The sequence below is a fragment of the Maniola jurtina genome, chromosome 6 (assembly GCF_905333055.1).
Source record: "Maniola jurtina chromosome 6, ilManJurt1.1, whole genome shotgun sequence".
Classification (NCBI taxonomy): Eukaryota; Metazoa; Arthropoda; class Insecta; order Lepidoptera; family Nymphalidae; genus Maniola; species Maniola jurtina.
Window position 1 is genome coordinate 3,437,119 of NC_060034.1, and position 60,948 is coordinate 3,498,066.

Sequence of the window (60,948 nt, forward strand, 5' to 3'; positions counted from 1 at the left end):
TTTTTAACCCTCATCCTCAGTCAAATTTCATGTCTCTTTTAATTACTTTGCTTGCTTGCACTAGGTTCTTGTGTGCTTATACCAGATATACTTACTTTAAAAAAATAACTTCCTTTTTACTGTACTCTTTCGCACTGTGTCAAAATAACCAGAGATGGAACGCAAATACCTATTGAAAATGGAGATTTCGCAGTAAGAGCTTTTTATGCAGTTGCATGCTCCAACTAAGACTAACCTTACCGTCTGTCTGCTGTCCATTCTCCCTACCCACCATTAGATAAACATTTTAAATATTATAAATACCAAAATGTGTTTCTTGGTTGGTTTGTCCTTCAATCGCATCGCAACGGAGCAACAGATCTGCGTGTTTTTACATACTTGGTATAGGTAAAGAGCTCGAGAGTGGCATAGGCTACTTTTTATCCCAGAAAACTAAAACTTTCTCACGGGATGTTCAAAACCTAAATCCAACTAGTAATAATAGTAAAGCATCAAATAGTAAGAAATAAAGTTTAGTTTTAATGAAGAAAATGCCTTCCAATGATTTTCCCCAACTTAATTATTCCAGGCTATGGCGTAACCTTAGATTAAGGATCTCCGCTGCGCTACAACGCGGAGACCAATCCCATAACATTCCAGTCATTTCATAATAGTTAATTTTTAGACTTTTCAGATATTGTGTGCAGCTACTTTTAAGATTGCTTCCCGTTTTAGCATGCATTTTTCTAAAGCGGGACGATTCAGTGGCATACCACTCTCGGATGTAAACTAAACACCTTTTTCAGCAAGTATACTTTATCATCATGTGTCGTAAGTAACAGAGTTCGTATAAATGTAATCCGATGGTTAAATCCTCGCATCGTTCTTCGATTCGCCTCTAAATTCCAAATGAGAAGCCGTGAAAAGATATGAGCTACAAATTTAGACCCGTGTCTTCGTAACCGTCACATGTCTGCCAGATTTATACCTAAAAGAAAACGCCTCCGACGCGAACGCTTTTATTGAAATTGGCGCATTACCATAATAATATTAGAGGGATTGTCAGGCATCGACGAAGTGTGAGATCGCAGTATGTATACCCACGCCGCTATCTGCTGAGTGCTGTAATCTGCATACATTTCGTCTCTCGCACCATTGTGCGGGATTCAATTACCCAATCTTATATTTCCAGCTTTGTTACATATCATTTTGGTATTGGCTCCCGCAATCTGAACGAGGGATGCTAAATTGTTACGTTCTACCGTTTTACGAGTACAATATACTTAAGTTTATTTCGTATCCTTTCTCTATCTCAGTTTATTCAGTGAGTGAATTGATTTTCATTCTTCTAGCGTTTACCACACAGTAAAACAGAAGAAATGAAAAACAGCCACAAAAGTAAAACAACTAAGTACTACAGTAGAAAGACAGGTATATAATATAATTGCGAAATTGTGTCTGTGTGTCTGTCTATTACTTTTCACAAACTAGTAAAACGATATCAACAAAATTTGGCACTAAGATTGCTCGCATTTTGCATGGTCTTAGGATACTTTTTGTACCGGAAACCAATAAGAAAGGATTTAAAATTCAGAAGCAGATGATCTGAACTTTATGTATTATTTTAGATTTTTTCCTGTAAAGTTAATCTTCTCAAGTATAAAATTGGATTATCGCCGAAGTAATAAAGATTAAAATTGAAATACACCTAGAGGTTGTTGAATAAATCTAAAATGGAAATTCATTATTATTAAGAACATCAATAAAGGGAAAAAATGGATGAAAAGTTAAAATATTGGTTGTTTCATAAACAGTTTTTCATTAAGACAATTACTTAAAAATACAGAGCCAACGGTCAAATAAAACAAGGCAAAATGCCAACAGCGGACGTCAGCTATCTTTTGTATTTCGTGGCACGGTAATTTTGCAGTTGGAATAAGAAATCGTTTGTACATCGACAGGGCAATTTCAGTTTCGGCAGCCGCAAAGATAAGTTTGTCCGGGAGTTGTCCGGTTCGGTGACAAAGAAACAATGGCTGACCCGGATATTTGAAGGGAAGTAGGCAAGTCATGTTTTTCGGTAATAGTTTCTCAGCTGTTGTGTAGTGAATTTTTGATCCTGAAACATTAGTTTTCTCTGCGAGCGAGCTAGTTTATTAAACTCCCTCTGTTTAAAAAAAATCACTGCTGTTTATCTCCTACCGTAGTAGTCCTACTAGTAAAGCGAATACAATCAGTGCAACCATATCTCACTCACGCTATTTGCAACGCTTTTTCGATGAAAAAGGGAAGTGATTTTTATATACCTACTGCTAACTTTGATTAAATTTTATTAATTCCTTAAAACGCACATAACTTTGAAAAGTTACGGAAAAAAGTTCGGGCCCGGAATAGAATCGCACACCTCCCGAATAAAAGGCCGATGTTTTGTCTATGACCCCTTTTTAAGTACTTAAACAAAATTTAAATTGTTTTAAATAACTCTCTACAAATTTCACGTCGCAAACTAAATAAGTCCCACAATTATAGAAGAAAAGCGACTGTTTAATATGCTCCCTCATTCTCATCGAGACTACTTTAAAGGGAATTTAAAGGCTCGCAAACAGAGGATCCTATGTCCTCGGACAAAGAGGTCATAGAGGACGTAACTATGTGTACTGACTAGAGACATTTCAACTTTGTATTCGTTACAGATAGGACAAAACGAAATTTGTATCCAAAATGGGACCTTTTCACTACTTTTCTATAGGTCAATTGATAACTAGATTAGATTACATCTCAACGGAAGATTGTGGCATACCTCTACATAATATATTTCATTATGTAGAGACTTGCCAGGAGGACTTCAAAAGTGTTGCTAAGTTCCACTCTATTTTGTATGCCAATATCATTGGTGGTAGAGAATGTAACTATGTGTAGTGTGTGCTGATGTATGCGTCATGCCGCTGTATCTCGTAACATCGTGTCTCGGAATTTCAATAGGTGCTTCTGTGTTTGCTGCCCCTGGCCCCGGCTTGAACGTCGCTGCACTAATAAGTGCCCGGGAGACCGAAGATTCTGGTATGTCAAGTCCGTATATATTATTTAATCCATACTAATCAGATACTTTACGATCCAGTTATCTCATTGTCAAGCAAACATCTCAATCGACCGTTTGAAGCCTGCCTACGTTCTACAAGATATACGGCCAAAATTAATGCTCAACTATCTTTAACTTGTCGATATGTTACTTAGCAACGCTGTTATTTGTCAAAAAGACTTTTGACAAATAACAACATTGCTTAGTAACTTATCGACAGATCACAGATAGATTGATTATTAATTTCGGCCGATAGAGACACAACCAACTGATCCATCTATGCCAATGACGGTCTAAGACACTCCTTTCAACAAAGCATCAAGTACCATGTCATCACGGTCCAGCGCATGTAGACAAATACGGTCTAGCCGCATCATCAAGTTGCTGGTACGCTTTGCTTGTAAAGGCGTACAGTCTGACTGTCTCGGCTCATTCGCTTAACCGATTTTGACGTTTGGTACAGAGGTAGCTTGCATCTCGAAGGTTAATATGCTAATATACTACGTAGCTAAGGCTACTTTTTAACCGACTTCAAAAAATGAGGAGGTTCTCAATTCGTCAGAATCTTTTTTATTCTGAAAAAGCAAAGAGCTCTCTTTTAAGTAGTTTCTAAAACGTATCAACAAAATTTTAATGAGTTTGATTGGTTAATGTTCAAATGAGAATCAAACTCTGTTTGTTTAGGAGGACACTAAAAATAAACTCCTCTTTTTAAGAGACACCTCACGCTCCTCCAGTGCTTACAATATAAATGCAATGGTGTACCTGTCTGTAAACCACTGAAACCACAGCTTGAAATGGTACTGAAATCTTGTACCTAAACAAAAATAGCTTGCATAATAGCGACGGATAGTGGCTACTCACAGGTCGAAATTATTTAAGTAATACATCATGTTATTTTAACTGAGCGCTAAGTATAGGTCTAGTTATAGAAAACTGGATTCCACTGTCTTTTGTTTTTTTTTTTTATTATATTTTTGTATTTACACGAATGCCCGAAAAAGGAGTGTAATGTTTTTAGGATGTAACTACCTATGTAAGTATATGAGTTTCTTTGTTCCACCATAACTTCTAAATGCTCAAACTTTGGATGGAGTAGTGCTTAAATTAACCTGAGTGACGCTGGGTGTTAAATTTTTTGAATAAAATTGAGTAGGTATAGCGGTTGTAAGAAGCCATTCTCAAATGTGTTTTTTTTTGGCAGGGCAATTTAGTTTTCTTTTTTTTTATACGCATTGTGTCCTTTACAAAAGGCATTTGCCTTTCTCATCCACTCATTTTTAGAGTTCCGTACCTCAATATATCACATGAAAGGGCTTTACCTGTACCTACATTCTAAAATAGATTTTTGTTAATTATTTTTAAACATGACAGTTTTTATCGGTCAAAATATCGGGAAAAATATCCGAGTATACAGAACCCTTGGTGCACGAGTCTGACTCACACTTGGCCGGTTTTTCTTTGCTAAGGCCTGTTTCTGTCTGCTGACCCAGCCACCAGCATACTAGTCATTCTTCATTGCGCTTAGCGATACGCGCTCTTCACTCTGGACAACCATAAACTTGCCTTCAAAAACTAAAAAATATAGAAGTTACAGTGTAATTTTTTTTTGATAAGTATAATTTTTAAAGTTTTACAATTTTTATAATTCTTATTTTTATAATTTGTAAACTTTACATGATAGATGATTTGGTCACTCTAAAGTGGTAGAAGACGGGCTATGTCTGTCGCAGATACCCAATGCTGGTATCCGATGGCCGCCAAGTCAGACTTGTTCTGGTAATTCAATGTTTAATACTAATTTCAATTTTAATTTGTGAGCAACTTACAACTTGAGTAATATTGCCAATTAAGTTCAGCAAAAACTATTCGGAACTTTCAAACTTTACGTTATGTATTCGATCATAAAATACTCAAGTCAGCAAGTGAAGCAAGCTGCAAACTAACTAGTTTAGAGTATCCTGTCAACTTGAAAATATGTCTTGGTCGCGAACAGCTTCTTAAATCACTGGGTCAACGGCGCGTGACTTGGCTCGGACAGAGCAGTCTTAAAATTTTCAGCTGTCCCCCTTCTTAAAGAGTAGAGAGTGTCTGGACAATTCTCGTGATTCGAGAAGAGTTCCTATGTTTAATTTTATAATTAATGATTTTCGGTTCTTGACAAACGTAACTACAATAGTAATAAATGTAAATTAAAAGTTTATAACACCCCCAACAAGTGAAGGTTACAGTAACTAGAAAAGAGCTGATAACTTTCAAACGGCTGAACCGATTTTCTTGGATTATATTTAAAAACACTCTCGTTCAATTCACCTTTCAAACAAAAAAACTAAATTAAAATCGGTTCATTAGTTTAGGAGCTATGATGCCACAGATAGATACACAGATACACACGTCAAACTTATAACACCCCTCTTTTTGGACCGGGGGCTAAAAATAGTCAAATCGTATTATTTTTAAGATTCCGTACCAAAATGGTATAAATAAAGGAATTCATGTTTCGACTTCATTCATATGGCCGTATCAGCAAATTAATTCTAGCTATCAACTTTTTTGGAACAGGTAGTTATTGTGATACTTTGTTGCAAATGGATAAATATATAAAAATAGTTATTTTACTTTCAAATGTATTCATAGTGAATTGGTGGTTTTTATATTATTTTGAGCCGTAAAGGTTTTAAAATACGAAAATACCAACCAGTGGCTGTATTTTTAAATCCTTTTGAATTGTCAAGTGCATTTACCACTGGTTCGGAATGCCTCTTTAAAAAAGAAAGATCTAGACACGAGGTCATTACATTTTTAGACAAAGGGCATCGCCTTCAAAACTAGATGCTGAAAACCAATGAATAAGTTACTATTTACTCTGAGCCGTAGCTGCAATGCAGTCATAAGCTATACCTTTTTAAATTTCAAACGTCAAAAGAAAAACATGTACCCAGATGGCTTAAAAAAGCTTAAAATACCCACATTCATAGATGAAATCCTCATTTGCACTGTGAAACTTCTACTCGCTAGATGACCATTACGTCAACGGAAAACTCTTTTCAATTTTTTAAGTATAAGTTAAGTTAAATAACCATTGTAATATCAAAGCTCTTTTTTTATTTATTTATTTATTAACAGACTTAATGAAAAGTAAACAGTTTATATCAAACTTTATAGACCAAAGCACTAGCTAAAAACTGAATCTGGTAAGTAGGTATTTGCAATTTGCAGCCCAAATAGAAGACCGTAGTCTGTGCTAGGACTGACAAAAATTATCGGTCTTAAACTATTTATTTATTATAAGACTTAAAAAAACAATGAATATTAACATTTCATACAAACCTATACTGGTATAATATAACCTATGACGTGGTCAGCTCAGAATTTTTGTCGATCAAACTTTATTTAGAGGCCAAGCTAGGAATTTAAAGGATGCTTTTTGATCTTCTCACAATTTATATACATATGTGTTAGCGTTAACAGATGCATAATAGCTGTGGGTACAAAACTGTTGAGCTCTTTCCAGAAATAACAAAACATTATTTTCAAAAATACCTGACGTTTGTTTTCATAACCAGAGCATATACGGCGTAAGCAAAATCGCTTGTTGGCCGATTTTCAACAAAATTGGCTGATTCGGACCTCCTTGTAAATCAGTTTATTTTATACGCTGGCATTCCTCGCCACTACGTTTGCAATTCTCGACTAACATAAAAATCTAGTAGAAATTGTAACAAAGCTGGAACGCTCCCTGTAGAACACTTTTATGTTGTTAACCTTTGAATAATTTAGTCATTTTGTTCGTACAGCGAAATAAAGAAGAATAGACGGTGAGTAAATAATTTTTATTGCTTATCAAAAATTCTTATTGTAACTCAAATTGTTTGAAAACAAGATAAATTGTGATGGGATTTCAAACGAAGTTATGATAATCACTTTCATATTATTATTATCATGTTTTTTCATAAATTTGTTTAAAGGTCTTCACACATTACACAGATTCGACGCTGACTCCATTCCGACTCAACTGACAGTAAAGTTTACGTACTTAATTAATTATCACCGCTATATCATCTTTCAAATCTTACAAACAAAAGGTGTAAAATAGTATCTACTTTAAATAAATAATTTTGATTTTGATTTTGAAAGCTTGATATCGTGAGCTTTATAGAGTGTTCCTTAGGTGGAGTTTTCACATCGTACCTAGGTACACATTTTTCAAACGAATATTAATCATATTATTTCCATACTTTACTGTGAGTTGAGTTGGGGTAGAGTCGGTGTTGAGTCTACATGTGTGAAGTCCCTTTTAAATCAGGTCAAGGTCAGCGCTTAGTGCTTACCTACTAGTCAATTGCGTTGGGTGAGCCATTAATAAGTAATTCATACCAGAACAAAATGTATGCCCGATTTTAAAAGTTCGAATTTGTAGTTTTTTTTATGCCAAGGCCCATCGTATCGGTCTTGGTTATGGTCGTTATGGTTGGTTATATATAATTATCGTCGAGCATTATAATATCAAAATATTTTTGATGTAGAATCATAGGTACGTGAAGAAAGTCCACCCTGACCCACCACTCTGAGCTATGAGGCATATGACACAGAGAGAGAACGCGTTTTAAACACAAAATTTGCGAAGCGTAAAATCTAACATATTGCTTTCCCGAGAACACAGACCCAATGCAGCAGTTTATACAATCAAGCAAGCAATCTGAGAAATTACTAGGTACGTTCAATAGAAATTACTCCGAAGTGATTTCAATAGCGAAACTGGAAGCCGCTCAAAATGCCGAGGGACATTTGCTCCGTTCTAACAGCACATCTTAGAATAAAGGTCATAACACACATATCAACTGGAAAAGGAATCGCAAGATGTCACCTTCTTTACAATAATATGTCATTTTTCCCTGTTATCTGATCCTGGTCGGACCAACATCTCGGGCTGTGTCCGCGGGGTCTTTTCCTCGGATCTTGCCAGTCACCAAGAGTTTCTCTATGCTACTCGCGTTTTTCTAGCAATGTGACCCAAGTCATCAAGCATCCGCCGTAGATTTTGGATATGACAGACATTACAATTAAGTAAAAAAGTCTAAAAAAGCAAAAAAAAAATACTTACTGCACTCTAATAAAAATACAAAAGGAATGAAACACTATTGAAAATGACTTGCCTTACAAATTTACAGGAGTTAAAGAGATATTTAAACATAGACATACCGCCCCTTCACTGGACGTCCGTAAAGAACTTCTAACAAGACCCGTTCAAATATTTGAACAAATGACCGACATGTCCCGACCATCCCGCCATGTTTTTATTCCATAATTTTCTTTGCAAAGTGCAGTCCCACATGGTTTGTAGAACAGGGAGCTTTACATTGTTCTGCTGAGGATCGAATTTTCCAGTAAAAGCTTTTGATATCCAATTTTTGAGGCAATTTTATGATAACAATCGGTATTGAGCTGGCGATTGACCTGTATAAAATATTTATTTCAGAATATGTAAATAACTATTGGCCTAAGACCCAACAAGGGCCTCGCCTTCGTTATTTTATAAAAGCTGAAAGTTTCGCTGCGTATTGTCCCCAACACAGGGAAGACGATCGGCGACTATGATATTTAGATCATGGTGGCTTTGGGAGATAACATGTAAAAAAAGGTGTTAAAAATCTTACGTCAAAGTGCAAATTGTGAAAAGTATTAGAAATCACGTCATGCACTACCAGATAAGTATCGTGGCAACCCACTGCCAGACACCCTTAAACTTTTAACTTTAAGGGCGTCTACTAAGTATCGTGCAATACATGACATGATTTCTTTTTTTTTTTTTTTTTACTACTACTTACTATATCCCAAAGAAAATGTAAAACTTTGTACTTTGACGTAAGATTTTTAACACCTTTTTTAACTGGTATCTCCCAAAGCCACGATCAAAACTTCATAGTCGCCGATCGTTCTTCCATAATGTTGGGGACAATAAGCAGAGGAACGTTCAGCTTTTATAAAATAACAAAGGTCTGGCCCTTGCTGGCTCTGTCTGAATATATGAGTATTTGATAAAGTAGCAAGTCTAGACTTGCACCACAATTTGTCCTGGACCGACAACTCATGAATTTTAAATAAGAATTGCCAGCAAGTATTGATCTACCAAACCTAAGATATTCAGTTTCGCGTGAATAGGTCAAACAATCTGAAGTTGCATTAATACCGGTTAGCGTGGAACGACCTCCAACCCGATAGACGGGTAAGATAGACTGAAGAAGTGGGATTAGGCAGGCGAAGGACCGCATGTCCTGGTGAATTGATGGGCATAAATAGAAGACTAAATGCAATATACATTATACATATACTTATCTAATAATCTTTTGTTTTCTCCAAACAGTTATTGTTTTACTTACACCTACTGTAGGTGTAAGTAAAACAAAATTGCAATAAAAAATTGTCTGTGAATTTGCTTATACACTGTTAGGTGAATTTCAATGTAATAAGATTTTTACCACCATGTAAGAATATTTCAAAAATGTAATCTGAATATATAAAAGAAAAAGCTGACTGAATGATTGAGTGACTGACTGACTGGCAACGCACAGCTCAAACTACTTGACGAATTGAGCTGTAAGGCATGTAGATAGCTACGTCGTAGACATTTGCTGAGAAAGGTTCTTTGACAATTAAACCCCAAAGGGAGTAAAATAAGGGTTCGAAATTTGTGTAATCCACGCAGACGAAGTCGTGGGCATAAGCTAGTAATATACATACCGCATTAACAATAAAGTCGTACAGAAAATGTAAGCCCACCTATGCGAAGCTCGGGTGAGCCAACTAGTTCGATATCAGTTGCAGCAAGTGAGAAAGACGTCCAAGCACTATTCTTACCCAATAACATCATACCGCTACTCCAAGAAATGCCAATTTAAACTTGTAACGAGGTTTGTAGCGAGTGGCTGCGGACTGGAGCGGAAAAATATTAAAAACTGGAGCGAACTAATAGCTGTAACTGGGTGCCGGGAACGAGCCTAACTTTGTATAGCCTAGCTCTATTACACATGGCCTCCAGGCAGTTAGGCCTATTTAACACCAGTTCGGCCGTTCCACTGTGAAAAATCATGGCCACTATTTTACATGTTCGGCTTCTTTTTATCTGACTACGGTAGAGTTGCAGTACTTTAGTATGTACTACAAAGGCTTTAGAAGTCTATGTTTGTTTACTCTTGATTGTAAATACCTAAGTACAAATACGTTGTTATATTGCATTTACAGTGATAACTTATTAGATTACCATCAATTTTCACGGCGTTGACTTAGGGTGAGTTTATCTTATACCGAGGCCGTGCCCGAACTTCAGAATACATAATAGCTAGAACACAGTTAAAAAAAAAATCGGTTCACCGTGTCAAGAAAAAGATCGGTTCCGTACTCAAAGAGTAAAATCGAAGTGTGCTTTGCTCATGTACCAACCAGTTTTTAATCAATAGCTAAATCAACTTTTTGTCCCTCTGGCACAATGTAAGGTTAAAAATTGGTTGACTGAACTTTTAGTCACAAAAATTCTCGATGTAAAAGCTTTAACGACTCTATCAATTAAAAGTTTTGTTTCGAGTTGAATTTCAAAAACTAAATAAAACTTTCGACTCGATGTTAAATACAAAATCTGTTCAATCAAATCTAGTTTTGAGAGGCAATGGATGGAAAACTGAACCCAGTTGATGAAATTTTTGTTACATGCTTGTTAATATTGTTTGATATTGTATTTTTTAATTATTAGCTGAACTCAAATGACTCAGGTAACTCTACCCTAACATAATTGATAAAGTGGTAGATTTTGTATGACTTAATGTATTTTGTAGTAGATAAAATATAATAAAATAGAGAAAACCTAATAATTATGAAGATGGCGTATGTAATTTTTCAGTTTCTCGCGAAATTTAAAGCGAAAAATAACACATTTTCACATTAATACATACAGCTAGTACCTACCGACCTACCGAGAGATTAGCGTCACGAATAATGATCCCCACTTTCCCCACTCTGTATACCTACTACACACAAAATAATATATACTGTCCTATAACAGAAATACATCTATATGGGGATTACAAATATACGGAATATTTTATAAAAATGTTATTACGTTTTACTAGAAGCTTTACGCTCAAATCCGAGCGCATGGCGGATTACCAGCAGCTCCACCCGATCTTCTGACAGTACCTACTCTAAGATTGTGTTAAGGGACTACCCAAAATACTTTTAAAAAAACCAACTACAAACAGAAACAAGTGTAAATTAAAAATTTGTAACACCCTAACAAGTGAAGGTTACAGTAATAACTAGAAAAGAGCTAATAACTTTCAAACGGCTGAAACTATTTTCTTGGATTATAGCTAAGAACACTCTCGATCAAGCGAAGCCACCTTTCAACCAAAAAAAAAACTAAATTAAATCGGTTTTGCGATTTTTTTTGTGATGTTTTTTTTGTGATGTTCACGGTTTTCGGATTTTTTCTTTACTTGTGCTGTAAGACCTATCTACCTGCCTTTCATGATTCTAGGTCAATGAGAAGTACCCGATAGGTTTTCTTGACAGATACAACAGACGGTCAGACGGACAGACAGACAGACAACAAAGCAATCCTATAAGGGTTCCGTTTTTCCTTTTGAGATACGGAACCCTAAAAATAGCGTTTGGAATTTTCGTAACGTAGCGCAATGAACTAAGTTGAAAAGTTGGGCAATACAAGGGTTTATAAAGTCAGAGTAAGAGCCGCGGTCGAGCTGCAAGTATTAAAACTGGCCAAGGACGCTGCAGGGCGCAATAATCCAGATGTTTTGAGACGGTTACAACGTGACCCGAATAACTGGAGTAATACGAGTAGTTAGATAACAGCAATTATACAAAAAAACCGTCGAACACGAGTCGGAGCCGCATACAAAATGTTGCATACCAACGTAAAAGATATAACACTTGAATGTACTTTTTAATTAAAAAAAATTAAGAGGTGGCCTGAGACCTGCTCGTGCGAACGTGCTCGGCGTCAGCTCGTGTGATATTTGTGTAAGTGATCATTGAATATTATAAACAGGATGTAAACAATATCACGTAGCATATTGTAAGCTTACTGGGTACATCTATGGTTAAACTATGCAATAACTCAAAATTTGAAAAACCCCCGACACAAAAACCTCTATAAGAAAACTAGAAAAGAGCTGATAACTTTCAAACGGCTGAACCGATTTTCTTCGATTGTAGCTAAGAACACTCTCAAAAATCTAAATTAAAATCGGTCCATTCGTTTAGGAGCTACGATGCCACAGACAAATACACACGTCAAACTTATAACACCCCTCTTTTTGGGTCGGGGGTTAAAAACAGTAAAAGCGTCGCAAAAAAATTGCTCACTTCAATGTCATAGTCATTTCGATAAAGTCTAATTAAAACTTAAATAAAGTCTTCAAAACATTTCATTTGAACAAAATTCTGACCCAAATTAAGTTATTCAGTTAAGTCTTATGAGAACTTCTAAAGTTCGAAGAAGAGCAGAAGTTGTAGTGCAAGTATCAAAACTCGTAGAGGGCGCTACAGGACGCAACAATTCTGATGTTAAGACACCTCGAACGTGCTCCGAATCAACTCGTGAGATAGTTGTGTAAGTGCTCATTGAATATTAGAAACACTATGTAAGCAATATTACGTAGCATACTGTAAGCTTACTGTTACATTCTATAGTTAAGCTAATACAAAAATACTAAACGCTTCGCAAAAAACCGATCAAGTGCGAGTCGGACTCATATACGTAGGGTTCCGTACCATCGTACACGATACCTATACCGATCACTTTTATATAGAAAACTGCAAGTTAATGATGGACTGCGCCATCTATAGTTCGTGGTTTTCGGATTTTTCCTTTTTTCCTTGTGCTATAATAAGGCCTAAATACCTGCAATATTTCATAATTCTAGGCCAAAGGGAAGTACCCTATAGGTTTATTTGACAGACACGGTGGAGAGACGGAGAGACGGGCAGACGGAGAGATGAACAGATGGACTGACGTATAGACGGACAGACAGACAAACAGACAGTAATGTGACTTATAAGGGTTCTTTTTCCTTTTAAGGTACGAAACCTTACAAAAATCCTAAATTTCAATTCTCATAATCAGAACAATGAACAGCATTTATTTAACTTCATTCAATATGAAGTTACTAGCTGATGTCTGCGACTTCATCAGGATCTAGGTTTCTAAAAATCCCATGGGAAATATTTAATTTTTGGAGATAAAAAATAGCCTTTGTCACTTTCCAGCTTCCAGGAACTACACCCATCCAAAAAATCACGACGTTGCTCCGTTGTGCCGTGATTGAAGAACAAACCGACAGACAAACACACTTTCACATTTATAATATGGGCCGGTGCAGGTACTATGTCATCAATAAATTCTCAAATTATGGAAGAAAACTAAAGTTAAGAAAAAAACTAAATTATGAAATAGATAAGTGAATTGGTCGACTAGTTTTCTAAAAGAATCGCTTTCAAAACCAAGTATGTAATTCGACACTAACTAAAATTTCAATTTTTTCTTTTTCGAACTATAACTTTCTTATATAGAATTATAATACATAATTATTATTTTAAACCAGTTAACAAAATGTCACAGCAAGTTTTAATAAAACTAAAAAAAGAATTCAATTGAAAAACAGACTGCTAGGTTTTTCGATAGCATTTGGCCCCGTATTGTATTAAACCAATAGGTAGAATGTCTATGGCACATCGAGTGTGCTCTAACGTCACGACAGTTCCTGCAGATGACTCGCATTGTCTATTGGACCGGCTCGCTGGTGCAGTTTTCAATTGCCCTATATACGAAGAAAAGAAAATAAACTATCTGGGATATTTTTAACCACATAGTTTACTTGTTGTATTTTTTAAATTATTTTTTTCATCAACAGGTCTGCGTTTCATAAAAATCTAACTATCTGTATTACTTTATTCGATGCGCAATATTAATTGTCATGAATCATAATGGTAACTCCTAGATTTGTCACTCATAACGATAAAGTATAACTAACTATAATCGCATGGATTAAAAATCCCATGAGAACTCTATGATTTTCCGGTATAAAAAGTACCCATGTTACTTTCCAGATCTTTAGCTATTACCATGCCAAAAATCAAGTCGATTCATTTCTTCGTGGCAACGAGATAGTAGAACGAACCAAGAATCGCACTTTCGCATTAATTAACCCTCCGACCCAAAAAGCAGGGTGTTATAAGTTTGACGTGTGTATCTGTGTATTTGTCTGTAACATCGTAGCTCCTAAACGAATGAACCGATTTTAATTTAGATTTTTGTTTGAAAGGTGGTTTGATCGAGAGTGTTCTTAGCTATAATACCAGAAAATCGGTTAAGCCGTTTGAAAGTTATAAGCTCTTTTCAAGTTTTCGTATTAGATCGGTTATTACTACCAATACAAATTAGTGTTCAGCCAAATTCTATTAAAAAAGTGTCGAGGGTTTTATAAAATTTTAATTTATAATTGTATATGCGTATGTCGATGTTTGATGTCGTGTGACCTAGTGAGGGGTCTACCAACACGACACGACGCCTTCCAATGCGAGATCGCAATTCTAGAAACTTGAGACCTCAAGTATATCGGTTTTTCGCACTTATTGAACTATGTGCCCTGCCCATTGCCACTTTGTACCAGTTGTCGGTAACACTGGTTCTCTTACGGATCTCCTCATTTCTAATTTCATCACGTAGAGAGACGTACAGTCTCTATATAGTATTTAGTAGCTCTACGTTATTAAAGCTCGCTTACGCACCATTCTTGCTGCGTTCGAGCTTCAGGACAGTTAAATTGGACACGGGACTGGCAGCAGGCGTGTCAGCGTTCCTACTTGTCCCAAACAAAGACCTTAAGACAACTGCAAAACAAATATTTAAACATAGGCTCACATGATGGCATGAATTTTCATTTAGTTTACCTGGACTGAGTATCTCTAGTCAGTTGCAGAAGTCGCTGGACACTAATGACATAAATAACTCATAATTAAAGTTTGCTCGTGTCTTCTTCAGCGTGGACTTAGGCTTTTGATTTGAAATCCTTTATTTTACTGGAATGGAAACATGGGATGTTTTTCCTCAGGGTTTTCTAAGTTACAGCGTCTAGGTAGTATCGTGTTAAAAAAGGTACCTATGCTGTGGCATATACCAACATTCTCAGCCATGTGGATGGTCATACGCAGAGAAAGATTCCAATTTCACACTACTTCATTATTTAAAATATTATGTATTTTATTATTTATAGTAGTACATTATTTAAATTTTAACATGTTTTATGTATTTATTTATTCTAATATTATATATAAATGTATACTTGCACCACCTACCTCTAATATCTATAGCTATATCCTTTGGACCATTTTGGTTGCCTGGAAGAGATCGCTAGGTAGCGATAAGGCCGCCAAATTGTACCTATATTTTGTTGAGCTTTGTATGTGTTTTTCTGTACTAATTTTGTGGTGTACAATAAAAGTATATTCATTCATTCATTCATTCATACTTCCATCACTAATATCAATCAGTATTAATACGAATTCGCCTCTGTAGTCCGTACGTTTACATTTCCGGCTAGATACTAATTCAAGTGACCGCATGTAAACCGCACCTAACAAGGACAATATCTGGAATAGAAACACGAAGCATACCGGACATTTGTACAAACATTTGCCCGGCTCTTGTTGAAAATTCTATAAAGACAGGCGTTGGGTGGACACGGACGTCAACGTTTCGCCTACAAAAAGGGAAATATATGGAATTCTTTCGGCTGTGGTAAGCCCATTTAAATGTATGTGCGGGAAAAAAGTTCTTTGTTTTGCGAACATAATATACATTATCTGTTCACATTATTACAGTCACTGGATCCAGTATGTTCCTTCTAGCGCTTGACTGTAATAGATGGCGTCATCTATATTATTCCAGTTATATAATATGCAACTAGTTTTTGATCGGGATTTCGTCCGCGTGTATTTTTAAACTTTTGTTTGTGCAAAATAAAATGTTTCTCTCTCTAGGTCATCTTCAAGCTTTGTACCAAACGTTGAAATCGGTTAGAAAGTAAGCGTAAGGAATTAAACAGACAAGCAACCAGAAAAACTTTCAGAATCATGAAAAATAGAAGTATAATATAAACTTGTGTGTAAATTAAATATTTATAACACCCCCGACAAGTGAAGGTTACAGTAACTAGAAAAGAGCTGATATCTTTCAAACGGCTTAACCGATTTTCTTGAATAATAGCTAAGAACACTCTCGATCAAGCCGACAAAAAAAAACTAAATTAAAATCGGTTCATTAGTTTAGGAGCTACGATGCCACAGATAGATACACAGATACACACGTCAAACTTATAACACCCGTCTTTTTGGGTCGGGGGTTAATTATATAAGGTTATAACGCTACACAACTCCAGTTTAGATCACTGAACTGGAATGCTAGTGCAACAATGTAAACTGGCTACTTCACATCTTACATCTGTATTACAGTAACCTAAAAACATTATATGCGATGTCAAGGAATGTTAGACAATGGGTGTTTTATTCTGCCTTGGTGCCTATATTATCATGCTATTTTTTTATATTTTCTTACAACAGATGCAATGATGCTTTAAGTATCGCCTATAAAATTGGACGTATGATTTTAAAAACAAATTTGTTTCAACAACAAAATGAACGAAAAGTATATATGTATGCATATTACATATTAAAGCATTACCGACTAACCTCACATAATATCATACTTTAGGTTATTATCTGTTTACGTATTATATAAAAAATAATTAAAAAATAAACTCCAGATCAATTTGATTATCCAAATATAAAGAATATAATAATAAATTAATGCGTGTCATTTTACAAACTGCATGTAAATCTACAAAAATCATTTATGAAATAATGACATTTGATTTATAATTAACTACCACAATATTTGTAGTTACGCCGCTACGGCTAATATGTTGAACTTTGTAATAATTAGAATCATCTTTTGCAACACACATTATGCAAGTAAAGAATTTCTATTCTATTCTGTTCTTTAAAATGTTTTCGGGTTGGATATTTATTGGGTTAGAGCTTGAGACAATAATATCAATACAGAGTCTAAAGCGATCCAAAATAAATCGAAATTTTGCACCACAGTTTTAGCATAAAAGTATTCATATAAGTCCTTCCTTACTAACAGAGAGTCTGTGTAAAAAATTCGAGCGAAAAATGCACTTTTTAAAACATGTTAGACTTGTACCCGCGGCGATATCGCACATACAGCGGAATAAAGATGAGAGGATGTGTTTACGAGTTTCCAATTCAGTGGTCTGGAAACATGCACTTTATCACTTGAAGGTCTTGTTAAAGTAACTTGGTTTTTTGCTTCACTCATGACTCTTTAGGGCCTTTTTTAACCCCCGACCCAAAAAGAGTGGGGAGGGGGGGGGGATAAGTTTGACGTGTGTATCTGTGTATCTGTGTGTCTGTGTATCTGTGTATCTGTCTGTGGCATCGTAGCGCCTAAACTAATGAACCGATTTTAATTTAGTTTTTTTTGTTTGAAAGGTGGCTTGATCGAGAGTGTTCTTAGCTATAATCCAAAAAAATTTGTTCAGCCGTTTAAGAGTTATCAGCTCTTTTCTAGTTTTCTTGTAGAAAAGAAGGTTAGATAACCGTTAGGTTCATAATATTATGTCAATTGACAAATGTCAAGCTGTCAAGATGGACGTTGCCTAGATACATAATTATTTATTTGAAAATGATGTTTAGGAAAACTCGGATACTTTGGATCGTAGGCGCGGAATAGTCCAAGATAATCGGTTCAGCCGTTTGAAAGTTATCAGCTCTTTTCTAGTTACTGTAACCTTCACTTGTCGGGGGTGTTGAAATTTTTTAATTTACACTTGTATTTATGTTTCTTTAATATGAAAGTTTTAGGTAAAGTCTAATGTTTTAATAGTTGAACAAGATTAATTCTCTTGCTTGCATTTATGAGTAGGTCCGACAGACAGGAATGGTTCGCTCGAATCGCTATTAATTTTTGTATATTTGCTATTTATCCTATTTACATATTTATTACTGAGCAATTATTTTTCAAAAATTACATGGCCTATTTTGACTTAGAAAATGATGCCAATCAAATCCATCCATGTTGCTAATGAACTTATTGACAAATCACATATAGATTGATAATAATTTCGGCCGTTAGAAGTTATAAATTAATTCACTTACAAACGCGAATTGCAATTTTGTTTATACTAAAAAATATTTTGAAATGAAAAGAATTTCCTGACCTATTTTACCAAGGTAGTCATTTTTATTAATACAGACTTTTTACAAGGATAATACGAGACGATTACTTTTATTTTTTCTTTCAATGTTCTTGACAAGTAAGCAATTTCAAAAGCTTCTAGGAACACGTTTTTGGTTAAAAGGCTCAAACGATGCTCGAACGTTATAAAATATGTAAGGCAGAGAAAAAAGAAGTAGCTGTACCTACCTACTTATTCAAAGACGATAACAAGATACTTCTAATGCCATGTTTACACTAACAAACAAGTTGTCGGTTTTCGAAAAAACTTGTCAAAAACATGTGTTATGATAAACTTGTTTTATCATTGTTTCAAATAAAATCAAATACCTAGTCTCTCTCGTTTTATTTTAGCAGACAGTAGAGCCACATGAGTAGAACATGTGGTGATAGCCAAGTAATTGATTTTTGAATAGGTAGTATTTTGATTTTTATATTAATTAATTCATACGTAGGTAATAATATTATAAATTCGCAAGTGTCTCTGTCTGTCTGTCTGCAAGCTTTTCGTGATCCATCCATTTAACCGATTTTGACGAAATCTGGTACCTACAGAGATAGCTTGCATCCCGGGGATGGATATATAGGCAACTTTTTGTCCCGCAAAAAATCAATACTTACTCGTACTCAATCATCGATTTTAGAATCGCCCCTACTTAATAATAACGATCCCCTAATCCATTAAAACGTCATTAAATATGCCTAAAATATAAATTTGAAATTCCTAATTTGAAATGCAAATATCATGGCCAAAGCCATGGCTTAGAATTGACAGTATTTTGAAATTGACTCCCTTAACTTTTCACGATAACGATACGATAGGTGTATCGTATGGTCGATTTGCCAATGACATACTCTTTATGGCAGAGACTCTGGAATTCTTTATGACCTTAGCAGAGTTTTCCAACAGGTGAGTCTAAAATGAATATAAGTAAGACGAAGATCATGTCTAAGGCATCAAATGATTATTATTGAATGGGACGGAACGTTATTCCGTCCCATTCAATAATAATCATTTGCAAGCGATACGGTACGGCGGTACCACAGATTTATCTGGTTTAGCCAATTTTATACAATATTAAGCTTCTTATTCCTTGTGTATGATGGGACTTTCTCAGAGTAACGGTTGCTCCTTTTGAACATGTAGAACATGTTAGTTTTAGAATAAAAATCGTGTCGTATTGACTGAGTTTTTGCCTCAATTTATAAATATGAGTAGGTAAATATGACTGCGGGAAAATTATTTCTAGCAAATATTATATTTAGAAGTAATTTACAAGCAATATTGAGGCCACTTTCGTGTTCTAGTCAACTCAAAGTAGAGTAATTTGTAGTTTCTGCTTTTACCTAGGTAAGTAAAATATGTTTTCTTACTAGAAATATATTTTTTACAGGCTTCAAAGAAGATTTTCAATTTGAATAAAACATTTTTTCTTTGACGATGTCAATTCATATTTTCGTCAACTCTGACTCATTTCAAATTTTTTATACTTCAAAAGACTCCTTTTAAAGGTAAATCTGTCGACGATCTTCGGAAGGGATCAGAATTTCTCAATTATACGGATAACACAAACATCTTGCGATTAGTTAATTGATAATATTGATAAAATTGCTTTTCTACTAAATCCATACTAATATTATGTAAAAGTTTGTGTATGTAAATATTGTTAAAGCCAATTTTCATCTATTTTCTTAAATAGCTTTACTTTATTTCTAAATTACGTAACCCTAAAAATACCAATCATTGCTCATTTACTGTTTGTTCAGAAATGCAATGGATAAAAAGTTATACTCAAACAAAGGTAAAGTGAAATAAATAAGCAAGATGAAAAGAAACTCTTTTCATAAACCGACACCTTAGGGGCGCCCGCTTTTGCCTCTTCTAATGGTTACTCAAAGCCTGTTATTGAAATTTCAAGCATTGAAAGAGTATTGCGATAGAATGGAAAAACGGTGGAGCCTTTTAAATTGCAATTTGCATTGTTCATTTTACCACCTTGTGTTTGTGAAGAATTTATTGTGGGGCATTGTACTCGAGTATGTTTTCTAAAGCAAGTACCTTTGAGTGTATTTATTAGGGTTCCGTTCTGTTATAGGATCACTTTGTTGTTTGTCTGTCTGTTTGTCTGTCCAGCCGTCCGTCCATTGTGTCTGTCAAGAAAATTACTTATAAGTCCCGTTGACTTAGAATCATGAAATTTGGCAGGCAGGTAGGTGTTATAGCACAAGTAAAGTGTTTCAATTTGCAAAGTAAGATAACTATACCAAGTAGTGGATAACGATACCAATATGAAAGGGATTTACCTGTATTTTTTAAAACAGATTTTTATTTATTATTATGCATGCCTAATAATTTTTGATTTATCGTACAAAATGTCGGAAAAATTACCCGAGTACGGAACCCTCGGTGCGCGAGTCTAACTCGCAATTGGCTGGCCACATTAGTTTCATTTTCACCACAGCATTTAAATTGTTATCCCTACCAGTCAAAAGAATTTGCATCGTTTGCTTTTGCAATGGTCGATTGATCCTTTAAAATAAACTTCACAGCCGATTCTAATGCGAAAACAAGCAAAATGCAACCAGAATAGCTTGTTGGCCGCTTTTCAAGAAACTCGGCCGAATTGGACCTAATAGTAAATCAGTTTAGGCACGGGCATTCCTGACCAGTACGTTTGCGTTTACGGACCAACGTAAATATCTTTGTAGGAAATGTAAAACGGTGGAACGTGGTACTCTTTTTGTTTTGAGTTATTGCTGATTGAGTAGTGCAGTTTTTGAACTTCGAGTTACCTTTTGGAAACCTTGAAATGAAATGTCTTTATTAACCCCCGACCCAAAAAGAGGGATGTTATAAGTTTGACGTGTGTATCTGTTTGTGGCATCGTAGCTCCTAGACTAATGAACCCATTTTAATTTAGTTTTTTTTTGGTTGTAAGGTGGTTTGATCGAGAGTGTTCTTAGCTATAATCCAAAAAAATCGGTTTAGCTGTTTGAAAGTTATCAGCTCATTTCTAGTTACTGTAACCTTCACTTGTCGGGGGTGTTATAAATTTTTTATTTACACTTGTTTTATCTATGACACTGAAATGGACGTATGGGTACGTAAGTGCTCTGAAAAAGGTGTTTCATACAAAATTGTTGTACTGCTATTTTAATTGTTGCATTGTTAACATCTGAGTTTATACACTACTTAATTGATATTTTTGCATAACGATTTTCTTCATAGCAAAGATCTTCAAAAAATCTACTCAACCGAAACCAAATTAGTTACAAATAGTTACTCAATAATAAGAAGAAGATTTTTCCTGTTAGAACAGGATGAAAATAATGAACGTCTTCGAGGCTCGGAAAAGGCAATTAAGTAGTGAGACCAAATTATTGTGTAGTATTATTGTATTCCCTTGGTAACCGTACTAAGGGACCATGTTCGAGCATTTTGGGCAAAATTCGGCCTATTGCTGGGTAAATTATATTGTTTGTGCCTATTTACATTACATCCTTACGAGCAACAACACCTACACCGAGTTATTTCTTGACAATTCACTCAGCATTATTTACTACGACCTTTTTATATTAAAGTAAAAGATACGCGCAATTTTGTCCGCGTAGACTTAGGTTTTCAAAATCTGTATAAATTCTTTATATCTGGATATAAAGTAGCCTATATCCAGAATGCAAGCTATCATTGTACCATACTAAAATCGGTTTTAAAACGAATAGGCCGTGAAAAGGTAGAAAGAATAGATAGACTTGACTAACTACACTTTCGTTATAACGTGAACGCTCCGTAGCTAGCAGCATTTATGCGTTGCATTTTATACCAAAGGATTCCTTTGCTTGCTACAGTACGAAACCCTAAAAAATTCCGATGAATATAGAGCCTCCTCTTTTTTTGATGTCGGTAAATGACAAAGTAGGTACTTATTGTGAAACAAAAGAATAAAGGCCAAGCTTTTAATAAAAACGTCAAAACTTCAAAGTGAAGTTCAAATAACAGATGAATCCAGCATGAAGCGAACGGTCGCAACCGCACCGAAGTACGAACTACGTCGTTAAGCCGGAAAATACGTTTCGGTGGAGAACAGCTTCTTAAATCACTGGGTCAACGGCGCGAGACTTGGCTCGGACAAAGCAGTCTTAAATTTTTCAGCTTCTTCCGCCCCTCCTTGCCCCGAAAGGGGGAGCCAATGTCTTGACAAAGCTGCCAAGAACACGCGAGTCGAATATTAAAATTAGCAAAAAAATTTTCTAGAAGAGTATAATATCTCAGATCCATACCTAATTACTAGAGCTTATATTATAAATGCGAAAGTGTGTATGTCTGTCTGCAAACTTTTCACGGCCCATCCGTTTAAACTTTAACCAATTTTGGCGTTGGTACAGAAATAGCTTGCATGGCAGACGCAGATTTAAGACTACTTTTCAAAATCTAAGAGTTCCCGATTAATTTTTTTTAATCGAAATGAATTTTATAGTGTTTTTTGACATCACTTCATACAGTGTCAAGGTTAACGTTATACAAGTAGGGAGATACATAGGAGCACTGACCTCTACTATTAATACAAGCATGCTGGACTTGCGATTGCCGACTTTTGAAAAAACTTGATGTTCGCCATTTTGACGCTAATAGCACTGCTCACATGCTCACTGCGTCATGTGAACGTACTCAGAACTATGCGTTAGTGGTGAGACATCTGTCAACTTAGTGTCAACACGAAGACCATCAAGTGACAATTTTACCAGTACGCTCGGTGAGATGCTTTGAATCGGCACAAAAAAATAGATGTCATTTTGTACGCATATAATGGATGGACAAATACGCTGAATAAAGTTATTTTAGCGAACTATTTCAGTGCCTAGAAGATAGAATTTAGCGAACAGAGGCTAGCAAATAGAGGCACTGATGAAATCTAAGATGAAAGGCACTTACTAGAATAGCTTAGGAGGTTAAAGATTAGTTTTATCTTTCAGATTGAATGGGGCCTTTCGCTTGCGATAATACGTATCGATGAGTTGCTTGAAAAGTTCCCCAAAAGCCAACCCACTCTATTCTCATATAACCTACCTTTAAAATATCTAGATCAAGTATTGTTTCTTTATCAACAAAACCGGTTAAGTGCGAGTCGGACTCAAACACGAAGGGTTCCGTACAAGAAATATCCACTTAACTCTTTTAATTTTTTTTTTATGACTATGACCACAAATTGACGTTTTTCGGATTTTGCCCTTTAGATAGGTACTTGTACTATCTATAAGACATTGCTACCTGCCAAATTTCATGATTTTCAAAGGTTTTGGTCAAGGCCTTATAGGTTTTGATTCTCTTGACGGATCTTAACAGACAGACAGCCAGTCAACGAAGTAATCCTATAAGAGTTCTTTTTTACCTTTTGAGATACGGAACCCTAAAAACGAACAAGACAGTCTTTTTCTCTGCAGGCAAACAAACTAAAATAACGCAGTCGATATATCCTTTTTATTTCAACTGCAAGATTATTTTGTTACAACACACAAAAGATAGCTGATGTCCACACTTGGCATTTTGCCTCGTTGTATTTGACCATTGCCTCTGTTTCGAGTAATTGTGTTGATGATAAAAGAGTCGCAAAAAAAAAACAATGTCCACAACTTTTATTTTAATTATTGTAGCCTTACTTTTTGTTGTTAACAGGGCTCTCTCCGTCACTCGTTTCATACAATCGTAGTTCCAATTTCATTTGAATATTAAGCAACCAAAGTCCATGAAATTTTGCAGACATATTCTAGAAAGTAATATCTGTGTCTGTGGTGTTTTAGATTTTACTAAAAATATATAGTTTTAAAATTACAGGGGCTCAAAGATTTGTATGAAAATTTTTAAGACCGCGTAACTTTGAAACCGAATATTTTAACAGAAAACTGGAAAACCACAGACATAGATATTAGTTTCTAGAATATGTCTGCAAAATTTCATGGACTTTGGTTGCTTAATATTCAAATGAAATTGGAACTACGATTGTATGAAACGAGTGACGGAGAGAGCCCTCTTAATGAATTTTGAGAAGCTTGTAGAATCACGGTGCTTAATTTTTGTGTAATTTTGGCATAACGTTACACGCGGACGAGTTAAAAAGGGACAAGGAAAAATTTAATTTCAAGTTTTGTTTAGATCCTTCTTTAAATTTACTTTTCTCACTTTATGTGGTAAAAATATAAAGTGTTTTATTATACATTTGTCGATTTTATTATTACCTACACGGGGCATAAAATGAGAAACTAATGAAAAACTATTGTATCTAAGGGCTGGAATATGATGAAACCGGTGACCCAGCTGTTAACCATTGAGAAGTATCCCTGTGCCGTTGGCCGTGAAGATCCTGGGGCCAAGGAGTCTTAGTACTAAAAAAATTACGAGACAATCCACCGTGGTTAATTGCCTCATCTGGTTACAAAACGGCTAGCTCAAATTTTGCGCAAAGGATCAGCTTGGCTATTCAACACGGAAATGCAGCTAGTGTTCTTGGTACCATTGGTAATTAGATAAGACTAGTTTTATGTTTGTAGCTTTAAATAGTATTGTTCCATTTTCAATAAAAATAATTAACAACTCCTTTACACATTTTGACGAAGAAATCAACTCTGAAGTAAATTGTTTTTCTATGTTCTGTAAGTTGTGTAACTTACATACATATGGCATTTAGCCAAGACAAATAGTTACATTAGCGAGGATCCCATTTCTTGGGGACGTTTAAATTGTGAGACACGTAAAGTGTTGCCATTTGTTCCGCTGTAAGTTGTGTTTATTCTTTTCCCGGGCTCCTTTTTGTTGGTTATGAGTAATGGAGGGATGGAAGGCGCGCGACGTGGACCAGGCCTCGGTGAAATACGATCTCGTCCCGTGCCGCGACGCGTTTGGCCTGTTGTGATTTCTATTCTTGGTAGATATTATTACGAAATAGTTTTTGCTTGAAAGTTGAATGTACGAACTGAGATTTTAGTTTAAGTTAGACAGATAGACAGGCAGACAGACACACTTTCGCATTTATGATATTATATATGGATATATGGATTTACGTCCATATGTTATTGCTGATATTTACAAAGACAATCAGATTTTTTATTTCCTGTGTTATACATACTACAGCAGTAGATAGCAAAGGTAATAAAACTCTCGGCACAGTTCCCGATAGTTAGGAAACTTCTAACAAAATGTCAAGGCTTCGACGCCACTGGCAGGCAGAATGTAGCTCTATTTTTCTATGATTTTACGTCACCATAGCCTAATATTTGATAAACGTCGAATCAGAGAGTTTCCTAGTTCATTCAGCTCTCGGTGAATATACATTTACACAAATTGGAAGAATACGTAACAATTTAGCATATCATCGTTCAGATTGCGGGAGCCAAGACCAAAATGATATGTAACAAAGCTGGAAATATAAGATTGGGTAATTGAATCCCGCACAATGGTGCGAGAGACGAAATGTATGCAGATTACAGCACTCAGCAGATAGCAGCGTGGGTATACTGCGATCTCACACTTCGTCGATGCCTGACAATCCCTCTAATATTATTATGGTAATGCGCCAATTTCAATAAAAGCGTTCGCGTCGGAGGCGTTTTCTTTTAGGTATAAATCTGGCAGACATGTGACGGTTACGAAGACACGGGTCTAAATTTGTAGCTCATATCTTTTCACGGTTTCTCATTTGGAATTTAGAGGCGAATCGGAAAACGATGCGAGGATTTTATTATCGGATTACATTTTTGTACTGACTCTATAGGTATGTGTGCTCTCGACTGTTAAATTACGAACGTAACGGAAAATTTATGTATTACTCTATCGTATTATATTACAATGTAAAAATATTATGTCAAAAGTTATATTGTAAATATATATTTATTTTATGCATGAGACGACGTGAGTATCAAGAAATAAGTTCAAAGTAAAAAACTTTTTTAAAGTCAATGCTACCACTCAGTACTAATCTCCAAGTGTGTTAAATTAACTCATAATAAATGGTATTATAATATGAAGGGGTTTTTTCCATTAGACGGCACGGTGACGACGCGACGCAACGACACGATTTCTTCGTATCGATCTACTGTTGGACTGCCGAAAATAGGTCCAAATATCACGCAACGTGTTCAACCATTCAAAAATTGTATTATTAGTCTCAAGAACTAACGTAACATATTTCCTAGTTTCAAATCAAATCGTAGAAGGTATTTCAAAATACTAGACACCACATCGCGTGCCACAAAAACTTACGATAAAACTCAATAGAAGCTCTTTCTGCATCATATTCCTGATTGGTGAAATTCATGACCCCTTTTGATCAATCACATAATGGTAGGGGCTATTATATTTCCACATACATAGGCTGCACTAAAAGTATCGGGAATGGAATATTTCCACTGTCCCTGTCATATTAAAATCTTTTTAATTGAAAACTCCTTGGTTTTAAAAATAGAATACCATTTATTTATTTAAAAAAAAATCTCGGTCTTTTCACAATGTCTTGTCAAACTTGTTTAGTCGTTGAGAAAATGGAATTGACTCGAGAAAATTCTAGAGCGATGATTTATTATGACTTTCGAAGTGGTTTAACACAAAAATAGTGTGTTGACCGGATGATTTCTGCATTTGGTGATGAAGCCCCATCCAAAACCACTATTTATCGCTGGTTTGCTGAATTTCAACGTGGACGTGTCAAGCTCAGTGATGATCCCCGTCAAGGTCGTCCAAAAACTGCAGTCACCCAAGAAAACGTCGATGCTGTGCGTAAGCTGATTGAGGAAGATCGACATGTGACATACTGCGAAATTCAGGCAACTTTAGACATTGGCATGAGTCAAATACAAATTATACCTCATTGCTTCGTCCTTTGAGATTAGGTATACATTGTAGTAATACGTCAAAGTATTGCCTTTCTAACCACTTATTTGAAAGCAGAAAATCTGCAGTTCTATTTTTTGTATTTTTTGTTGGTACCACTGGAGCGTTCCCATCTCATTCGCGTTTTAGTGCCTCGCCGATCACCACGTTATTCAAGTTTTAAAAAACGTTACAAAAGCGTAGTCACCAAAACGATAGTGATTTATTTATTTATTTATTTGTTACATATTTTTATGTTATAAGGTTTTATTATAATAGTGTCTGGTGATATGATATCACTATGCAATTAATGTTTTGTACATTGCGATGTTACCTTGACATATGACAACATGGCGATGTTACTTTCACGTGATTTGGAATTCCGGACCATAAGGTATTTCAGTGAAGACGTGTTACCTAATTCTAAACATATTATGAATAGCTTCTGGGACTGTTTACGAATCAAACTAGTGATATGATATATATGATACGTCACTTGGAATCCCGAAATAAAAAGGTATTTACAGTGAAATGTTGCCTACTTCTAAGGATATTGTGAAAATTTGCTAGGATTATTTCCATATCACACTAATAAAATACGACATTACTTTCCTATTGTGTTGTGTACATCTTGTGGGGATGTGACCTTCACATCAATTAGAATCCCGGAACATGAAGGTGTTTACAGTGAAATGTTATTTATTTCTTGGGATATTGTGAATAGTTGCAAGGACTATTTCCGTATCACACTGAGAATATGACATCACTTTCCTATTGTGTTGTGTACATCTTGTGGGGATGTGACCTTCACGTTAATTGGAATCCCGGAACATGAAGGTATTTAACAGTGAAATGCTGATATTGTGAATAGTTGCTAGAACTATTTCCGTATCACACTGGTGATGATATGACATCACTTTCCAATAGTGCTGTGTACATCTCATGGGGATGTAACCTTCACGTCATTTGGAAGCCCAGATCATGAAGGTATTTACAGTAAAACGTTACCTATCAGACTAATGGAATGATATCAATTTCCAATCGGTGTTGTGTACATCTCATGGGGATGTTACCTTCACATCATTTGGAATTCCGAAAGCTTTGAAAATATTATCGTGATGGAATACATTTAAAAAGGAATATTATTACCTTTACTTTGATTATTATTTGTGAATGAAATGTGTCTACATGAATCATGAGATATCAAGTGCTATTATCGAGTAAAAATGAGATCATTTGAGATTTACGCATATTAAATACCTTCTTCATACCTTCATATAGTTTATACATTTATGTTGCGGTCTTCTAATAAGGATGTACCCTTTCGCTACTGATAGAAAAGTTAAGGGTAGATGGTTTAAAATACCTACACTTTTTTGTTTATAAATTATTATAATACCATTGTACAGACGGATTACAACTCGAACCCGAGTTAGTGCCAATGATTGTTGTCGAAACGCAGCCAAGCACGTCAACCATAAAATTAAGCCATCGTCAAGAAAAAACTAGTCTTCGCTTCGCTTTATCGGATATGCTCATGAGGAAGCTCTCACTCATTTTTTCTCTTTAGAATAAAGTGATCAGTCCGTAAATTAATTATTATTAAAGATCCAGCCAGACTGATGTGCGATACCCAGCACAACGAATCTATGACAAGAAAAAACTTCATATTCTTTTTTAATAAAGAAAAATATTAAAGATCAGCTCATACAGAAATAGACTGTGTCTTATACAGCGTGAAGCTAGCCGATACATTCGGGCTTGTAATATTATGATCCGGTGCCAAGATATGAATAATCCCACCCGCAAGAAAACCTCCTGCAACGCAGAAGCCGACACCGGCTCCTATCCAGACTTTAAACCAGGAGCATCCGCTCCCGGCAATACAACAAGCGAGAGCAACGATTATATACGAAGTACGAACCCATGAAGTCACCGCGCTCACGGCAGCTGTGACAGTCGCCGCGCCGCGGGCGCGGGCAGTGTCACCGGGGACCCTCGTCGCTGCACCCGGTACGTTCCGCAGGAACGTTCATTCTACTTTTAGGACTAATGGCAATTAATTAATGACCCAGTCATACTATTGTGGGTAAGAGGATACGGGATTCCATTTCTAAAACCAGTATCTTAATCTCACGACCCAGCATGCCTCCTATCATCTGAATATAATATCATAGACTTTATGTTTAGTGAAGTTATACTTATCACAATGTGATTCGTGTGAAGGATCGTTTCCTTCTTTTCATTTTTTATTATAAATCCAATGGAAATAACAGACTTATAATAAGTCTAAAATTCTTAAACGAGTGGGTGCTTACATAACAACATTAAGGTCAATTACAACTACATCAATGAATAGTTGGATGGCCACGTTAGATTTATTTCTTAGGAGTTATAAAAGATTTTACTACCTATCTATAGAAAGTATCTACGATTTAAAATGAACGAGAATTATTCCAATTTAATGGTTTACTATTTTGGTCTGAATATACTTTCCGCCTCTCGTCTTTACAAAACTACGAGTACTAAAGCCGGTGATTTATGTATTTACTCAGATTTTTGGGTTACTTGTCAACTAGGTATATACATAACATATATTTACAAGATATAGTTGATTTTTAAAATTTATCAGGGTTATCTAAAATTATTTTACAAACAATAAATACTTTAGAGTTCTTAAGATTTATCATCAATGTAAAAAAGAGCTGTACAGCCCGAGTACCTACTGTGCGCAAATATTGCAATTACCTGATTTAAAAAAAAAAAAAAAAAAAATACGTTGACCCGTCTGAAGAAAAATGATATTTAATCAATCAAGAGCTAAATTTACATACAAAACTCGTTGTTAATGACTTACTGCGACTTGCCCGCGATTTAGTAAGTAGATACGGTACACCTACAAAAACGGACAGAAAGATGTTTTAAATATCTTGTTGTGTAATGCAAATCACTAAGATAGCTCAGCATTGACACATCAGCATTCAGCACAGTCTTTGCAGGATTATTTACATAATGGTAAAAATCTATCGAAGTGACAGTCAATCCTATTTGACAAAATAGACTGTCTAGAATTATTTTATTTTTTTCGGATCCTAACGATATAGGGTAGGGGCGACACGCTGTGAGAAGACCACCGATGGCCAGTGGATTCTGAGTTTAGTTTTGAATCTGTCAAACATATGAAGTAGCTAAAATTACTGACTGTTTTTTTTGGACTTTCAGGTTTTCAGAAAATGGAATCTATAAAAAAAAAAAAAAAAAAGGCATTTTATTGCGTACGACAATAAAGTGCTCTCTTTCCTATTTAACTATATAGATGGAGTTAGATGTCCACTTCTTACGAGAATATCAAAATCTATAATTATGCTGTGAAGCTCACAGGAGATTTGTGTTCGCTTCATACATTAGTTTAAAAAACAACGGGAAACGGGAACTAGAAGAACATGTATTTAAATAAATAGTACCAGCCTTAGGGCAACCACATGTTGGTTTTTTTTTTTGCATCAAAAAAAAAAAAAAAAAAACCCCTGGTTTCCACCATTTCAGAGCCTTCTCTGTTCGGTTCTAAATTCAATTTAGACATAATGATAATGCATTATCTGTTTCAGCCACCCTGTTGATTGCATATTATGTTGGTTGCATGGAAGTTATCAAGACGGTACTACTAGGTAGAGAGGAGCGTAGCACCGTCATCTTTGTATATATTATGATCAACTTCGCAAGATGGTGTTGGGTTAGTTTTTTGTAAAAAAAAAAAAAAAATAGGCGCACACGACAGAACGAACTCTGTGTCCTGAAATAAAGGTATATTGTATATTATGAAGCGTCAACTCCGATGAAAATGTCTATCTGAATTAGCCGGTCAGGCTATAAGCTTGATGGGTTCATAAAACACAGCCATGGCTCAGCTCTATCGTTGATCCTAGGTTCGAGAGTAACGTCTGTTTTTTCATCGTCCTCCAGTCCCAAGATTTAATGTTGTTACACCATGAGATCTGTCCATAGTTTTAGAATTTTTGTTAATTGGAATCCAAATAACAATTTGAATTTAGAATATTTGATTAACGTCACATTACTCATGCTGGTATAATTACACATAAGGTGCAAACCATATTTTGAAAATTAATTTAGATACGTAGTGTAATTGTTAATAATAATATTAATTTAACAAACATCAGTCGAAATACATGACCTAACAAGATCGTCATACCCAGATTCAGCTCAACCTTGCCTAAATGTTCCTTTCTAATAAACATTCACCGAAGATAACTTTATCCAGCAGAAAAATTGTTAGAATACATCGATAGAATGTAACCCCTACGAAATAAAAAAAAAAAAAAAAAATGCCCCATTACAATAGTAAGATTTAAGAGTCCGCATAAATCGGTATCTACGAACAGTATCAGTCAGTGGATAAAAATATAATACTTCTATATATTTTTTTTTCGCTTATTCCGTCAGGCATGCAGCTACCTCCGCAGCTCACAGTAAAGGTATCAATATTGATATACCTAATACGAAATACAGCGGCCTTAGCGTGGGCAACTCTATGCTGTGTGCCAGAGTTTATCGTAGAGGTATTCAATGTGATCAATCTAATCAGATTGCTCTATCACTCCTATTATTTATTATTATTTATTATTCATAAATCAATCTGGAACACTGAGCAGCTGATTAAAATTTATTTTAAGTAAAATAAATTTGAATCAGCAGCTTTAAAAGTATTTTATTTTTACTTATAATACAGTGATTATAAAAATCACTAAGTATCTACTTAAATACGGATGAAGTAACCGTAATTATGATAATATCTTTTATTTATTTTTGGCTTTATTTTGCTTGTCAAAATTGATAATATAAATACAATATTATTACACCTAGAAGTGTTTTAATATTTCACTATCTTTCAAAATCTACAATGTATACCTAATCTCAAAGGACGAAGCAATGAGGTATAATTGATGATTAAACGAACTTACCTGAAGTGAAGTTCTATCCCAATTATACGAGTTGCTTCGTCCGAAGAGATTAGGTCCCTCCCAGCCCTAGGACCCCTGATAAGTGAAATATTAATGTTCCAGGCAGGCTTTCAACTAAATGAGATGGGAACGCTCCAGTGGTACCAACAAAAAATACAAAAAATAGAACTGCAGATTTTCTGCTTTCAAATAAGTGGTTAGAAAGGCAATACTTTGACGTATTACTACAATGTATACCTAATCTCTTCGGACGAAGCAACTCGTATAATTGGGATAGAACTTCACTTCAGGTAAGTTCGTTTAATCATCAATAATCTTGCATGAACAATTAGGTGTAAAAAAGTTGTTTTCCCGATGGATACCTCATTTGCTCTGTGAAGAGCAAAAAGCGGCTCGCGTTACTTGGTGCGTCAGAACTCTCGAAAGATTCCACGCAGGATCCTCAAATGCTGTATACAACATCGTATCAGGTGACGAATCCTGGATATACGCGTACGAACCCGAAACAAAAAACCAGTCACGAGTTTGGGTGTTCGAAAATGAGTTAAAGCCAACAAAAATTGTTCGTTCACGAAGTGTTGCAAAAAAAATGGTGGCCACGTTTGTCTCCAAAACCGGCCATGTTGCGACTATTCCTCTTGAGGGATAAAGAACGGTTAATGCAGAATGGTATGCTAGCATTTGTTTGCCACAGGTCGTTTCTAAACTCCGTAAAGAGAACTGCAACCGTCGCATCATCCTCCATCACGACAATGTGAGTTCTCACACCGCGCACAGAACAAAAGAGTTTTTAGAGCAAGAAAACATAGAATTATTAGACCATCCGCCGTACAGCCCCGACCTAAGCCCTAATGATTTCTGTACTATCCCTAAAATAAAGAATACATTGCGTGGTCAGAGATTTTCATCACCTGAAGAAGCTGTGGACGCCTACGAAACGGCCATTTTGGAGACCCCAACTTCCGAATGGAATGGTTGCTTCAATGATTGGTTCCATCGTATGGAAAAATGTGTCAAATTTCGCGGAGAATACTTCGAAAAGCAATAAATACATTTTTAAATAGTAATGTTGTGTCACTTCCTTGATTCCCGAAATTTTCAGTGCCGCCCTCGTACGACTACACTTAAACAATTTCAATTTCACTAAGGTTGAAATCTATAGAGCGCACTTTGCTTAGACTTAAACAGTTAAAACAAGACAGATTTATGTCAGCAGTATAACGTTGTCTCATTTTAACAGTGTCTTAAGTCTGAGCAAAGTCAAAGTTCGGTCTATAGATCTCAGCCTAAGATTACGAGATTCCGCCTCTGAGTTTTGGTTAGGTTTGACGATGATCATATCTACTCTATCAATCAGCGAATGCTGGCCAGGGCATGATAGCCCATATCGTACTTTAAACTTTACAGAACCTAAAAATGCATGACCAATGTTTAATGGTGGGAACGAATATAGGTAGGGCGTTTTAGTTCGGGCGTGCCACTGCATAAAAAGCTGCATAGCTCCCGTTTTCAATATTTGCATTCCATTTCTGGTTACAATTTCAGTGCGGGTACGAAGGCAATTCTTGGCAAGTTCTCTTATTGTTCCCGCCTGTCTTTTGTACTTTGCATAGCGCAATATTTTGCATATTCTTGTCAGATTTCCAATTGTCTGATATTTTTCTATACCTACCTATCTGCAGTTTGAATCGTCGTTTTCTTGTTCTCACAATTTTTTCTTAGGCTGGAGACATATTGCTGCAGAGTTAAAGTGTAGCGTAGACTTTTTCTAAAATGTTACTCAAAGGATCCACATTATAATGCACCCACATTACGCAATAAAGTTTATTTGTTCATAATGTACACTGTCCTTCTTCTTCTCTCTGGGCTGGTTTCCGCACTTAAAGTACACTGTTCTTATAGGGAGTCCTAATGCGACAGTGAACTCTAAGCTAACTTAGGTAAATACCTAATGAAAATTATTTATTAATTACTGTATAACAAATACCCACCTTGCTATTTTTGTGAGCTCACTCAGAAAGCAATAAAACCCATCTATTTAAAGTTAAAGTTCTGTTTACATAACGCAATTTTATGTCCTCTGCTATTCTCTACATCTGTATGAACCTTGCCTTAGCTAAACATGCAAGTAATGGTAATACTAGAGGTAGTTTCATCGTTTATCACTAACCATATGGCAATAGACACGGGGATAGTTGGCAACGTACACCGCGTACTAAGTTAATGTATTAACGTTGTATGAGGACGTTTCGCATACAATGTGTATGACCCTTTTGTTTTATACTAATATTAATAGTATAATGAGCTAAAGTTTGTAACTTTGTATGGGGTATAATCTCTGGAACTACTGACCCAATTTAGAAATTTCTTTCACCAGTAGAATGCTACATTATTCCTGAGTGAAATAGGCAATATTTTTTTTTTCAAAAAAGTTAGAGATCTCTATGAAAATCATAATAAGATACCGGTGCAAAGCTGGGCATTCCCCAATTCGTCCAGTAGTTTGAGCTGTGCGTTGATAGAACAGTCAGTTCGTCAGTCAGTCAGCTTTTAACTAAAAGCTAAATAACTGACAAGAAACTTGAGGGTTAAGACAAAATATTGTACTCAAGAAAAGCCGGTGCTTACAGCCACGTAGACGAATTCGCGGGATAAAGTTAGCTATATATAAAATTAAATAAGATTCTTTTGGTTTACAGGAGAATAAAAATTCACACTATTCTAAAGAAAACAATACATTTCCCAGAGTAAATAGCATTCTCATTTCGCAGCCAAAATGTGTTATAGTAAGTGCGCCACTACAGAAATGCTTAAATGCATTTCTTAAAATATGCTTTTCTCCGAGGGAACTCCTTAAAGTAAGTTTTACGGACTGGTGGTCCATTCTTTTAACTACAAAAAGCTTGTTTTATTTTTGTTTTATACTTATGAATGCTTGAGATATTATTACTTTCCTTTGTACCAACACATTTTACTTTATGTAAAATTTGGGAACTCATTTTGGGTATTTCTCACTTCGTTCTTTCAAGGTTAATCCATCATTTTGTCAATACAAAATAGGTATAATGCTGTATGATTACCATTTTGCTCTGAAAAAATGCTTATATCCTTTTAAATTGATTGAACTCAAAGACCGAAAATGCTCAAAAACTCACAACGCGTTGTGGCCATTGTAAAACATCCCCATCGTGAAATTTATGTTATAGTTCTTATGATAAGACTTCGCTTTGAAGCCCTTTCCAGAGCCGCTATCAAACACTGTCTTCCTGATCCATCTACTTCCAGCCACCTTCTTCAGATTATCCGTCCAGGTTGGTAGGCCAGAGGTCATCCTAAACTGTGCTCACCGGTACGCGGTCTCTACTCCGGAACAGTACTTAGTTGCACTAATTCAGCTGATGTGAATAGTCCTGAAGCATCCCACCTGCCGTAACGACCTAGTTTCGCGACACCTCTATTGAAAACGAGAACATAATTTATTATCTTTAATACGAATACATTTGCGTATTTCTTTAAAAATTATATTCGTGAGAGTGGGTAACTACGTGGAACTTGACATAAATATGAAAATTCAATTTATTTTCATACTTTTCACTTGCGATTTCGCACAAAGCTATGATATTTTCTTCAGATTTCTCCTCATAACTTACTTCATAATCTTCTATACATATAATAAAATTGTAGAAAAGTAGTAAAGTAGTGTCTGTACAATGGAAATATATAAAAAAAAGTAGCAGGGGTTGTTATTATATCGATGCCGAACCCGAAATTGTAATTAATTTTCTTTTTGTCTGTTTGTTTGTTTGTCTGTGTGTTTGTGCACGCTAATATCAGAAACGGCTTATTCGATTTAGATACGGTTTTCACTAATATATTGTAATAAGCTTCACTTAATATTTAGTGTTTATTTTATGTCAATCGGTTCATAAATAAAAAAGTTATGTCAATTTAAAGAATCACGGCGAACATTTTTAACGTACAGAGTATATTATGCTGCCCGAAAAGTCACTATTCCACGCGAACGAAGTCGCGGGAAGCTAGTATTGTAATAAACTAAATGATGCCCATGGTGTCATATAATTTACCTACTATATTAATTAATAGTCAGTCCTTATTATTATAATATATCGCACTGTATATCTACAACTTTAGCGACAAAGCCGTGGCGCCAAGTAATTTGGTGTGCGATGCCGGGTAGAGAGTAGAAACTGCCATACCCTTTCCAAGTTAGTTCGCTTCCATCAGACTGTATCGTCACTTATCTTCAGGTGAGATCGCAGTCAGGGGCTAATTTGTATCAAAATGAGTAATCAGTAATTTCGAATAATTCTTTGCGACTTGGTACTATCCAACACTAGCTTCTCCTTTCAGCAAAGGTTGCCTGGTAGAGATTGCTCTAAGCAATAAGGGCGCCTTTGCACACAACTGTTTTTTCTGTTTTCCTCCTTCTGTGTTGTGTTCCTTTCCATGTTTTTGTGTGCAATAAAGACTTCTATCTATCTATCTACCTATTTGGGAAATGTTGGACAATGACGTATGCGATTTTTAAAATATGCAGCTTTATTGGTACCTTTCAGATAATGTTTTCTTCTTCTTGTGTAGATCTCTATTATCCTTTTTAATATAGTGCTAATTTTTCATAAAGTAAATTTTCAATTACTCTCTAAGAACGCCGCCGTCTACATTGTAAAGTATCAAAAAGTAATCAACCGCAGAATTTCTCGAGGTCAAATTAGTTTTGAACAAAGGCAAGTTTTTATTAAGTTACCGTTATAGCAGTAAATTATTTTACATCTACGAGAAAATATTATATAACATCGTTACATACATTTCATATAAAAATACGCCCTCGTAAGTTCAGAGAAAATTAATGCCCACGACTTCGTTCGCGTAGATTTAGGGTTTTGTTTTTATTTTTTCGGATCAAAATTAGCCTGTGTTCCTCTCCATGATACAAGTTGTACCTACTGTACCACATATTGTCAAAATTGGATTAACGGATGTAAAGGTGAAAGAGGAGCAGACAAACAGACACACTTTTGCATTTATAATATTATTTATAAACTACTAGAGGATGCCCGCGACTTCGTCCGCGTGGAAATAAGTTTTCAAAGATCCCGTGGGAACTGTTTGATTTTCCGGGATAAAAAGTTGCCTATGTCAATTACATGGACGCAAGCTACCTTGGTACCAAACATACAAATCGATCAAGCGGATAGGCCTTTAGAAACCCCGTGGGAACCTCGGGATGTAAGCTAACTCTTTACCAAATTTCGTCAGAATCGGTTAAACTGTTGGGTCGTGAAAAGGTAGCAGACAGACAGACAGACACACTCTCGCATTTATAATATTAGTATGGATAAACAGTAACTAATACAGGTAAATAATATTTCTGTTATTAATATATCTGTTTCTTAAAAACATTGTCACAACATAATAATATAACAGGTAGGTATCTGTTTTAATTTTCTTTTCACTCTTTTCTTTCCCGCGTCCATTAACTTAATAATAAAGATATAAAGCCACATTTACTACATTAGTAAACTCCGTGCGCAGTAAGATGAATTAAAACATTTAAGTACGCGTGTTGCATTAAAGTAATTATAAAAGTTCCGTACATTTTACACCTAGCGAAGTGTGACGTCAGAACTTGGGTAGTTCGCGTAATAAGCTGATTCCCTGTTCCACGGTTCGTAACAATTCACTGACGTATGTAATAATAAAGTTGCAAGGTAACGCATCAATTTTAGAGCCAACGTTCTAGAGTTCAAAGGCTCTGGTTAACTTTTAACGTTAACTTCCTGCTTGGCGGTCTTTATAACTCAGTGGTGAGCACTATCGGTTTTAAGTAAAATGTTGTATGGGAATTAGCAATATTTTTTTTAAACTTCAAAATTGTCTCGGTCTACTTTGATGCCAGGTTTCGGCAGTTATTACCCTACTGACAAAATCGTCGCGACTAGCTATTTAGCACTCAGATATAAGCTGCCATGTACAAACCAATACGAAGTGGTCTTATAAAAAACTGTCATACCCCTTCCAGGTTGAGCTGCTTTCTGCCACTTACCTCCGTGTGAATTGCAGTCACTAGATAATTATATTGAAGAGTTTTAGATTATACAAAACGCACTCTGGCCTAGAAAGAAATGCACTACAAACTAAGCAAGTATTAGACAATATTCCTGTATAGGTTGGTAGCGGCATCATTTAGTAACTAAAATTAGTGGTGAGTTTAGATTTGACACGACGCACTCGGGCCTAGAAAGAAACACACTTCAAACTAAGCAAGTAGTAGATAATATTCAAGATATAAAGGCCGATTCACACCAATAGAATGTGCAGCACGTACACGTGACACGTGCGTAGTGACGCGCGTGAAACCATAGACGTAACTGCACGCATTACGTCTACGTGAACGTTCACGCCACGTAAGTGGTATGCCATGATTCATACAGTTACATACATTACAAGCAGTGGCGTGCAGGCCATAGAGGCATAAAAGTACTGCTTACCTGAGGAGAACTAACTCAACGTTCATTATTTATTAATTCGTCAAGAAATAGGAATCTACCTAAATAATGCTTACCCTGGCTTCAAACCTTGGGCACGCCACTGATTACAAGGCAGTGGTACGCGCTACGTCTACGCTTACGCAGCCTGTGTGAACGAGCCCTAAAGGTTGATAGCCAGTCAAAAAGCAATGGTAGGTAGATAGGTATCTGTTCATAAATCGCAATATTCGGGCAATCATCCCGGTAGCGGCAGCATCACCGCGTCATTTCCGAGCCACTAGATATTGATGAGTTTTAGGTTTCGATGTGCAGCCGGCAACATGGCCAGTTTCTAGGCGCATTCGATGACAAATTGACTGACTCTAAAAACTTATACTATATGTATAGTTATTATACTTAATTCAAAGCCTCAATAGCTCAACCGGTAAAGGAGTGGACTGAAAACCGAAAGGTTGACGGTTCAAACCCCGCTCGTTGCACTATTGTCGTACCTACTCCTAGCACAAGTCTGACGCTTAGTTGGAGAGGAAAGAGGAATATTAGTCATTTAACATGGCTAATATTCTTTTTTTTTTTTTAAAAAAAAGAAAAAGAAAACAGGATCGGAGGCGAAATTTGGTATAGTTACTGAGTCTTTTTTTTTTTTTAAACAAATTACCTACCTATTTTCTTTCGCAGAGCGACAAGCAACGAAGACGTGCCCTTTTGGTCTTCTCCGAGTTTTGTTTTCATTATACCAATTTAAACAGTATGTTTAAGTATATAAAGCTGAGTTTAAGTTTTTATTTAAAAAACTGCATTACGCGGATTCAGACTCCACAGCCTCTGGTCTGGTCGTGATCTGTCAAAAAATCGTTCCTATGGTCGTTTTGTGGAATTCGTGCATAACATACCTAGGCATTCAACATTTTGAGCCTGAAGGCGACCCACTGCGTGAGTGTACTTTTTTCTTTTATTGTTATTATTACCAATACCGTCCCATCTTAGACCATATCATCACTTTTTATCAGGTGTGATTGTGGTCAAGCGCTTGCCTATAACGTATTAAAAAAAATTAAATACAATTTTTGATAACTAGCAAATTTCTTACCTACCTTATGTTTTGGATGATGTATAAACGATTCATATTTTTTGTTAACCCAACATTTCATTTTAGGTGCAATGCATAAGCTGACTGCGAGAAGTGGCAGTGTATACCTACAGTTTAATTAGTATCTAATCCGAATGATGAATGACCTTGTTACCTGCGGCTGACTTCACTCATCATCATCGTCGTCGTCACTAACCCATCGCTCGCCAGCCCAAACTGAGCACGGTTCACCACTCAGAAGAGAAGGATTTTTGCCATCACGCTGGCCAAGAGCGGATTAGCAAACTTCACACACCTTTAACAACTGCTCTCAGGCATGCAAGTTTCCTCACGCGCGATCTTCTCCTTTACCGTTAAAGCAAGAAATATATTTTAATTGCTTAAAACGCATACTCCATGTTCGGAACTTTTGTTGTTTTTTATAATCCCTGTACAAAACAGTTCTTATTCGTCTATCAATTCGCTTAGCTAAATAAACGCCACCTCTTCGATCCTGACACGTGAAAATAATGAAAGGAACATGGCATTTTCTTAATTTAAATGAAGAAGTTACGAGACGAAGTTAAAATTCACACCGCTACGCCTGACATCGGTAAACCAAAAACACCATGACCCATTTTCCCTATCTCGCTACCCCTACGCGTTCTGTATGATAAATAATCACACGCCACATAGCTCTTACACGTCTCATATAAGTTCAATCTAGGGCCATCAAGGAGATTTGTATTCATGGAGCTATGTACCCACCTTTTATAACTTGCGACTACGCGTCCTACCCTCTAATTTTGTATGCTCCGACGTTTCATCGCATTTATTTTTCTTCGCGGTCTAATTTTCCGTGTTGTCTCAGCCATTCTGTAACCAAATTTGGCGGAATGAGGTCCGCGGCCGAGATGAAATTGGTATTCGCAATGAATTGGACGAACTTGAAGTCCTTGGGCTCTAAGAACTGGTGAATGGTTTATCGGAAGTATTTTATCATCAGAAATCACATGAAAAGCGAATTGTAATTTTGAAAATTATGGTGTCGAAAACCTGGCCCTGTATTTTTAAGACTTGGAAACTTCCCATAGATTTTTACTTTGCAAAGCACATTCTTTATGGATAAGCATTGCTGAACTGTCAGCACCTATTAATTATTATTAGTTAAACTATTGCCACGATTGACAGACATCAGACAATTTTGACAATATTATGGACAACTTTCAGCAAATAAAGCAGCGTAGGGGACTATGCCTGCGCCCTTATGCTGAGAGGAGAACCGCTTTCAGTAGTGGGCTGGTGATGGGTTGAAATGATGATGATGACGATGATTTTAATGACACTATAAACTGGTATTTGTTATAAACAAGGGCAACCGGGTATTCAATACGCGAGTCTCTATCACAGGCCGTGTGAGCTATTGTCCTAACGTCAACTAGTGGAAGTGCACTCCACCTAGTATACTCTACCATACAAAATATAGTTTAAGTAGCTATTAGCCTAGCTACGCAAAACTCGAAATTATTATTATTATTATATAATTACTACGAAATTAACATAGAGCCCTATCTATTACGTAATCCTGTACAAATGACAGAGACAAATATTTTTGAGTGATTAACCAATCTCAAACGAGCCTATGTTTTTTGAACTAGCTTGTTTCCGTGGATAGAGTAGGACAGAAAACATGGGCTCGTTTGTAATTGGTCGCTCAAAATGGTTTACGCCCACACTGATTTTATGTCTTTGTCATTCGTATAGGATTACGTAACAAAGAGAGTCTTTTATTAACTTAGATTAATCTGTCCTACTTCTTGTACAATTTGTTCACCAGCTCTCGGTCTATTACAAAGAGCGAGTTACAAAACGGCATCTTGATTTTTAATTCGGTTTTCTTTGAACGAAAGCTGAATATTAACCTGAAGACACTGTCTGAATAATTAGTCTTCGGATTAGGACCTTGTTTCAAACTTGTACTTAGGGTTCCGTACCCGAAGGGTGCTAACGGGGCCCTATTACCAAGCCTCCGCTGTCCCTCCATCCGTCCCTCTGTCTGCCTGTCAGTGGACTGTATCTCGTGAACCATAATAGGTATAGATTTAAAATTTTCACAGAACATACAGAACAGCAAATTAATAAAAATTAAAATGGCTGCCATGAAATAAAAATAATTAAAAAGTGTTATAATTTTCTTGTACGATGGTAGGGAACCTTTCGTGTGTCAATCCGATTCGCACTTGACTGATTTTTAGGGTTCCGTACCTCAAAAGGAAAAACGGAATCCTTATAGGATCACTTTGTTGCCTGTCTGTCTGTCGGTCTGTCTGTCAAGAAACCTATATTTATGGAGAAATATCCTCCATAATTCCAAATCGCATACCAATCCAAACGGTACAGTTTACCAAATTCCTGGCGACCATCGATGTATGGCGACTAATATTAAATAGATATTTACGGTCGGCCTCAGAATCCGAGTAGCAATTCCGCGAAACTATTGCATCCATATCAAAAACCTGTCTCTCGTATGACCTTTTTCTATAAACACGCCACACACACCTAACGCATGTGCCCGTGCCACTCGAATGTGATAATTAAGGTGCTACACAACTTACAGCCTTTGACTGTACATCAAACAATCAAGCATCTGATGAGTGGTGTAGACCGACGAAGCAACTTAGCCGAACTAGGGTATCCTTTCCAGTAGGATTTAGTTAGCATGCGATTTAGCTGTCGCAGTTCAATCGTATGTGTGCAGAACATACAAGTGGCCCAATCGCGTTTACTAGCTCCATTAGAGCTAATGCTGCGATCTGTTTCAGCTGCCGCTCCGACCGTTCCCGAGTACGTTTCACTTTATTTCATAATGTGAGTTATGTTGCTGCATTGTGCTCGATAATGGAACACGAGTACACCGGAACGAACTAAAGAACGGGCGGTAAGTGTTACAATGCAGTTTCTCTATCGTCATCATTATTAACCGAACCGCAAGACGTCGGACGAGTTTTCATCCTTATGTCGTTGACATTCCATCTACACGCACGAAACGTTTTGCGTCTTCATTCCTCATACGCATGGCTAAGGTTTGGAATACTCTTCCGCGATCTGTGTTTCCTACCAATTACAATCCGGGTATCTTTAGAACAAGAGTGAATAGGCACCTTCTAGATAAACGCGTCCCATCTTTGACCACATCATCACTTTCCATCAGGTGTGACTGTGGTCAAGCGCTATAGTGAATAAAAAAAAAAAGACCTCCGCTACTGGGCATAGGAAGTGCTTCAACACAATATGTTGTATAGATTAGTAATGTACAGTAAGTATATAGATTAGTATTAGTGAAATCACCATCCTCACATAAACTTTTACAGTTTACAGAGGATGGCCATCTGTGTTTATTTAATGCTGTAAACAATAAAGGAAAAAAGGTTTCTTGTAGGGACTTCCTCGCGTTACGGTATTGCCACCTGAATCCAGCGGCTCTTTGCGACTCGTTTCATGTCGTCTCTCCACCAGTGACTAACATCTTCTCCAGTGACTAACGTTAAACTGGAAAATTGAATAACTCAAAATTTAAAAAATCCCCGACACAAAAACCTCTTTAAGAAAACTAAAAAAGAGCTGATGACTTTCAAACGGCTGAACCGATTTTTTTCGATTATAGCTAAGAACACTCTCGATCAAGCCACCTTTCAAAAAAAAAAACTAAATTAAAATCGGTTCATTCGTTTAGGAGCTACGATGCCACAGACAAATACACAGATACACACGTCAAACTTATAACACCCCTCTGTTTTGGTCGTATCTACGTAGGCGTAACTAAGCTGTGTTGACTAGGGATAGGTACCCTTGGTAACTTTGTCCCTGCAGATTTATCTTTTCAAAAATCTCTATGATTTTCCAGGATAAAAAGTAGCCCTTGACATTTTCTAGGTCTTCAATTATATCCACGTAAAAACAGGTCAATCCGTTGCTCAGTTGCGGCGTGATTGAAGGACAGACCAATTAACAAACAAACTTTCTTGATACTAAAAACTGCTACTGCAAATTGAAAGTGGTAGTTACAAAAACCACTTCAACACTCTCTAAGTTTACAAGAGTACCTATATTTCTTTTCTTAAAAATAAAACTATAAAGAGAACACAAATCATAGCCCCACCGTAAATTAACTTGCCTATTATTAACTCATAATAATATGAAGTCATAAAAAGAAATTTATATTCAAACAACAAAACAATATTCAACAGGGGATACGGCCTTCCGAGGCGTTAAAGTATAGATAAAAATAGGAGTTCATAAAATGGTGCTAGAGCTTTTATGAAACTTGGCTGACGCTTGGGAGTATTGATGTAAAAAACGAAAGAGACACAATTGCATAGAAATGAAGCTCGATAAATTGCTTTATTTCTTTTTTACAGAAAAGTAGTCAATCGTGATTATCTCGATTTTATTTTATCTTTAGGCACGCCAACGATATCTATCCCTCGCAGTGATGGCACACGGCTCTGAAACAAGGGTCTGAAACAATGAATTAAGGCCCTGTTTAAGAAAATTTGGTTATACTTAGCGGGCGATGGCGAGAGCGTCTGTGCAAAGTAACCAAAATGATCCAACTAGTTGCAAAGCTGAAGCGGCAATTAGATAAGATAGGGGTCAATAGCTTGGATCATTAATGGACGTTGGGATGTAGTCCAAAGATGCAGGAATGGTAACCTTGCACTGAAAGGCGCAATGTTGGTTAACCCTACTACAGGTAAACAGACATCATAATTAAAATGAGTTGTAGGGAGTTTTACAAGGCCGTTAAATGTATAAATATGTTTCAGAAGCAGCAGCAGTCTATCTCTTAAGAGGGGTCTCTCCGTCACTCGCTCCATACAAACGTAGTTCGTCTCTCATTGGAATACTAACCAATCATATTCAATAGAATTTTGTAGAAACGCCCCGGGAAGTAATATCTATGTCTGTGATTTTTCAGATTTCCGTTAAAATATTCAGTCTCAAAGTTACGCGGTCTTAAAAATTCACATACAAATCTTTGAGCCCCTGTAATTTTAAAACTACATATTTTTAGAAAAATCTAAAACACCACAGGCACAGATATTAGTTTCTAGAATATGTCTGCAAAATTACATGGACTTTGGTTGCTAAATATTCAAATGAAATTGGGACTACGATTGTATGGACTAAGTGACGTAGAGAGCCCTGTTAAAACGAGGAAGGTGACAACTGTATATCTCGGATTTTGTATATCAATGCCTGGGCACCTAATATTTGCATGAAAAATACTCTCCGTCGGCGGCGAAGTGCGCGGGTAAATAATGAACGAGGGGCCCCGTTTCTGCGTTATTATTGTCATCGATCATAATCGGGGGCCTTTTATGTGCGTTTAGTCGCAGAACCTCGACCCTCGCCTCTGATTCCAGATGGCCCACATATCTGATATTCTGGAATATCCTACATACCTATTACAAATTCACAGCTATTTTACTGTTATTCTTACTCCTTATGTGGGTAGAGTTAAAACAACAGAATTCCGAATACACGGTGTAGAAATGGTAAGTATTCCTAGAAAAGTGAGTTAGTCGTCAGGCAGATGACTAGTGAAACATCAGCACTTCGGCACTGACTGGAGCTGTCAGGCCCTTTTTCTTCGACGACAAGTTAACTATTGATAGCAATTTCACCTGATACGTGATAATGTTCACTTCGGAAGTGACGATATTCGTAAGAAGTATGGTAGTTTTTCTTTACCTAGTATATCCCTAATAGAATAGAATAGATTTTATTCAAGTAGACTTTTACAAGTGCTTTTGAATCGTCAAAATAATTTACCACTCTTTAATCATTTTCTTCATGTTATCGTACCTGAACATTAATGGCTTAGCGGCACGCTTTTACAGTTAGGATGTTAACTATGTAGTCACGACCAAAGACTGCCATCAAACCAGACTAGAGGTAATTTTTTGATCCTCCTCCAAGACTTGTGAGTCGTATAACCTAGACAAAACGCCTGAAAATCGGCTTTTCATTTGGCACAGATGTAATTATATAAAACTGTCGTTGTCGCCGTACAAAGGTGGAAAAGATCTTTTTTACCGATAATGCCACCTTTGTGTAAGACAATTTAAGGTTATCGCCTTTTCATTCTCCTTTCGCTTTTGTGGAAAAGAAACGGAATAGAAATTATTTTTGTAATGGGAAAACTTTTATAAATAAAAGCATGCAACTTGAGCTTAACGAGGGTATAACAATATTCTAGTATTCTTCTCTAAACTTCTGTTTTTCTACTTTTGTAAACATAGTTAAAAAGTGAATGAAATCGTAGCAGTTCTGAAGCAACCAACGCGCTGCGACTACGTTTTGGTTTTTAGTATTCCACAAAACGGAACCCCACATAAGGGAACTCTTATGAAATCAGTATCTCCTTGTATGTCCGTTTTTCGACTTTTTGTCGATTTTTCCGCCTGTATGTCACAGATATTTTTTCATAAGTGTCCATAGCTTAACTTCGTGCACTCGTTTCCACCACATCTCTGTGTCTAAATTTATGTGTCTCTTCACACAAATTAAAACGAAAAACAATCTTATAGTGTCATCAGACTGTGTTTTTTGTTAATGTGCCTTTTTGTTATGCTACAAAAGTCAGATCAAACGCTATATTAATCTGGAAGCAAATTTTAGATATAGCCCCAGTTAATTTTCCTTTAACAAAAAAGAAGTTTTAGTTAAGACATAAACAAAAACACCCAAAATACGGTTCGGTTTTTTAAATAGGCGCTATTCAAATGGTAATTTGATTGTATCCAGTTTGCTTGAAAACATTGAAATATTCTTTTCATGGTTAGAAACGCCTCGGGGGAATTATTAATGGGCACGAAACTTCGGAAAAGTTGGTTATGCAAGTTATGAGAGAAGCGCGACGTTATAGGAAAGTACATGTAGTTATATTTTATTTATAGGGGTATCGGTATAATTATGCCCCAAATTGGTTTACACTTTATACGCGGCATCTTATGCAAACATCTATGGCCGAAATTAATAAATCAATCCTATTTGTAATCCATTGATCAGTTAGAAAAGTGTTGTTTATCTAAAATTATGTGAATTTTTTGGCAAATTATGACAACGTTGCTAATAAACTTATTACAGATATATTGATTATATTACTAATTTCGCTACTTGACGTTACTTCTTTACATTACAATACAAAGTAACATGATACACGGGTATCAAGTTATTTATGTTTATATTTAGCGTTTCGTGTTACAGTTTTTCAACAATGATTACGGTTCGTAGAACAATTTATTACCAAGGTTAAGTTTACTAAGCATTTTGATTGAAAATTGCATGTATTTAAAGTGGGCAAAAGACCCAATTAGTACGAAAAATAATCGCACCAAAAATGTCTCTATCCAAACTATTTTATATTTTAACAAAGTTTACTATAACCGTTCGTCAGGTCACTGCTCTGAAAATACGCTTGGATAAGCTTAGTGCTGGAATTAACAATAAATCTCACTCAAGGAAGATTTACATCTGATTTTCCGATATTCGGTATTTAATAAAATCTACTTGGCACAGCATTTTGCGGGAATTTAAATTTATTTTGAAGGGGATACTATCCTTATCTAATTTGAACATTATTTTGGTTGTAATTTAAATGCACATAATTACATAATAATAGTACATTATGATTATTACTCAAGTTATTAAAGACATGATCTGATGACATGACGACAGAAACAATGCATCCATTCTCCAATCTCCATTGGCTCCCCAGTAATATACAGTTGGAAGCGTCTGGTGACCTGGGCGGCATTGCTAAATTTTTGGAAAGAGCTTGGGAAACTAGAGTAATCTAGCGAAGAGCCGGTTTCACGTGCAATGAGCGTACAGAACCCGACCGTAAGTAATCTGACATCGAGCTTCTGAAAGAGATAAACGACAGCTTTGGCTTCGTAGAGCGTCGTCTCTGTTACTCATATTTTTTGTCGCTAACTTGTCAGTCTCTACGAAAGAGACGATGCTCTACAAAGCCGAGCTGGTTATCTCTTTCTAAAGCTCGATGTGTTGATTTCTGCTGTACGTAGTACGGAATTAAGCCCAAGAATTTTCAGTATCGAACAATACGAACATGGTATTAGATACTCAAATTCTTATCCACTTCTCCTACACTGCGCGTAACTGAGTGTAATATATCAAATAATTTACATACTCGTGCGGTGTAATCAAGTTAGCAACTGGGAACCCGAGTACAAAGTGAAAGCAAATACGCAACTTACTTGGCGACGTTTCAAAGAGAACTAATTTGCAAACACAGACAACTTCACAACTTTATTGGTATGTTACTTGTTGCTGGAATCGATTTCTTGAATCGGGTATTGTTCCGTAGTCGTGGCTCCAGATTGTTTTGTGATACAGACTAATATGTTTATTTGGTAGCTTCGTAAGGAATAGCATGCGATGGAATATTTATAGGGTACGAGGTACAATCACAAAATTAAACCGAAAAAAGTACCTAACGGTATTTTTGGTGTGTAAGTGTGCACTAGCATTAAAACTTGTAGAAATTAGCCAATAACTTACATGTCCTTTGCAGTGTGTAAAAATTAACATCAAGTAAATTTCTGCCATATACTAAAACTTGCAGAAATTGGCAGTGATTTTGCAGGTTTTATTGATATTTTTGTGGTAGGTATATAGGTAATGTGCAGAAATCAGCTCTTTCAAGTCGTTTCCACATCATTTCCATTGTTCAGCGCTGAAATGAAATTTAAATTTTCCCTCCTTCTCAGATTGTATGCGTTGTTTTGTGTATAAAAATTTCCACACTTATACATGGCTTATACTCATTGAATGTACTTGTTAGCGACTAGGTTTAATATTGTGTGAATTCTGCGCACGACTTACCTATAAGTTAGGCAAAGGGCCATGTCTCGCTGTTTGCCAACAAAAAAGGTGCTTTTCAAGAACTGTTTAAATTATGACTCTTCGCGTCGCCTACCTGCTTGACTAAAGTGTTTAAACTCGTAGAATTTGGGACTCAAGTAGTGTAGTGTAGGTTAAAAGGCCCTTATGTTTTAGATTTATTAGCAGCCTAGCGAGAATAGAAATTAGAATAGAGGCCAATTGAGGTTAAATTTATGTTAACTTGTCATTTTTGTGTTTAAATCAACCTATTTTATGCTAAGAAATAAGTGTGTGAAACTTAGCTTGAATAAAGAGGGTCTCGAAGGGTTCACTCATTGGTGTGGGAATATTTTACTGGCTTCATGATATAAATACCACTCCATGAGCCGAGACCAATCAGTCAGCCCAAGTCAGCCCAGAGATTAGCATACGAAATAAGTATTTTATTTCAAGAAACCTCTCTTCGTCTATACCAATAAAGTACGCCTACCTGTCGCGGTAGAGGTGCACGACCGGGGTGCACGGGACGGGACGTTAGAACCAGCCTACGAGCCAACTGAGGGACAGGGTGCAAAATAGTTACCTGACCACCCACTCACGCCCCGTCAACTATAGTGGGACAAGTTCCCAGGCGTTGTTACGCATTTACAAGCGACGCGCCGCAACAAATGGTCCTTCGAACCGGATCCCGGAAGACAGATTCTAGAACTGGAAGTTGAAGATTTTTGAAGGTGAAGCTACGAACAGGAACAAGAGATATGACTCTCACCAGGTTCCAGAAGGAAGAATGTGTGCCCTTACGCGCAAATACATCGCAACGAACAGAACAGGCGAATGTGCGCAGATCAGAAGGGACCACATCTATCGAAGCTATAGCCACGAACTTAAGATCTTCAAATATGGAATCTTCGGGATACACCGCGACAAAAGTTACGAAGATGTTCGAAAATGGGGCTAGACTCAAAGAACAGAAGACCACTGACGAGATGATGGCTGAGTGGAAGAACCAGAACAGAACCTTGAAGACGATTGAATCAGGGGGTTTTATCCGCACGTCAGTTCGGTCTAAGAGAACTGCTGCCAGATTACGTGACTTAGAAGCAAGAGAAGAACTGGCGCTTTTAGAATTGCAGCGCGCTGAAGCAGCAGCTAATCTGGCCAGAATCAGATTCGAGAAACAACGAATCGAAGATAAAGTAGTTAGTCTGGATAAAGAACAAGAAGATAGAACATCTCACGTTCAGAACTGGATTCAGACCTCTACTTTAGAAGAAATAAAAGACGTCATTCCTGACAAACGAGGGAATCAGTCCCTGCTTCACTCGGAGCTTATAAGCTCAGAACAGTCGAGTGGAGTTGAGAATTCAGAAATTATAGAGAATACAAAGATGATAGTCCACGCAGTGGAAACGACCAGAGTTTCAGAAGATGACCTGGATAAGGAACAAGGAGGAAGAACTTCACATGTTCAGAACTGGATCCAGACGTCATCTTTGAAAGAAATAAAAGATATAATTCCTGATAAACGAGGGAATCAGTCCCTGCTTCACTCGGAGATCATAGGCTCAGAACAGTCGAGTGGAGCTGCGAATTCAGCTTTAGAAGACGGTTTTGATGAGGAACAAGAAGACACAGCTTCGCATGTTCAGAACTGGATCCAGGCTTCATTTTTGGAAGAAACAAAGGATATCATTCCAGATAAACGAGGGAATCAGTCCCTGCTGCACTCGGAGCTTATAAGCTCAGAACAGTCGAGTGGAGCTGAGAATTTAGGAATGATAGTGAATACAATGTTGCCAGTCCACGCAGTGAGAACAACCAGGGCTTATCTGAAGATAATTCCGGTAGAAGTATTTGGACCAAAAGGATCCCAGAAGATACTAGTACTTTTGGATGAAGGATCAACGGTCTCTCTTCTTGATTCACGAATAGCTAAGAATATTGGGGCACAGGGAACTGAAGAAGAATTGGTGCTAGAAACAGTTGGAGGAAAATTGATACGCAAGAGGGACTCTGAGAAGCTCAACTTAATAATACGAGGAGTCAACCAAGAAGAAAAGAAAAGCCTTGAACGTGTTCGCACCATCAAAGAACTGAATCTTGCTCCACAGTTCCTGGATAAAGAAAGAATAGAAGAATATCCACATCTGAAAGAAATGACAAGTGTTTTTTATTATGAGTTTGAGCCACCTTGGTTACTCATAGAACAAGACAACTGGAAACTGATCGTATCTCAAGAATTTAAGAGAGGAAAACCCGGTCGACCAGTCGCTTCACTGACGGAATTTGGAGAATCGTTGGGAGTGCAACCAAGAAGACCTACGACAGACTCAGATGGAAGAGCTCTCACGATATTAGAAAAAACCTGTAAAAAGCGAGAAGATGGACGCTTTGAAGTCGGATTGCTGTGGAAAAATGAAGATGAAATGCCAGAAAGTTTCAAATCAGCGGAAAAAAGACTGTTCACCATAGAAAAGAAAATGGATAAAGATCTTTACCTCAGATATGAATATATCAAGCAAATTCAGCATCTGCTTGATGAAGACTACGCAGAAGAGGCGCCAAACAAACGAGACTCTAAAAGAAAATGGTACTTTCTTCACTTCTCTGTCAAACATCCATTAAAAAAGAAAGTAAGAATCGTCTTCGACGCTGCAGCTAAGTCCCGAGGGAGAAGTTTGAATGAAGCTCTTCTATTGGGACCAGATCTTCTGCAATATCTCTTCGGGGTGCTAACAAGATTCCGTCAAGGCCCAATGGCAGTAGCAGCAGACATTAAAGAAATAATCCTGCAGATAAAAATAAGACCTCAAGACAAGGATTATTTGAGATTTTTATGGCGAGAAGGTCGTCGAGACGCTCCACCGAAAGAATATAGAATGAACACCGTCATATTCGGCGCAACTTCATCACCAAGCACAGCTATCTTTGTGAAGAATAGAAACGCAGAAGACTTCAAAGAACGTTATCCACGTGCAGCAACAGCTATAGTATGTAACCATTACATGGATGATTATCTTCATAGCTTTCACTCCGAACAAGTACTTGTGAAAGTTGCGCAAGAAATAGATTTCATCTACAGAACAGCAAGATTCGTACCAGAAGGATGGGCATCGAATCAACCGAATTTTCTTCAGCAAATCACAGAAGAAAATGTAGACAAGGCTGAAATAGAGCTTGGAGAAAAAGAAGAGAAAACTCTAGGCTTACGGTGGTTTACCAAAGAAAGCAGCATCGGGTTTCGTACTTGTCTACGGAACACACCCCAAGAAATACTGCAAGAAAAAAGATTTCCAACGAAAAGAGAAGTCACTGGTGCAGTCATGAGCATATTAGACCCGTTAGGGCTGGCATCACCAGTTTTGATACAAGGAAAAAAGCTAATGCAAATTATATGCAGAAGTGGAATTGGCTGGGATGAGCAAATAGAAAAACAAGCTGCACTACTGGGAAGCCGACTAGCTGAATCACTTATACATGAGTTAGATCTGACAATCAAGAGAAAGACTTACTGGACAGACTCCAGTGTTGTCCTGTCATGGATCAAGTCGGACACCAGACACTTCAAGACATTTGTGGCGCATAGACTTGAAATCGAAAATGTCACCCAACCACATGAATGGCACTGCATAAATCCAGACGATGATGACACGCGTGATGTACCAGAAAACTTATCAAAGAGTCACATGTGGTTTACTGATCCTGAGTTTTCGAAACAAGAAGAAGAGTGCTACGTCGAGCCAGTTCAGAATTCAGATTCAGTTGAGATGCAGCAGATGTAGCATCGCCAGGTTCGAAGATTGGTGCTACGCACAAGGGGGAGGATGTTAGCGACTAGGTTTAATATTGTGTGAATTCTGCGCACGACTTACCTATAAGTTAGGCAAAGGGCCATGTCTCGCTGTTTGCCAACAAAAAAGGTGCTTTTCAAGAACTGTTTAAATTATGACTCTTCGCGTCGCCTACCTGCTTGACTAAAGTGTTTAAACTCGTAGAATTTGGGACTCAAGTAGTGTAGTGTAGGTTAAAAGGCCCTTATGTTTTAGATTTATTAGCAGCCTAGCGAGAATAGAAATTAGAATAGAGGCCAATTGAGGTTAAATTTATGTTAACTTGTCATTTTTGTGTTTAAATCAACCTATTTTATGCTAAGAAATAAGTGTGTGAAACTTAGCTTGAATAAAGAGGGTCTCGAAGGGTTCACTCATTGGTGTGGGAATATTTTACTGGCTTCATGATATAAATACCACTCCATGAGCCGAGACCAATTAGTCAGCCCAAGTCAGACCAGAGACTAGCATACGAAATAAGTATTTTATTTCAAGAAACCTCTCTTCGTCTATACCAATAAATTACATCTACCTGTCGCGGTAGAGGTGCACGACCGGGGTGCACGGGACGGGACGTTAGAACCAGCCTACGAGCCAACTGAGGGACAGGGTGCAAAATAGTTACCTGACCACTCACTCGCGCCCCGTCAACTATAGTGGGACAAGTTCCCAGGCGTTGTTACGCATTTACAAGCGACGCGCCGCAACAGTACTTATGTGTATAATCCATGATAACAAGTGTATACTAATATTATAAATGTGAAAGTTTGTCCGTCTGCTAACTTTTCAAGGCCAATTGATGTTTAACCGATTGACGAAAGGTACAAAGATAGCTTGCATCCCGGGGAGGGGCATAGAAATTCATCCCAGAAAATTCGAAAAATCAAAAATCACGGAATTAAAAAAAACCATCATTTACTTTTTTATAAGTAAATCTCAAAGAATTAAGTTTTTGTTGTCGATAGAAAAATATAAGAAAAGTCTTAATTTTTCCCCATCGTTATTTTAGTAGGTATACCTAGATGTTCTCTGGTACAGAGCTTTGCAATGATATTTCTCTAAAACCTTTAAAATTTTGTATTAAACTAAAACAGTATAGTGAACTAAAATCCGAAGTCTTATATTTTATCCGCCACTACCCACCGGAAAAGGAAACTATACGTACCGACTGAAACCTCAGGCACGCTGCCGCTGTATTTGAAGCCTACATCCGGTGCACTTTAAAATTCAAATTTCAATTCAAGCCATACTTTCACGTGGAATTCTGATGTGAAGTTGTATAAAGTGTCATTTAAAATTTATTCTCATTCGTCCGTCGCACTAGTATTATTGGATGACCACTTTTATACATTTAAATAGGAACAATTTCGATAACTACTCCTTAAAATATGACGGGAAAAAAACTGCAAGCAGTTATCCGAAATATATTTATATAGGTTAGAAATCAAAGCATAATTTAGCAAGTCTTTTTTTAAAATTGTAGTAAGAAATAAGTATTGTAAAAAAACATAAGCTTTAAAATGAATAAGAAAAGTTAGATGTACGATTACACAAATCACGTACTTGGGATAAACCTCTGTTATTTCGTTTATATTTTAGTAGTCTTTACCTGAATTTTTGAAGTCTGTTAAAAATATGCAAAATAGAGCTTGCAATAGTAATTAATTTTAAGCTACGGAAGTTCGCACTAATTTGTCAACCTTTATTACGTTATCTAACTCACGTTCCGGAGATTTTAGTTCCCGTTGCTCTCCTGTTGCCGGGTTTAGTGCATTTTGCCCGTAAAAAGGTTTTCCGTGTACTGTTATGATTGATGTTAGAGAAAATGTTTGTGGAACGAGATATAAATATGAATTTCGTTGTTCATAACCTCACCTAACACACAAAAAAATACTAGAGAATATATTTTGGACTCAACGTAACCGATTTTTTACCAGTTGTGCTTTTGGCATGCAGTAGATTTATTATTATTAGCCAGGGATTCTTTTTACTGTCAAAAATCACTGAATCACTACGATGCCATTCTGAATGCCTTTCCTACCGAGAAGAATCAGTAAGAAACTCAGCGGTTGCTCTTTGCGAAGATTCGATGCCATGTATTACAAAAGTTATGGCAGTCCCACGCTTTGCAGGAGCGAGCTGCAAGTCAGTATGGTAATTAATAGCTGGTGTCTTTAGTCTGTTACTACTTGATACCTATATTAAAGCCTGGAACTAGTCAACCGTTTTGTTGACTGTGAAAGTACGCACTAATTTGTCAACCCTCATTACGCTATCTTACTCACGTTACGGAGATTTTAGTTCCCGTTGTTCTCGTGTTGCTGGGGTAAGTGCATTTTGCCTGTTAAAAGGTTTTCCGTGTAGGTACTGTCATGATTGATGTTAGAGAAAATTTGGGTGAGACGGTATTTTATGAATATGAATATCAATGTTGGTAACTTTTGAAGACTGTTTTAATTCTATCGTATCCGTATGAATTTCGATGTTGAATTTTTGAATAATTATGGAAGTTATTAAATAAGTGCTTATGTTGTTAATATAAAAGTTTCAATTATGACAAATTTTCAATAGTAACATTATTTGATTCTCCATAATATTGAAAGATTGACCATAATATTCTCAAAGGTAAGAATTCTTCCTAGTAGTTAATTCTTCCTACCTAGGTAATGTCACATGACATCAAATCTGCACATGGCTAGTACGCTGTATTTTGGCTTGAGAAGCTGAATTTGCAATGGACAAGACAGTTCGAAAAACTGATTTACGTTGGGGTCCCAAAGTGCTAAACTAAGCGTTGGAAACCCCCTCCCCCACTCTCCCCACTAGGTTCACAGACGACAACAAACGAATCGCAGGGAGTCGTTGGATTCAGGCGGCAAAACCGCAGTGTAGAGGTCCCTACAAGAGACCTATGTGCAGCAGTAGACGTCTATCTACTGACGATGATGATGATGATGAAATCCGGGGCAGATAAGCTTTAAGAATACAAGTAAAAAGTATAAGTGTGACCAATGGGATCCAATCTAACTTTTGTTTCACGCGGCCTACTCTACCAGTGCTCGGCTTTATTTAACTTGTTGAATTTTAATTTAGTTGAAACCACAGGTGGGTACGCTTTTACAAAATGTAATTGCCTTCGTAAACTATTGAATTAACGTTAACGAAGAACGTTAAGTATTCATGAGTTTCTATAGTAGGTAGTTATTTAAAACGTTACACGTTAAAGCTTACATTAGGTTAACATGTTATATTATTATATAAACATTTAACCACAATATGAACAATAATTTATACATAAAATTTTATACACACTTTTTCACTTCTTCCCCATTAGTAACAGGTTCGAGTTCGGTACGAAAATGGTACCTATCTAAACTACTCATTGTAAATCAATAAATATATGTAATATTGTGATAATTGTAAATCGCATTATCATTTAGAACATTTAAAGAGAAAGGATATAAATGTGCAATGTGGTAGAGTACCTAATGGAAAAGGCAAAAATGCTTGCAATTTGCAAAAAATCTGTAAAATATATTTTATTAATGAGAGCTTTCAAATAGATAGACGTGGCAAGTAGAAATAACTTTACTATATTGTCTAACAGTTATAGTGATTTGCATACTTAATCATAAAAGCATATCTAACGATTTCGTTTAACAAACACAAACGCCTTTCTTTCCAAAGCTCCGAGTTCATAGTGATTAAGGTAAAACACCGTTAAAAATACTGCAGACAATTGACATCACGAACGCTGAGCCAGTGGGAATGGGAGAACGGTTTTACTCAATTATTTCCAAAAGAATCGCCACTTTCCACGTTTATTATACGCTTAAATTGGATAGCGAATGACCATTATGAACTGGGCGCAGGTGGGTGTAATAATGTGTGAATTCCACTTTTATTCCACTTCCCTTGGTTCGTTTAGTATCAACACTGGAATCCAACTGGAATTAAACTGGAATCCATTTTTATTATTTCTATTGCCCACTAGAAAATAACTGTAAAAGAACTGTTGCTGTTTGAATAAACTTGTTAAAAAACCTCGAAGGAATCTTTGTTCTGCAACCACCGAAGATTTAGACAGCACAATGTGGTTAATTCTGTTGTGCACAATCTATAAAACTAAAATGACTGGTACATATTATAATATTCTTGCTACCCTATCATTACAAAAAACTACAAAAGGGATACCACTACATTCAGACCGTTCATTTTAGTTTAAAGATTGTGTACAAGAATATATTACACACAATGTTATGTTTAGTTAAGTACTCTCATACATTATTATTATAAACTAGTCGTGCCCGCGACTTCGCCCGCGTGGATTTAGGTTTCTCTAAATCCCGTGGGAACTCTTTGAGTTTCCAGGATAAAAAGTAACCATTCCAATCTCCATTCCAAATTTCAGCCAAAGCCGTCTAGTAGTTTTGGCGTGAAGGAGTAAGAAACATACACACACACACACACACACATATATACACACAAACTTTCGCCTTTATAATATAGTGTGATGCGAAAGTACGTCTTTCTATCTGTTTTAATTGGTTAAGCGGATGAACCGTGAAGTTACCTCTTCACAGTTCATCCGCTTAACCAATTTTCACATTTGGTAGACTTACAGTAGCTTGTATCCCAGAGACGGACATCTGGCCACATCGGGCTACTTTTTATCCCGTAGGGATTTCAAAAATCCGAATGCCACGCGATCATGGCCATCGTCTAGTATTTTTAAATGACACTGATTACCTAAATTTTTATAAATATAAGAAAATGCCTTTCGTTTTTCAAATTTTCTGTTGAATAAAATACGTATTGCAATCTGTACCTAATGCAATCAAGAAATTCGGAAATTGAAATTAAAAAGTTTGTTATTGCATGTATTTATTTAATAGCAATAGTGTGGCACTAGTTAATAAAAACGTACTGAGTTTTAAAATTTTCAGGCACTATTCTTTTTGACATTAATTTTAATGTTCAAGAAACAATAAATTGACGCAGACCAATTTATCTTCCAATAAATTTCCCCGGCCCTAATAGCCGCACCCCAATCCTTTAACAGATTATAATGCGATTAAATGAAATCGGCAATTTCAATAAGTGCTGCGCTGTAGAACAAATCTACATATTTTATTCGGTGGCGCTATAAATCTTGACAAGATGTCTAGTGAGCGTATCTCGATAGATCTCGATTGATATCGTAAATATCCCCTTTTCGTTTTAATGTTTTAGCAGGAATTTCTATTTAAATGTCTTTTTGTATAAACTATGTATAGCTATTCGTTATTTTCATGATAGTGTGTTTACCTACACTTCAAGGAACTTTCGAAATATTTTTTTAATACATCCATATTCTATACTAATAAATAAAATTGGATTGTCTGTCTATACCATAACTGAATCACACGTTTTTAAAATTTTTGTCTGTCTGCCTGTCTGTTTGAACGGGCTAATCTTCGGAACGGCTGAACCGATTTTGACAGGATTTTCACAGACAAGTAGAGGACTGCCCAACGAATAACATAGGCTACTTTTTAACCGACTTTCAAAAATGAAGGAGTTGTGTTTTTCTACCTATGTACACTGATATTTACACTGATTATAATAATCAAATAAAAAGTTTTCTTTATTTTCTTTCTTTACGTCATAGAGTTGGGCAAGGGCATGGCAAGCTAAGTCACAGTATGCCGCATTAAGTCATACTTATTACAAGGGACATCAACAAGACGGATGACGCGGTCACTACATGAATATTTCAGGAGGCGCATTAGGACAGAAAAATAAATATGGCCGACTTCACTGAACGCATTTGTATATAAATCGTGGCATGCCGCGCGTGTTCGGATTGCCAATGTATGGCCAGCCGTCGCTATTTATCAGCTACCCGTATATCCGTCTCTGTCTTTTCCAACTGAATTTTCATTGAAAACTTCGCTGGCTTACTCTATTCTATTCACCAAATTGTTCTGAAAGTTAAGAATGAAAGAAATTAAATATAGACATACTTACGTATACCTGTCAAATATTATAAGTGTACACTTTTTATGAGACAAAAGTTCTTCCAACTTTCACTCGAGACTATCAAACAGAAATAAAAAATAAAATCTCATTAGTGTAATACCAAACTAGAGTTATTTCTATTCATTCATTCCAGCGATAATAATTAATTCATTCATTTATTCAAATCATTCAACTGTTACATATTCTTAAATTAATTAACATGCTAGGAACAGTCTCCCCAAACTTTACTCTTTAGAGTTTAAACGATTCAAAAACGTTGGCAAAATCTATTTGAATCAAAAAGTTTTTATATTATTACTCACCTATCAAAAATCCTATCCCAAGAGATTATGGGAGCCCATCGCATTTATTATTTCAAAAAAATCCTAGTATTTTAATTAACAGAAAATGCTCAAGACATTTAGCAATAAGGAATAGGTACCTATGATGCAATTCAAGAGATGATTAACGAAAGATTTTCCATTGAGCAATCAAGATATAAGGCAATTGTGCTAAAAGCTTGAAATTAATTTAAAGAAATTAATGTATTTGCATGCCAGCTTGGCGTGATACAGCTGGACTATTTCTATAATACACCTGTAAAACCTCTATCAGCAAATAAATAAATTGATTGATTGATTGATTGAGCTTTTATTTCATGTTCTGATAACCATGATCTATTCAAAGAGTATTATAATATCTGTCATAGCTATCATTGAAGCATGAACAAAGAAAAAGCGTCCGTGAGTAAAGTCGTGGACATCTGGCAACACAAAGCACGTTGGTTTCATGTTAAGTGGCCATTAACATCTGAAAAGCCACAAAGCGGTCATAATATATTATTCAATGGCTGCAAAATGAAAATTGTTCCAGCTGATTTTATACGTGGAAATATTGCCCGGGAAAATGATTTTCATATCAATAACGATGGATTTAAATTGGTTCGGATTATTTTTGCATGTGCATTGTAATTATAAGATTAACTTTACATTGCGTATTTTACTTTGTAGATACTTTTTATACAAACTATTGGAAAAAATATCTAAAGTTTAAATACTAAATTAAAAACTTGAATCCCCAATATTAACTATATAATTACTTATTTGTAGAGACCTAAAATTCTTATTATTACCTTCTTAACAGGCCCATAATATTATACGCACTATATACCCTACACTCAGAACCCTAAACTCCTGCGCACCAATGCATTATAAGATAGTCTCTTACAACAATAATATAATAATTAATAATAATAACTATGATAATAATGTTTGTAAAACAGAAATAACTTTACAATCTATAAAGTTCACACATTTCCATTTCAAAATCGTTTAACAATACAGAAATTGAATAGATTTAGTGGAGTTAATGGTAATTGAATCAAATGAAGAGTAACGGTCGTTCGGGAACATTATGAGCAGCTGAATTGAGATGGAAGTTTTGAACTAATATATTCTTTGAATCATTCTTTATTTGACGTTGATAAGAAAGAAATATCTATTTGGTGAGACTCTTTTATGAATACAGGTAGGTACTCTACTCACAACAATTGTACAAAGCTCAACCACGAAAAAAAAATGCATGAGGCGAAAGATACGCAGAAAAGATCTCTTTCTATTTTCTTTCTAAAAAATCGGCCAAGTGCGAGTCGGACTCGCGCACTGATGGTTCTGTACTCGGGTATTTTTCCTACATTTTGCACAAAAAATCTAAATAAATAAAACCCGACTGCGATCGTCTTAATAAACGCTGAAATATTTATTGCAAAATTGTTTTTCTGTCGCTTGGTATATTTTAATGCTGTAGTACATTTATATTTATGAACTCAGAATTTTCTCCTCTTTGATTTGACACGCCACTCGATACAATAACAAAAAAAAAATTTGGATACCCCCACTTTTTTGCATGGAGCAGTTCTGTGGTCTTATGATTGGGAGTTTCGGGGTCCGATTTCTGGCTTGTTTAAATTAGTAATCTCCTCCCAATGCATCGTATACTACCTTCATTGCTGAAGGCCTCTTTCCATTATTTATGTAATTGTTAAAGTGCCCTTGAAATAATTATGCATTGTGGCGACCTTGCATAGGAAAGCGCACCGTTGTGCAAACCTGGGTGGGCAGAATAAATGACATCAAACGAGTCGCTGGATTCAGTCTCTACAAAAGGCTTTTATCCATCATTGGACGTCTATCAGTTAATAACAACGATAACGAATTTAGGATTCGGAAACAAATAGGTACTTTTTCAATCTCAGTAAAATTAAATTACTAAAATAAACCCATAATAAGGCGACTATTAGCAATTGAGCTCAATGATTTCGCTGTCCAATGGAAAGTGGAAATGCATCCAATCTGCAATCAATTTGTCAATCATACGTCGCGATCGTTTGTGCTTAA

General features: G+C 36.3%; 1 protein-coding gene and 3 long non-coding RNA genes across 4 annotated transcripts; 2 read left to right on the top strand and 2 right to left on the bottom strand.

Moving 5' to 3' along the window:
• Positions 1–11,172: 11,172 nt before the first annotated feature.
• Positions 11,173–23,099, bottom strand: LOC123865984. Its single transcript, XR_006796100.1, has 3 exons — positions 23,041–23,099; positions 22,679–22,683; positions 11,173–11,184 (listed from the first exon to the last, which is right to left on the bottom strand). It is a non-coding gene; the product is annotated as an uncharacterized LOC123865984 (long non-coding RNA).
• A 3,121-nt stretch (positions 23,100–26,220) lies between these two features.
• Positions 26,221–43,208, top strand: LOC123865983. The gene is made up of 3 exons (XR_006796099.1): positions 26,221–26,231; positions 32,894–32,897; positions 43,149–43,208. It is a non-coding gene; the product is annotated as an uncharacterized LOC123865983 (long non-coding RNA).
• LOC123865981 lies at positions 36,227–41,590 on the bottom strand. Its single transcript, XR_006796097.1, has 4 exons — positions 41,414–41,590; positions 40,471–40,475; positions 39,293–39,296; positions 36,227–36,236 (listed from the first exon to the last, which is right to left on the bottom strand). It is a non-coding gene; the product is annotated as an uncharacterized LOC123865981 (long non-coding RNA).
• Positions 43,209–49,166: 5,958 nt separating the features above from the next.
• LOC123865979 lies at positions 49,167–52,802 on the top strand. The gene is made up of 2 exons (XM_045907238.1): positions 49,167–50,024; positions 51,297–52,802. The coding sequence occupies exons 1-2, from the start codon at positions 49,481–49,483 to the stop codon at positions 52,502–52,504; spliced, it is 1,752 nt and encodes a 583-aa protein (XP_045763194.1). The 5' UTR covers positions 49,167–49,480; the 3' UTR covers positions 52,505–52,802.
• The last annotated feature ends 8,146 nt before the right edge of the window (positions 52,803–60,948 follow it).

Coding starts and splice junctions, on each gene's coding strand:
- LOC123865979 (XM_045907238.1), top strand. CDS start 49,481: ATGACTCTCACCAGGTTCCAGAAGGAAGAATGTGTGCCCTTACGCGCA. Junction 50,025..51,296: donor CGTCATTCCTGACAAACGAG/GGAATCAGTCCC, acceptor CAAACAAACGAG/ACTCTAAAAGAAAATGGTAC.